Source organism: Pipistrellus kuhlii, unplaced genomic scaffold, assembly GCF_014108245.1.
Source record: "Pipistrellus kuhlii isolate mPipKuh1 unplaced genomic scaffold, mPipKuh1.p scaffold_m20_p_5, whole genome shotgun sequence".
Lineage (NCBI taxonomy): Eukaryota > Metazoa > Chordata > Mammalia > Chiroptera > Vespertilionidae > Pipistrellus > Pipistrellus kuhlii.
In genome coordinates this window covers 40,506,645-40,578,733 of record NW_023425551.1, presented here as the reverse complement: position 1 = coordinate 40,578,733, position 72,089 = coordinate 40,506,645, and positions in this window count along the sequence as shown.

The window sequence follows — 72,089 nt, the reverse complement described above, 5'->3', positions numbered from 1 at the left end:
GTAGTTCAGCAAAGAGGTTTTTTAAAAAGCAATTTCAAATAATTCAAGACTTTCCATATTTTTTCAGTATTCAAAGTTGGAAGACCTTAGTATAAACTAGTATGTAGATCCCTACAGGTTATACACATATTAATTTTAAAAACACTAAATATAATATAGGCAATATAAACCTGTTTAAAAGCAAAGCTCATTTAGAATGAACAAAAAGCTCTTCTAAAATTGCCAGGGAAGGAATATTTTCTAATCCTGAAGATAATCTATCCAGAAAATAACATCTTTCCCCCTAACCAACTTCCACCTGGAACCTTGGGAATTTGTAACTTCCTATTGTTCATTTCAGTCTTTCAGGTCCCTACTGTCTGAAAACTCCTCCATTTTATTCTCATTTTGAAAACTTGTTTTCATGGTTCTTCAAATTATTTTGCTGTGCCCTTACTCAGCATTGAGCTGGATCACTGTGTGTCCTTGTTCTTAACCTGGTTTACAGGCAAGACATAATCTAATTTAAAAATAGCTGAAGAAATATTTTAGATATTTCCTGCTGATTAGGTACTTAGAGAGAATTACTTGGAATTTCCTTGATTGAATTTTTCAAGGCTTAAAAGTTTGTTTTTGGAAAATCTTTAAGAACAACTTTCTTAGAGGAAAAAAAACATTATTTTTAGAAATCTCTGCAATTGTTGCATCCATTCATTGCTTTACCAACTACCTATTCATTTATCTAAAACAGAAGATATTATATAGTGCTAAAAATCATCTGTGAAAATACCTTGATGTTTCCTATTTCATATGTATCAAGAATCTGGGGAGGCTGGGTAAGAGTACTTCTAAAATAACATTTTACAATTTTTGTATATAATTTAGCCAGATTTGCCCCCATTTGCTTTATCACTATCAGTTTATATGTATGTATATTATTACATCTGATTCATTTATGAGTGAGATGGCCATATTATTAACCAAAACTCCAATACTAAATACATAAAGATTTGTTACTTAACAAGGCCATCATTTTTTTCATAACCCCATTAAGAACCATTAACATATATGCAATGTATATTCCATGTTTATTATTTGTCTACTAAATGACATCCATAGCTTTCCCCGCCCTTATCTAGGTTCTACTACAGGGATATCCATTGTATTTGTTTTTCATGCTGCTCTAGCCTCCTTTGTTGGGGACATTATGTCAGCCTTCCTTTATCTTTCTCGGCCTTGATATTTTGGTAGAAGATTCCACAGTTTGGTTTGTTCTAATATTTCCTCATGAAAAGATTCATGTTATGGATTTATTAATTCCTAGTTGACAGTGATACCATAGAAATAATGTTGTGTTCATTTGATATTTTTAAGTTAAATTTTTCAGAATATTCTGGTGGTCTAAGAACTAACCAACTGCAATGGTATAAAAGAAGCAATGTATAAGAGTGAAGAGAGGATGAACAACCACAGACATAAATAAAATGATTATTAATTATTTATTAACAGATATCACATGGCAGAAACTGTAATTGCTGCTAGGGCTGCATTGGTAAAGATGCTGAATGGCTAGCATCAGTATTACCAGTCCACAAATTTCTGGCCAAATCCAGCTATGGCCAATTATTCATGGATTTTTTATGGCTGCTTTGTACTGTAATGGCAAAATGGAGTAGTAGTGATATAGAGCTTTTGGCTAACAAAGCCTAAAACATTTACTACCTGCCTCATCAAATGAAAAAAAAAAGAAAAAAAAAGCCAGTTCCTGCTCTGAGACAGCATAATTGTAGTTAATGCATTATTTTAGAGAACAATTATTGATAAACAATTGAGCAATGAAAAAAATATGTTAACAATCATGTGGCTTTTGGAGGATGAATAGATTTTGACACTGTGGCTGGTAAATTTGTACTGTATGTAGTATAAATTATACAATACTTTAAAATGTTCTACTGTTCATATTCTTGGCCTTACTTGGGCAACATAAGTGATGCCACATAGAAATCCATTGAGTTTCTGAGCCTACCTTTCCTAGGATCCCTTGTTCTTTTGCCTACTGCCTACTATAGACCTCACTTCAAAGGACAAAGCTCAGAAGGCTTTAGCATTTCCTGTGTCAGCAAAGATTTTCTGTTCCTTCAAGCAACTTAATAAAATGGGAATCAGATTGACTTCAGTGAAATATATTCCATCTTTCCTGAAGACAGAATTTTGTCCCATTTAAGAACTCTTCTGCCTATGTCTTGAGCAGAATTGCATTTTCAAACTGGTGTCTGGACACGCAAATAAATCCCATTACCCAGTAATAAGATTTGTCTGCACACCTCCTGTGCACTGCTTTGGAAACGGAGGAGTCCTTCACAGAGGGCTGGTTATTTTTTCTTTTGAGTTTCCTCTGACATATGTCCAAATAATTTCACTCTGTGATGTATTTGTTTCATTTAAAACTACCAAGAGGGTGAGAGACCAGTAGTTGATAAAATTCTTGCATAGCATCAATATTCTCCTTTATTTTACCCAAGGAGATGTGCTAACTTTAGCTTTTGTCTGGAAAAGAACCACAATTTAACCACTAGCAAAGTAACTTGGGGATGAAACCAACAGCTGTGTTCATAAGACAATGCATTAAATCAAGACCATTTTTATGTAGCTGTCATTCACACTGCCTTGAAAATGTGGTTTAAAGAATGTTAAAGAATGGTGGTAGCTATAAAAGTAGTCTGCAAAAAAATGGAAAAGCTGTAGATAATTTGATAGTAGAAATGTACTTTGGGAAGTAATATAAACATGCTCTAGATTTTAGGCTACAATGGTAATTTATACTACAATAGCATATCTTGGTCTGATTATATCAGTAAAATTAATAGTGAGTAAAGCTGACAAAAAGACCAAAATTTCTATATTTGGCATCTTGTCTCTGCCACTACATTAATTCCTAGTTGTTAGCAAAAGGTACCTTGCAGATTTTTTTCTGTTTTCAGTTTAACCTTCTGATAATAACTGCTATTAAGTTTTTCACTTATTTTATATGCGACATTACTGCTTTTTTACAAGATAGACAATATTGTATCATCAATAAAAACAGAAGAATGGGTCTTGAAATGGCTGGGAAATTGGAGGATGGGATAAAAGGGGCATATGGGAACTTTCCAATAGATTCACCTTGTAGAGAAGAATATCTACAAACGGGGAGACTATCTGATTTAACTGCAGAATCTTCAGAGCTATGGAGGTTAAAGTTATACTTAATCAGCAGAGTGAGAGGAAACTATAATATAATCTACATAGGAATGAATAATAAACTATGGTAAGAGCAAGAAGCAGAAAACAGAGCTATTCAATTGGCCTCTATTTCCAGTGAGGTGATGCTCAACCAAAAGAGAGAGACATAGAGATGTATGACCAATGGGAGACATAGCCACTCTATGAGAGAGACTTTAATAATGGATAGGATGGATATCAATTTGAGTTACATCTCAAGCACAAACACATTCCTTCTCACACCAACGGAGACCACTCACATGTGATGAAACAGGACCAAGGTAGAGCCAGGAAGAGATTTTTTCTTTGGCACTAGTATGGCAATTTGCCAAATTGGATCCTCATACTACAGGGCAACTGTCAGAGGAAAAGATGGAGGAAGAATAGAAAAGCAGACGCTATCCTCCTCCTATCCTCTCTTCTGAGCCACACACATTACCAACAATAGGAGGAAAGCTGTGGATCAGTTATAAAATTATAAAGTTAAACTGGATTCATCAGAAAGTTTCTTAATCCACTTAAGAATGATTTTATGTGAAAGTGAAGGAGGATTATATATGGCCTAATTGTAGGATAATCATTAAAATAAATTTACAAGGTGTCATATTGAGACAGAAATTTCAGTAAGCTGTTTATAAAAAATTTAATAGGCCAACACTATAATCATCTGCCTTACAAAAATTGTGCTCTGTGGTTCTCATAAAGTATAAGATTGTTGTCACATATGTATAATAATTTATAATATAAATTGTTTTTCTCTAACAAGATTATCTTCCATTACAGAGTATGTGTATCTTACCTGACATAGCAAGATAAGTAATGGGATAAAAAGGCAAGGAAGAAAGGTCTGAAGCTATTATAGGCAGGGAAGGTAGCTGTTATAGCAATAATGAACACTATCCTCTTTTATTTTAATTTCTTTATTCCTGTATCCAGACTCTTAAACTCTTAGTACTATTGTATCAATAAATTTGTGTCTTATTGGGGTAGATAAAAGGGATTTGATTCTAAAAATTACTCTTGAAATTAACACATTAAATACAGTTAATGGGCTGTGGGAGGGAATTGAAATTCAAATAAATTTTAATAAATTCAAATAAGAGGAGAGGAAGGTTAAAAATTGCTGAAACCCATTCACCATAGAGGATTGAGAATCCAGTCTGGACTGGTGACTTAGATCCAGTATCAAAGGAAAGCATTTTTCTGAGTCCTGGTCCATGTCCAATAGGGACTGTAATTTGCAAAATTTTCACTATCCTCCATATTGGTTTCAATATGGAATTATTATCTGTATTGTTCATATAATTTCTTGAATTGTAGATAAGGAACATGTTGAAACTCACTATCAACTTTTATGAAATTGATAAATCTTTATTTAGTTTTCTACTACATGTAAGATTTTTGTTGTTATTTTGAATCTATTGCTACCATACAGTATTATTAAACAATAAATAATGTTACCAAAGAATAAAATGTAATGATACATATATAGATTTAAGGCAAACAGTAAAATAATAAAACCACTTTAGCAAGAACATTCAGATTCCTGACTGCTTAATCATTATTAAGACTGTTAAACCTTTATGTTGCCACTCATATTTCAAATACACTTACCCTAAATTTTCTTTATTTTTCTCTCTTGAGTTGGCAGATTTGAAATCTTGCAGCCTAAGACCTGGGTGAGGGCACAACTGGCTAGAAGCACTATTTTTTTTTTCCACTACCAAGGTAGAGCAGAAAGCTAGCTCTTCCTATGTGCTCTTGTCCAAACTCATTTTATCATTTAAATCCCAGTATGCTGTTTGTAAAAAGGAGGTGTTAGCTATTTCACATCTGTAAAGTATTAGGACAGAAATGTGGGCTACATTGCTAGTCATATTAAAATAAAAACTCTAATTAATGAGCATGGGTCTCCCATCCTAGTACAAATGATGGTAGAAATTAGAAGTACAATATAAGATCTATGAAACCTGTCTTTCTTACTTTACTATAAGTTAAATAAAATCATTTGAAAATAAAAAGGATTGTGTTTAAGGGAACATGAGGATAAATACATTTTTATTCATCTTGCTAAACACAGCTAAAATAATTGGATATAAAATAGAAAACAACAGTACAAAAATTCTGAAAGAGGGAGGAAAGGAGGCAGTCTGGCTACGGGCCATGAAACCCAGGGTCTGAAATGAGGGTGAGTCCTCTGAGCCAGTGGTTGGCAAACTCAGTCAACAGAGCCAAATATCAACAGTACAACAATTGAAATTTCTTTTGAGAGTCAAATTTTTTTAACTTAAACTTCTTTTAATGCCACTTCTTCAAAATAGACTTGCCCAAGCCGTGGTATTTTATAGAAGAGCCACACTCAAGGGGCTAAAGTGCTGCATGTGGCTCTCGAGCTGCAGTTTGCTGACCACAGGATTAGGACATAATATAACCTTTTATTTATTTATTTTTAAAAAATATTTTATTGATTTTTTACAGAGAGGGAGAGGGATAGAGAGTTAGAACTAAAAACATTGATGAGAAACGTTGATCAGCTGCCTCTTGCACATCACCTACTGGGGATGTGCCCGCAACCAATGCACATACCCTTGACTAGAATCAAACCTGGGACCTTTCAGTTCACTGACCAATGCTCTATTCACTGAGCCAAAATTGGATTCAGCTAATATAACTTTTTAGGGGCCCAGCTACTCAGGGCCACCTGAGGCTCAGATAACCAGGGCTGGCTGAGGATTGCGCTGCCAGCAGTGTCAGCAGCAGAGGTGTGAAGGGGCTTCACATTCCCCTGATTGCTGGGTTGCCTCCCGCTCCTGAGAGCTCCCAGACTGTGAGAGGGAGCAGGCCTGACTAAGGGACCATCCTCCAGTTCATGAATTTTTATGGACCATGCCTCTAGTCATTTATAAAGCTCTGAGATGTGAAGAACTAGATAATGGTAATTTGATTACTAATTTTGAATGGCAAAATGAGGGTCCAGGCATTTAATTTTTGTAATTTAATTGCTATATTTGTAGTTAATAGTTCCTCAAAAAAATCCCTTAAATAGTTTCAAGAGCAGTCTTATGTTGGTGTCATTTTTGGTAAAACTGGGTCTCCAGGTTGAAGATTGTGCAGGGATCCCTGTGATTTATCTTTGAGAGAAGTCACTGACACCTCTTGGTTATAAAGATAGCTAAACTACCTCAAATCATTAAAGTATATAACCATTTTCTATGTACCAAATTGTGTCCTTCCAAAATTCATATGTTAAAGCCTTAATCCTCAATCCCAATGTATACCCCCAGTGTGGCTCTGTTTGGATATAGGTAATTAAATAAGGAGGTAATTGTGGCTAAATGAGGTCATAGAATGAGGTCCAGATCCAATAGGATTAATGCCTAGAAGAAGAGAAAAAGAGGGAAAGAGAAGAGCATGGAGAGAGTGTGAGAGGGAGAGCGAGCGCATAGATGATGCGATGAGAACGAATCACGAAACGTTGCCTGCGTGAGCGGTCACTACCGCAGCTCTATGATCGGCGGATATCGCGAGCGAGCTCATCGCGCTGAGATAAGAGACTAGCGTCGTAGATCTTCCTAGCTCCTGCTCCCTCTCTCTTCTAGCTCGCTCTCTCTATCTCTCTATCCTCGCTCTCTCTCCTCTACTCCTCTCTAGCGACTCTCTCCTCTCTCTCTCTCTTCTCTCTCTCTCTCTCTCTCTCGTCTCTCTCTCTCTCTCTCTCTCTCTCTCTCTCTCTCTCTCTCTCTCTCTCTCTCTCTCTCTCTCTCTCTCTCTCTCTCTCTCTCTTCCTCTCCTCAGAGAGCAGATGCAGTGGGAAGGGGTTGTCACTTATCACTTTGCAAACTAGTAAGAGGGCCAAGGGCCCCAACCAGAACTGAATCAGCCAGCACTTTGATTTTAGACTTCCAGGACTGTAAGAAAACGAAAAAAAATGCTTTTTAAGCCACCCATTTTATGACATTCTGTATGGCAAACTGAGCAGTCCAATACACCATTCATAACTGTAAAATATTATAATCAGTTATGAGAGGTGTAATTCCCACAGTGTGGCTGTGATTAGTTCATACAGTGATATCTCTGATTTCCTTTGATGAAGTTCTGAATGGCATTCAGGCTAAAGATATTACCCTATGCCATAGCAGTGATAATTCTCCAAATAATTTTCAAGTTTTGTCTTAAATATATTATTTGATCTTTTAATTTTCATTTATAACTAAAGAGAATAAGGAAACAGTGTTTTTGGATAATGGGCAATATCTTACAAAGCACTATGATTATAGTCAGGTACCCTGTTAAGTCGGTACCTCAGTCACTGAATAAATGATTTAGTATACATCCAAAAGCTATAGGATGAAAAATCATCATCATGAAAATAGACAATGGTAAAAGCATGTCATTTGAAGAAAGTTAATGCTTAAAATCCATCTTTCAATATTCAGATAGGCCTTTGGTTCTTGATTTTAGAGTTTTACCAGGCTTATGACTTTGGAAAATGGGAAATGGGCCAGAAACATTTTTAGGAGTTTTGAGTGAATTTGCCACATGAATGCTGATTTAAGATTGGAGAGAATTTATCTGTGCTATGGGGATAAAATGGAACTGTTCTTGGTAATGGCTTATGTGCCTGCATTATCAAAATGAAAGAAACTAGAAACCTCCCTTGAGAGATTGTGCACAATTAGTTTATAAACCGGTAGTCAGTGATTGCCCTCGAAGTGAGAACATACATGGTGAGGACATTGACAATTATCTAGGGCCTTTTGATTTATGCCATGAGACTTATCACATTGATTACTATTTGTCTCTGATTAGTGCATACAATTTAGAAATATAAATCAGACTATAGGCAAATATTATACCAGTTGTTGTGCTTGAACATTAGTATGTTTTTGAACTAAGTAGTATGCAATTATGAAAACATATTTACATTAATATATTTTATACATAATGATCTATAAAAATTGAAATGTCAAAAGCCTTTGTAACAAGAATATGTTGCTTCTTTTATTACTTATACACACACTCATCCATACACACATACACACACATACACACACACACACACACACACACACACACACTCCTTTTCTTTTAAACTATGTGACATCATATAGCCTCTCTCCTTTTTAAGTCTCACGTTCATTCTTTGTTCCTGGAAACAATTAGAAAATTCAGGCTAGAAATCACTTATATGTGATATCTAAGGAGCAAAATTAGCTGACAAAGGAAATAGATCCAGTAGATCCAGACTGAGGAATACAATGGCAAGTAACAGACTTATGAATCTCAGAGGGAAGTGGGGAAAGGCAGGAAGAGATTCACCAGATAACTAATATGCATATCTGCATAATTTATGGAAACTTCACTAGTTCAGTGAAGTCAAGGTGAGTAGACAGGAGTTAGGTGGAGCAGATATCTGTAATACTTTCAACAACAAAGATATATTAAAAATAAGTAAAATATAAAAATTAAACATGGACTGGAGTCCCGTTAGTTTGTTTTTTAATACAAAATTCAAACATGATATTGGAAAAGTCACTTACCTCCTTCATTGATTTATTGCTATTTATTTACTTTTTTTTTTTTAGTTATAGAAGAAAGGAAAGAATTAGTCAAGAGAGGGTGACAAGAAATGGAATCAGAAATAGTAGAACCTTGACCAAATTACCACTACTCAAATCTAGCTTCATTTAAGTACATTAATGGATATCACGTTCTTTCTGTTATAGTCTTTTCTTAGATACATTAATAAAATTCACTGCACCATTGCTTTTTTAAAAATATATAAGCATACTTTCTGTAGACAATATTTAATCCCCTTAATTATATTTTGGACAGTCTCTGCTTTGTTTTATTTTACTTCAAAGATACGCTCTATTGGAAGATAGTTAATTATCATTGTTTTGTACTTGTGACTTTTTAATTTTTTTAAACATTATATTATTCCAAAAAGTTTGTTATTTTAAAATGAGGGAAACATTAAAAATGTACTAAGTCATACCAATATATGATTACGTTTAGAGCATAATTTTTGGCTATGAAAAATAAGAAAATGTAAGCATATGTGCTTGAGATAATGCAGTTCAATTTATGTGTGAGGATTTTGATCTGGAGGTAAGAGTGGAAGGACACACAATCGAATCTTGACTTGTTTGTAAGAAATCTGCTGCATTTATAAGATACACTAGAGGCCCCTTGCAGGAAGATTTCTGGAATAGGGCTTCCTGCTGCAGTCTCCACTGCCCCACCTGCTTCTCTCCCTTCTCCCCACCGCACCTGCTTTCTTTCCTTCTCTGCCTGTTTTCCTCCCTTTTCCCCCCTCTCCCCCTTCCGCTTTCCTGCCTTCTCCCCCGCTTGCTTGATTTTCCACAGCTTCACTCCCTTCTGCAGCATTTGGCTTCTTTCTACAGTCTTCAGTCTTTTCTCTGGCATGGATATGCAAATCAACCACCATTTTGGTTGGGTTAGTTGCATTCTCGCCCTGATTGGCTGTGGCTGTAGCTTGTGGGTGTAGCTAAGGTGCAGTCAATTTGCATGCTTCTCTTTTATTAGAGAGGAACATTACCACCTTTTCATGATAGAGATATTTATGCTCTAATATTATATCTGAGCACATCTCTTTATGCATACAGGAAGATGAAATCTATTTCATGAAAGCTTTTCAATGAGAAAAGAAGTCCACCACAGAAATTAGCCACTGTTTGCATGATGTGACCACAAACTCTTGGCTATTGATTTTCTCTACAGAGACATGCATCTACTCCCAAATGGGCAACGCAAAAGACTCTGGGTTTGTGTGCTCAGATTTGTAATGATTCACATTTCCATGGAGATGTAGAGAAGTTGATCTTCAGAAGAAAAAAATGAATCAGAAATGTAAAGCTGAATAAAGTAGAATTAACAGAAAATACCGCCTGTCTTAGTTAGCTTTCTAGTTCCTGCTTCTTATTCACCAAGAATACCCATATCTATTGGCTTTGATTCCCTCAGGATCTTCTATCAAATCACTTATTGTTCAAGCTATCCCAGTTTAGTGTGTGTTAGTTGGAGCCAATAGAATATTAACTAAATTATTCCTACTTTAAACAGTGAAATTATGTCATTGGATATGGAGTTGACCAAATTTTCCACAATTTCATTTCCAGGATAACTCCTTTATATGTTGCTCTTTCAGACTTTGTCTTTATGGTCCTTCCTTTCACCTTTCTCCTTCCCTTTATAAACACAAAAAAGTCAAACACCTACTTTAATTTCCCAAATGTGAGACTTCTTTACTGGAAAAGGTTACCTTTGGATTATTGCCAGGGTGTACTAGAAACTCCTTAAAATATTCCCTCAGTAGTAGTTCCTGGCTCTGACATACGCGGACAGTTTGGCCTCAGTTCATGCACAGAAAATCCACTATAATTGCAGCATTATAAATGCAGTAATGAGAAAAGTCAATAAAGAAATGTCAGTAGATACCACTGACTTTGTCCACTGAAGCCTTCTTAGAGCAAAACCCATTGTTATGTGTATTCTAACAATGCAATTGTTATCTAAGGTGTTAAATTTATATATGTTAACAAACAATACTTTACCTGTCTGAATATATTTTTTCCTCCTCTCTTGATTTTTTCTAAGCTTGGAAAACATGTCAGATCAAAGGGAATGAACTGTAGCTGCCTTTCCTGGGAGGGGCAAAAAGCATAGACTATGTTTATTTCATAACAAAAAGTTACCTTGAGTCACAGGGGAAAAGTCTGTGAATTGCTTTGTGACTCACAGCTTTCATGATGATTTCTAATAAAAGTTTTCAAGACAATACCCTGTTTCCCCAAAAATAAGACAGTGTCTTATATTAATTTTTTCTCCGAAAGTTGCACTAGGTCTTATTTTTGGAGGATATCTTATTTTCTGGGAAATATGGTAGATATCTTCTCTAAGCTCAATGTAGCTAAGGGTTAATTTTATATTCTGCATATGTGAACTAGTTCAAATTCTATTGAGAAATTCCCGTGTGTGAACTGTACCGTATCCATTCAGGTCATTCATCTTAATCTCCTACCAAAGAAAAATAATGATGTCTTTGAATCTGGTTTAAAGTGACTGAAGAAGATATTGAAAAACAAAACAAAACAATAAGTTGCTAGTGTTAATGAAAATATGTTGATGTGCTAAGTGAAAATCTTTCTCTAGTAGCTCTATTTTATTTAGAAGAGAGCATAAGAGTCAATGACCCCAGATCTCCCTGCCCTGCTGTGCTTTCTGTGACAAACTCTAATAAGTAATGACTCTAAGAGGCAGACCAGAGCAAGGCAACATATTATAGATTGGGTGAGCGTATTGCCATCTTGTTTTCAGTGTGCACCTGCAAATCCCAGCATACTTCATCAATATAACTTACCTCACAAAAGGGAATAAAATGTGAATGCCTTCACTTACTTTCCATTCCATAATGATTTGTCTACTGATTTACCCTCTGTATCATCCTCCTGTCACTAGTAACATACCATCAGAACTGGCTACCTGTTATTCCCACAAATATACCCATTTTCTTCCCACCTAAGGGACTTTGGGCTAGCCATGCCTTCTGCCTAACACTTTATTCCCTGAAATTTCAAGGGTCAACTCTTTTCATATGTATAGATTTTAATTGGTATATTTTCATATAAATTGCATGAGTAATTAATGTAACGCCCTTTTTTTCTTCAGAGTATGAATTGCACGAAGCATAGATGTGTGTGTCTTGTTCACTGCTGTATCCTATAACAAGGTTGAGCAGGGTAGGAAGTCCTTACATATTTGTTCAATGAATGCATCACAATATCAACACAAACTAATGTGGAAAGCATAATATATGCAATAAGATTACTGTCATAAAATAATTCTCCTTAGGACACATATTGCTAAAAGATGCACAAATTAAAATGAGATAAAACATATATGCTCACAGACACAATCCAAAGCTATGGGGGCTTGATGTTGAGATGCTTAGGGTAGTTCTCAGGAAGGGAGATACCACTCTAGCTGCTCAGGGTGTTCACTGCAAAACATATGTTAAATGCTGTTTTCACATTTAACTTTTTTTTTTTTTTTTTTTTTTTTTTTTTGTAAGGGCGAAAATCCTCTTTGGATTCTTTTCATTAGCAAAAAGACTAAGTCCTCAACTTAACATTATAGGTAGGTTTTTGCAATTGAGGCAAAACAACTTAAATAAAACTAATTTATTGTAGGCTATAATGGATATAAACAAGAGTTGCCTTAATCAGCATTATAAGGAAATAACACTGAAAGGATGTTAATTCTTATTCGAGGATTTGCTGTTCTAATGTAAAGTCTCTAGTAATAGAGAAGTGGCAAACTTTCGAAAGTGGAGGAGCAGTGGGGGGAAAAACCTCTGTGTGTGTGTGTGTGTGTGTGTGTATGTGTGTGTTTGCACAATATTATATATTACTAGGTGCCCAGTGCACAAATTCATGCACCTTGAAAGGAACAGTGGGCCATGAGGCTGTGGTGGGCACAGGGGTGGGTCTCAGCCCATTCTCCATGCTCCCACCCAGCCCATCCAGCCATGGCCCCCAGTCCCCTGTCTGCTGGCAGCCCAGCTCCCACTGCCGCTACCAAGTGCTGATGGTGGGGGCCGGCTCACACCCTCTGACACTGTGGAAAGATTGGGGGAGGCGCCGGCAGCACGTACAAGCAGCAGCTGCTGCCGTGATCAACCTCAAGGGCAGGGTGAGTTGGAGAAACCCTCAGGGGTGATCAGGGCTGGCAGCCATTGCTCACACCTGCTGATGGTGCCTAGTGATGGGACCAGCACCAGGAGCTGGCAGAGGCTCTGAGCATGCTGGCACTGGCAGCAGGTGCAAGCGCCCTGTGGGACTGTGGTGAGTGGGAGCAAAGAATTTTCAATAACCACTAGAGTCTTGTCCTGATGACAGCAACTGGCACCCCACCTTGGTCTGGCACCCCGCTCACCTGCTCCACCATCCTGCCACAGCCACACCTGCCATGTTCTGTGCGTTCCCCCTGCTTTCAGCACACATCATAGCAACCGGTTGTTCTGCTGTTCGGTCTATTTGCATATTAGGGTTTTATATTTATATAGATTAGAGAGAGAGGGATTGATTTCAGGGATTGGCTTATTCTGTTGAGGAGGAGGCTGACAAGTCTAAAAAATTTGCAGGGGAGGCCCAAAGGATGGAATCCCAGCAGTTTATGTTGTAGCTTGAGGGTATAAATATTCTGGAGGCAGAATTCCCTCCTCCCTGGAGGATGTCAGTCTTTTCTTTCTTAAAGCCTGATTAGATAAGGCACAACCACCTTATGGACAGTAATCTGCTTTTCATGAAGACTATTCATCTAGGTACTAATCTCATCTTAATTATATCTTCACAGAAATGTCTACAGTAATTTTTGACCAAATATCTGGATGATCTAGCTAAGTTGTTATATAAAATTATCTATCAAATACATAAAACCTTTAAATGTTTAGTGAGCTAATTGTTGTATATATAGCATGTTACCCATTTTTCATATGAACAATATTTACTTGTATACATTTTGAGAAACATTATGTTCATACATTATATTTTATAAATATATGTTCTCATAATGTTTGACACTTAATCTTTCCTACATTTTGTTTTATCCTCTTTTATATTGCAAAAAGAGAGCCTGATTATTTACTGAATGGATGCACTGTAAAGGCAGAATAAAAAACTGTCAGCAGACAGACTGTTCTAGAATATGCTATAATGAGTTGCTCATTTTATTTTACTTCCTGTGGAAGGGTCCCTGTTCTTTATTCTAGTACTACTCATTATATTAAAATTAAAAAATTTGGTTCCATTCAACTACTTCTCTTACAATTATGTATTCCCTATTTTTTAATGTTGTAGCTACACTCCTCAAAAGAGGACTAGTGCCCAAAATAAGACTACTAGAGGCAATTTGTTAATAATTAACATGCTGTTACTTTGCTAGCCATTGCTCTCCTGCCTTGCACCTCAGGCACAGCTATCTAGCCTGATTTGAGGCATCACTCTTTGACTCCTGATCCAGTAAATCGTGGCCTTTGTGGAAGTCATGTTGTACTAATCGTGGCCTCCTGCGTGTTAAGAGCTGCTTCTCACTGGTTGCTTGGAAGCAAGCTGTGCAATTGGCTACCACTTGTAGGATTATATCCAGTACCACCAAGGCTTGGATAATTACATTTTTATAATAATTCCCAAAACAAGGGCCTGGGATAAAAAATAAAAGTAAGTACTTTCTAAGACATGTATTCAATATGTAAATATTGAATATTTAAATATAATGTATCTATATTAAACCATCAAAACTTATATTTTAATAAAAGAAATAAAGTAATTTGAAACTTTAAGAACATGATATTATCTTAAGAGAACAAACATAAAATGGTGGTTATATAATATTGACAAAAGGTATTTTATGCAAACATGGAAACAAATTAAGCCTTATGAAAAGCTAGATGATGAACAATACTGACATCTTGTATTCATTTTTGCCATGATGTCAGTTTAGCTGATGTCCAATTATTGAAAAGGAAATGGAATTAAATTAAGGTGGGGGGAAAAAGACATGGAAGGATACCAAAGTATCCAGTGAATAAATTAATTAATCAAGAATGGTGAAAGATCAAAAGTAAGTGATACTTTTCACAGTACTTTCAAATGAGCCCTAGTCCAAGTAGCCTGTGGATCTGGTTGAAGGATTTCATTTTAATGGGGATCTGCTTTCTCTTTACACTGATCTTCTGTTCACCTTGCTTCCCAGAGATAATAGGCCCATGAAGTGTTAAGTTTAATAGAAATACTTATGTGCTCAGGGATTTTTAATTAACAAAAAGGGAACTTTAAAAAGTTCCTATTTTCCTTCGGTTAAACTACCTTCACTAAACACCACTCTAAATATCAGTCTTATTTTATGAACATCACTGTCATGTAATTTATTTCAAGTTCTTTATTTTCTTTTATAAATATGTGTTTATTGATTTCTAGAGAGAGAAGAAGGAAGAGGAGAGAGATAGAGAGATAGAAACATCATTGATCATGCCGGGACTGGTTTGGCTCAATAGATAGAGCATCGGCTTGGGGACTGAAGGGTCCCGGGTTCGATTCCGGTCAAGGGCATGTACCTTGGTTGCGGGCATATCCCCAGTAGGGGGTGTGCAAGAGGCAGCTGATCGATGACTCTCTCTTATCCATGTTTCTAACTCTCTATCTCTCTCCTTTATTCTCTGTATAAAAATCAATAAAATATATTTTTTTTTTAAAAAAGAAACATCATTGATCAGCTGACACCTGCATGCCCTCTGCTGGGGATTAAGCCCACAACCTGGGCATGTATGTGCCCTGACTGGGAATCCAGCTGGTGATCTCTTGGTTCCTGGGTCAATGCTCAATCACTGAGCATACACCAGTCTGGCAAAGTTCCTTATTTTCTCATGAGAAATGTATTACATAAACAACATAAATCTCAGAGTGGTGCACTAATGGAGACATTTTCCCCCCCACATAATCTAATTTGTACTCTTTATTTAAACCAGTTCTGGACATAGTTCTTATTTAAAAAAAAAAATTAAGACAATTCTAAGCCTGAGTAGCTGAGCTCAATTAATTTTCACTTACTATACTTCTGACATTTTCTTACCATTTTCAGTTCTTTGTCATTGACATGCTATCTAGGCAAGTATTCCCTTTGGCATTTATGTATCATCCTTTGCATTTTTGAACATAGACTTTATAGTGTTTTAGTAACATGAGTTGTAATTTTTTTTTGGCAAGGTGACAAGTCAGGAAAACATTACAAAAAGAGAAACATTTTTTTAATTGATTGAATGAGAGATTATTCAATTCAAGTTAGCTGATCATTATTTAGCTGTGAGTAAAAACGAGGGTGAGATACAAAGATACACACACATTCTGACTCCCAGAAACTTGTGTCTGTCTGCCTGTATAACAAATATGTCATTTCTCTCTATTGTCCTTGCCATAAAGAGAACACTGGCTCTATAAAATGCTCGAAATTTTTCATTTAAAATACTTAATTTATTTGTTAATTCTTGACTTATGAGTAGGCATGAGGTAAAGAACTGCAGTTTCCAAACTTTGGTGAATTAGTAGGTGCAGTGAAATGAAAAAAGGAGGGATATTGAATTGGAGGGATAAGGGAAAGGATTGTGGTTTGGTATGTGAGAGGAAAGCTATTTGTGGGATATGTATTATATAAAAATAATTACTGACAAATGCCACCTAGAAACCTGACAGAAATAGAATGAACCTTCTTAATGTATTATTATTTTTTTAAATTTTCTAATCACCATGAAATATTCTTTTTTTGTTGTTGTTTTTCTCTTTTTAGCTGATGCAATTGCACTATGAGGTGATTTTGATTCTTGTTTTTACAAAACTTTTAAAATTAGCACTCACAGCCTTTCCCATTCATTGAGAACTATTCATGCATTCTACCCTTTAATGGCTACCTTAGCAAACAGAACTACCGTGTTTCCCCGAAAAAAGAAATCCTCCGAAAATAAGACCTACTTACAGGTTTCCTTCTGAGTGAAATATAAGGCATCCCCCAAAAAATAAGGCCCCTCTAGGCTAAACATGAGAGATTTGGTCCACTGATTCTGAAAGAAATGGAGTCATAAGAAATTCACCAGGAAATTCAGGAATTGGATTGTTGTGATGATGTTCCAGAAGATGATGGCATGATTGTCATTGAGTAAATGAGTAAATTCTTGATACTGTAGGATTCACAGTTTTTCTGGTTTGTGTTGACAACTACCGCACTACCGTACCATATTCAGGTAATAAATTTCCTTTATTTTCATTTAACAATAAATGTGTTCCGTATTCTTCTTCATGGAAAAATAAGACATCCCCTGAAAATAAGACCTAGAGCACCTTTGGGAGCAAAAATTAATATAAGACACTGTCTTATTTTCGGGGAAACAGGGTAACTTCCCGTTTTCTGGTCTGGGATGCAACTCACCCTCAGGCATAGATAGTGGTCTGTGAGATTGTCTTACAGCTCCAGTTTCACAGAAAGACACTTAGTATAAAGTGGTGATTATTAATGATGTTGAGTATGTTGACACTGTCAAGCTACTTTTTGAAAAGATTAAACTCTATTAAGTCAAGAACAATATTTGGAAAATGTATTTTGCTTTTTAGATTTTACTTTTATTGTTTTTATTTGATAGAAAATATTTTCCTATCATTAAAAATAAATGTATGGGTAAGAAACCTGAAATCCTAAATGAACATCTATCTATAGAAAACAAACCCAAAGAATATAAACCAGGAAAGTGCAAATTGGTTTTAAAAATACAGTTTTAAATAGCTATTAAATGCAGTGCACGCTCCATAAACTGCAGAAGGCTTGCTGAATAAAATATGAGGCCATGTAGCTCTGTGACTATCTATCTCTGTTAGTTAAAAAAAAAAAAAAAAATCTGAAGAAAATTTCTAAATAGGCCACATACTATCTGCAAAGGAATAAACAAAGTAGCCAGCAGTGACAGTGTTTGCTTTTCATGTGCTGGAACTGTGTGCAAATACAAGGCCTAACAAATGTCAGCTCCTCATTTGCAAATGAAGATGTAAAAGGAAATGTCAGTGACAGTACATGCAACAGTTCATATTTGAAGTTTGGCACAGTGAACTGACAGCCACAGAGGAGCTGCAGTGGCTTAATCCTTTCTTTCTGCCTTCTAGCAATGATAGTTGGGAAACGGGGGGAGAGAAGGGGTGGGTTAATAAATATGTGATGAGGAAAAGCTGTGGAAAGAATCGCACATCTTCTCGGCAAGAACTCATCTTCAAAGATAATTAACTAGGTGACAACACACAATGTGCCATTAACAACAGCATTCAAATCATTCCCGGACTTAAGTACAGTTTTAAGCTGCTTATCAGATTTTCATTTCTGAATCCATTCAGTTGTCAGGCTTACACCCTGGCTCTTTATTGAAGCTCACGTGGGAATCCAAAACCTTCTAATTTTCTATACAGATTCATTTCAGAATCAATTAGAGTTGGTGGCAGTCTTGTCCCTGTGTGCAAAGGGGATTAGCTGGGCACTGGCTCGGCTGAGTCCACCTCTGAATGCACATTCACCCTTCAGATGAGAAGGAGCTCTTTCTCTCCCCTTCTAGAGAGGGCTCTTCAGCAATTGAACTGCTGTAGACAACAGATGGCAGATAATCACTCCAACAGCCTCCAATTTTGTCAGGAAAGAACAGTGATTGTCCAACTCTCTCTTACAATAAGAGACCTCAGGGCATTTGAAGCCTGTGCTGCTTTTAAAATAGGGAAATCCACCACCGGCCCCCCTTCTCCAGCAATATCCGAACCATGTCATCCGTGAGTCCTTGTCTCTGACTTTCTCTCAACCATTGGCACATCTTCTTGACCTTTCTGCTTTCTCATTCCTTGTCCTGCCTCATCCAATTTTGCTGAAACCCTTTTTTCCTCCTATGTGATATCCAGTAGTAAAAATCATCTTTTAAATGAGCAGTAAAACACTTTAGATTTATTCTTTTAGAAAACACTGTTAGATAGCAAACCAAAGCATATAGCTGCCTTATGGTGGTTATTTTGCAGATAAAGTATGTTAAGAAATCTAACATTTTACCAATTAAATATCATCAAACAATCCATAGATACTGGAAGCAGTTCACATGAACATGGATTTTTGTTTTATCTTTTCATCTTTTCCACTATTCTGCTTGATTAAACTGGAACACTCATATATCTTCTGCCATATCTAGATGATTAAATGATATTCTTTGTTTTTTTAAATATCAAAATAGTCCACATACCCACTTAAAATAATTAGAAGACTTACAATAAAAAAATAGGTCAGTGCCTTTTAGTTATGCCTTTCATTTATTTTAGAAGTTTCTCAAGTATTTTATTGCATATTTTAATATGCTGTACTTATATTATTGCTTCTTACCTATCCCTTGTAATTTGGATACTGTGTATTGACTTCTCTCAAATAAAAATAACATTTGGGCCCATTCATTCACTCTGGGCTGCCACTTTTCATAGTTTGGGATCTGCCTTAAAGAAGCACCATAGATATAGACTGAAATATGAATGATGCCCATAGGGTTATAAAAACTAGTGGTGACCTTGTACCTTGCTCAGGTCCCGCCAGTAGCATCCTTCCCTCTTCCTATTCCTTTACAATATCACTGATTTAATCACATCTGAGTTGTTACTGCTCAATATTATTTAATGCCCTCTCTTAGATAAAATGCTGATAATTAAACTGTGGTATGATTTTGTTTTTTACAAAGAGTTTTTTAAAAAAGCATTTTAATAATATTGAGACATGTATTTTTATCATATACTTTTCTCCACATAGAAAGGAAAATATAATAAAAATTTAGTTGGTAAAGGCTTTCCTAAAATTATTTCTATTGAAAGTCTGAGTTAGGACTCACATTTCAACTTAGGGAATTTTATAAATATTTTTCAAACAATATTACTGTCCTCTGTACTACTCAGAGTTCACTGTTGTTTCTTGAATTTTTGCCAAGCCTCTAACATCCTGCCAGTTTCCTGATCTTAAGAGGTCAATGTGAAGTTTTCAAACCACAACTGATGCTCTTATTTCATCCTAAAATAATAATTCAATCATTTATTTGCCTGAAAATCACAGCTTTTATACATGCCACCAGGATTTGTAATTGTATTCCTTCATTCAGCTAAGGAAAAAATATTAGAAATGATGCCTGGCCAAGAGAGCTTGTAAGACACTGTTGATTGATTATAAAATGTGTTCTACTTCAGGGATAATAGAGACAAAAAAAAAATAACAATTGATAAAATAACAATCAAGGATCAACCAAATCAATATATTTTTTTCATTATTATAACTATTAAAATATAAGGAATATTAAATATCTAGGTGAGATAATGGATGTTTAAGAAACACACTACAGCTGAAACCAGTTTGGCTCAGTGGATAGAGCATCGGCCTGCGGACTGAAAGGTCCCAGGTTCAATTCTGGTCAAGGGCATGTACCTTGGTTGCGGGCACATCCCCAGTAGGGGTTGTGCAAGAGGCAGCTGATCGATGATTCTCTCTCAATATTTCTAACTCTCTATCCCTCTCTCTTCCTCTCTGTTAAAAATCAATAAAATATATATTAAAAAAAAAAGAAACACACTACACATCATTTTCTTATTCCTACGGTTAGCTAGTTATTGCATGTTTTTATGTTGATGACTTTTCTCTATTTCAGTCAATACATCATTCCCCCAACTTTCCAACAGAAGTTTAAAATCCAAATTAGCATGGTGAAACATGTCAAGACTTTTACTGCCCTTAAGACAGCTTTTCTACAGGTTACTTACCCATACTCCAAGGTACAATGGCTGTTTTCATCATTTTAGACTGTCCTCAGTTATTCATTCCTGTATTTCATGGTTCTTATATCTTTCTTTTCTGTTTTCTCTTTTCATTACTAATAAAACATATTCTCCAGGAGTACATTTTTTAAAATCACTGTGCAGTAATAATTTAATGTTACTCTCATATGATTGCTGGTTTTACTGGGTATATTGTAGAATATCTAGATGAATATGTTTCTTTTAAATTTAAATGGCATCCTCCATTTTATTCTATTCTCAAAAGTTACTCTTCACCATTCTAATGGCATTATCATTTTAGTGCTCTATCCTGAAATTTGAGGAATCTTTATGCTTGAAAATTTAATTTATACTAATAATATAGGAATATGCAAATTGTCCAGGACACCATCACAGTAACAGTAATGATTAAACATGCTGCATGGGGCCACCAGGCTTGCAGGGAGGGCAGTTGGGGGGGGGGGGGGGGTTGGGCATGAACAGCAGGGGGGGGTAGTTGGGCATGACCAGTCCAGAAGGGGGAAGGCAGTTGGGATCGACCAGACCTGCATGGGGGGGCTACCAGGCCAGCAGAAGGGCATTTGGGGGTGATCAGACTGGCTGGGGGGTACAGTTAGAGACCATTAGGCAGGCAGGCACATGAGCAGTTAGGAGCCAACAATCCCCTATTGTGAGAGAAATGTAGATCTGCTGGTTTAGGCCTAATCTCAGGCCTAAACTGGAAAACGGACATCCCCCAAGGGGTCTCAGATTGGAGAGGGTGCAGGCTGGGCTCAGGGCCCCTCCCCCCCCCCCCCCCCCACACACACACACATGCATGAATTCCTTGCACTGGTTCTCTAGTAATATTATATTTGGATATAGGTATTATTTGTGATGTTTCATGAGCCCTTTAAGACCAGCCAGTGTTGCTCAGTGGTTGAGTGTCTACCTATGCCCAGGTTGTGGACTTGATTCCCAGCCAGATAAGGGGCATGCAGGAGTCAGCTAATCAATGTTTCTTTCTCATTGGTGTTTCTATTTCTCTTTCCCTTCTCCCTCTCTCTTTTTCTCTCTCTAAAAATCAATAAAAACATGTGTCCTCTTTCTGGACATTATTCTCTGTTAATGTTTATTAATTTCTCCCCCCTTTCCCCCCCACCTATGTTTATAAAGTTTCTAGTACATGAGTAACTCTGAATTTAACCTCTATTATACTTATCATTTTTTAAATATTGTCCATCTCTACCTTTTCAAAAATCTCATATATGAGTAATTTTCTCAGCCTAATTATATTTTCAACATAGACAGTCATTTTCTCCGTGAAAAATGACAACTTGACTTTCTTTCCAAAATGGGTACTTTTTATTTTCGATTTCAATGTCTGGAATATGGAGCATAATGTTTTAAAATAGAGTGGTGAGAATGACATTCTTGACCTCTTTTTGAAAGGAAGAAAGTACTCAGTATTTTACCAAGCATGATGTTATTTTTATTGCTTCATAGATGCCTTTATCAGGTAGAAAATAGCTCTTTTAATCTGAGTCTGCTATTGTTAGATTCTCTCAAGTGGTTTCCCTGTGTTTATTGTGTTTATTGAAATTATCGTGTTTTTCTCTTAGTTTTTTTTAGGTTTTTTTTTTTTTAATGCAGTAAATTATATTGATCATTTAAAAAAAAAAGTGTTTTCATATTATTATCTCTAAAGATTATATGTAGGGTATTCCCTAAATGTATACACATGATTTGAATAATTATAAAGGCAGTGTGAATTAAAATACATTTCATTTTCAGAATTGAGCCAACAGCTGTTATAGTGTGTATACATTTTTGAGACACCCTATTTTTTGAGGGATAGGCTTTTTTCATTTTTATTGAATTTATTGGGGTGTCACTGGTAAACAAATTATACAAGTTTCAGGGGCACAGTTCCACAACATATCATCTGTACACTGTATTGTGTGTTCATCACCACAAGTCAAGTCTACTTCCATCACAATTTATCCCCACCACTAGAGGTCCAGTGCACAAAATTCGTGCCCGGTAGGATCTGTAGACCTGGCCAGTGATCAGGGCCAATTGTGGCCTTCCTGCTGCTGGCCGGGGCCTCCCTTCCTTCATTCCATGCCACCCCCTTGTGGTCAGTGCATGTCATAGTGAGCAACTGAACTCCTGGTCTGCTGGTCGAACTACCAAGGGGACAATTTGCATGTTAGGCTTTCATATATACTAGAGGCCCAATGCATGAACTTCATGCAAAATAGGCCTTCTTTCCCCCAGCTGCTGGCACCGGCTTCCCTCCAGCACCTGGGCTTCCCTCTGGCAGCTGGCAGGCACCCAGGACCCTGGCTTTCCTCACAGCCTCAGCTTCGTTCAGAAGGTCGTCCTAAAGGACCTCTGGTCTAATTAGCATATTACACTTTTATTAATATAGATAGATACCCTCCTCCACCACCCCATCCATTATCACCCTCCCCCACCAACAGTCACTTCGGACTTTCTTAATCCTAATTAAAGGTATGCAAACTGTTTAGTGCATGCCTTTTGAAATTTATTTATTTATTTATTTATTTATTTATTTATTTATACCACTTTATAGGTATGTTAGCAAAGCTGATGAATTTATCCACTATTTAAGGATAGTTAAGGACATGCAACGTGGACTGCTTCTCCAGGTCATTCAAAAAATTAGTTTTGAATAACTTTGTATAGATTCCCCCACTGCTTAAAACCTTCAAGTACATAATGTCAGCTGTCTGTTTTAATCTAGAGCTCAGATGTTCAACTTTTTTCAGCTCATGGCACACATAAACTAATTTCTAAAATTCTATTGCACACACACACATATACACACACAAAGACGTATATTTTGTTGATCTGAAAAATATATAGTTATACTTTTGATTGATTTATAAAAACAAATGATAATCGTAATTACCTAATCTTTTTAGCTCCAAAGTGACATTTTAAAAAATCAAGTGCCTATACATTTATATAAAAGTTTTGGTAACAATAATTAATCAATCGGGCACAACCTTATTTGATGTGACCAATAAAGTGGTACTCTATTATATGACCTATATATTTATAGTTCAAGACAAGGCATCCACAGGGCTATTGTTGTGTTGGCTGTTGTCATTTTTTAATTTGACAATATAAAGGAAAAGATCAGTGCTCCTGACTAAATGATCAGGTAATGCATGTTTTAAAGCAGGGGTCCTCAAACTTTTTAAAGTGGGGGCCAGATCACGGTCCCTCAGAGAGCTGGAGGGCCGGACTATATGAACTACTAATTCCTACTGTAACACCTCGGCTGCGCTCACTGCCCAAAAAACCTGGCGGGCCGGATCAGACTCCTCTGCGGGCCGCATGTGGCCCGCGGGCCATAGTTTGAAGACGCCTGTTAAACTTTATTGTGGCACACCAGTTGAAAATTGCTTATCTGAAGCATAATTTTCTAATATTATTATTTTCTTGGTTATAACAATTTTTAAAAAAAATACTGGATATATTGCTGTACAAGACTACAAATGATAAATTATTCTGCAGTCTACAAAAAATATAAAACCAGCCGAAACTGGTTTGGCTCAGTGGATAGAGTGTTGGCCTGGGGACTGAAAGGTCCCAGGTTTGATTCCGGTCAAGGGCATGTATCTTGGTGGCTGATCGATGACTCTCTTTCATTGATGTTTCTAACTCTCTATCTCTCTCCCTTCCTCTCTGTAAAAAATCAATAAAATATACATTTTATATATATATATATATATATATATATATATATATATATATATATATATACACACACACACACACACACACACACACACACACACATATAAAACCAGATACTAAGCATTTCTGGCTCAACAACAGAAAGCTAGTCTTCATTCCCAACAAGGAGAAGTGATTACCTCTCTAGTGCTGATACACCTAATTTTTTAACAATGGCATTTTTCTAGCACTATTAATATGTTTCCAATTGTATGTCACTGAGTAAATGAAAATATAATACATTTTCCAAAGGGAGGGGGGGAAAAGATATGGAATGTTCAAGTGAAATGAAGCTATAATTTCAAATACTTTTATTTAGAAACTAGGATGATTTATAAATTGTGAAAGTGTGTTTGAATCTAGGTTTTAATTCTTAAAAAAAAATTAATAAATGAGTGTTCAACCAGTCATAAAATCCTCTGAACTTCATCACAATGTTCTAGACAATGGGAAATAATTCCTCCTGTGCATGGGAACCATGAATTCCCTAGACTAATTGTCAACAAGGCATAACTAGGATGAAACCTCTAGCCACTGTATGCCCCAATATGCTGTCCAGTGAGGTTGTGCTAATAACCACTCTCTAGAAGAGAGAAGCACCTATTGTTTTTGTCATCTGCTGAAGTCCTATATACTCTGAATGAGGTCATCACAGCAGAACTAACTACCAGTGAATTTTCAGGAGAAATTTGAAGATCCAATCCAAATACTCTACGTTCTTTAACATTTTTAGTACTATATCTCTCTTCCTAAATATCTTTCAAGCTCCTAAATATATCTCTTTCATGTATTATGCTCTGTATTAGCGTAGATATTACTTTGATATTTTTTCAATAAGTAAAAATATGCTATTTATGTCATTTATCTTCCATTTACTTTTTTACTATGCTGGCTAGATAAAAATCTTTTTATTTATTAATTAATATATTAAGTTCCAAGTAAAAATTGAAAACTTTATCATAGTTGCTATAGCTTAATGGGTAACTCATTACATAATTCAATTACTGTAATGTAATATGTACTATTTCTCATATAGAAACATGGGAGGAAAATAAAAAAATTCATCTCTTTCAATTATATTTTCTCACATTTCTAAAATATCCTACATAGTTTCCTGAGCTTGCAATATCCATATTCTCTCTGTATTCTTTACTCTAGAGATGTATCCACTTAATAGTGACCTAAAAAAAATCTGTTGCCATGACAATTTTGAGCTCAATTCCTGCTTTATAGATAATCTTTGTGGATATTTCATTGAAGTACTCACTGTGAAAATTAGATACAGATGGAGAGATAATAGGGAATTAAATAGTTGTAGCTGGCTATATATCCTATATAATAAAACCTAAATATGCAAATGCACTGAACGGCAGAATGACCGATCGCTATGACACATACTGACCATTATTGGCCAGGTGCCCAATGTAGGAGATGCCCCCTGGTGGCCAGTGTGCTCCCTCAGGGGGGGCACAGCTCAGCCAGAAGTCGGGCTCATGGCTGGTGAGTGTTGGGGTCATGGTGGGAGCCTTTCCTGCCTCCACAACAGTCCTAAGGACGCTGAGGGGAATGACGACTGCACTCAAGAGATCAGGCCTAATCTAGCGGGTGGATATACCCCAAGGGGTCCTGGACTGCACGAAAGTACAGACCAGGCTGAGGGATGGCCCCTTCCAGTGCACAAATATTGAGCACTAGTTCTCTAATATATATATATATATGCCTAGATTTGTGTGTTTAAATATCTATGTAAAACATATCTTATCTCATTTTTCCCAAATGATTTTTAAAGTGTTGTGGAGGATATGTGCATTATATGTAATTTAATGCTACCTAGAAAGTATCCTTTAAAAATGCAAAAGAACAAAATACTTCAACATGTACTTGACAAGAGAGTTTATGCAAATGGCCAACAAACAATGCTAAAACTTCCTTAACATCTCAACTTTGGTAAACCTCAATAAAATGAAAATAAAACTATACTGTCATACTATTTTAGTATCCAAATGTGTAAATTTAAAAAAAAAATAGCAATCCCAAGAGTTGACTGGAATATGACCAACTTGAGCTCCATGCATTGTTGGTGAGAATATAAATTGGAAGGACTCCCTTGGACACGTGGTTGGCAGTATCTACTAAAGTTTATCATATACATATTCCTGGACACAGCAGTATTCCTTAAGTATATGCTTCTGAGTATGTACTAATAAAAACATGAACATTTGTGTGTCGCAAAGGTGCAAGGTTGTCATATCAGCATTAATCACAATATTTCAACCCTGGAAAAAATATACATGTCCAAAGTGTGTGTGTGTGTGTGTGTGTGTGATATGCATGCTTTTATAATAATTGGCCTATGGAGTACCAATATCATTCAAAGAAATGAATGTTTTGCTGTTGTTTTTTACATAACAACGTGAATGAATACTCCAAAAATAGTGTTGAGAGAAATAAAGGGAAATTAATATGTGCCTTAGGTTTGTATTAATTTAAAGTTCAGAAACAGATAAATCTATAGTAGTCAATGTCTGGGGGGAAAAACAAAAACAAAGTATTAATGGCAATGGGTATAAAGAATCTTCTTAGATACGGTAACATTTATTCTTGATTTGGGGTTATGTAGGTAAGGTAAGTGTATAACCATTTATTGAGATCTAGTACATTATAATTTTTATATTTTCTTTCTAGTAAATGCTAAGAAAAACTTCCTTTTAAATGGAAATTAATTTACCATATGTGCTTTTAGTTACTCAAACACTCAGCATGTAGTTAATCTCCAGAATTAGAACAGTTTTTTAATGACTACATAATCATTGATTGGTTGGGTGAGCTCCTATAATCCTGCAGTGGTTCTTGAATTACTTCTCTCCCCTAGTGTAATCAGTCCCCTGCCATCAGAAGGAAGGTTCAGGGGCAGATTCAGTAAACAGGCCTGAAAGAAAATGGGCTGGACAAAGCAGAAACATACTCTTTTAATTGCTTTAGTCATACTCTTCTCCTTTTTAAACTTTTATTGATTAATAGATTTATTTGAGACAGAGAAAGAGGAATGGGGAGAGAAAAAGGGAGGGAGGAGGAGAGAGAAACATCAATGTGAGAGAGAACATCTCCTGGATAGCAATCTTAGGTATGTGCCCTGACTAGGAATCAAAACCCACAACTTCTGGTATAAGGACAATGTTCCAACCACCTGAACCACACAGGCCAGGGACTTTTTTTTTTTTTAAGTATTAAATTTATTGGGTGACATTGGTTATTAAAAGTCTACAATTCTATATAATTTGTATATTGTATTGTGTGTTCACCACCCAAACTCAAGTCTCTTTACATCACCATTTATTCTCCCTTTACCCTCCTCAACCTCTCCCCTACCTCCTTTCCCCCTAGAAATCACCAACCAACAATTATGTAGCCATTAAAATGTATTTTTATGAAAAACTTTTAATTATGAAAACAAAGGTTTAAGTGAAAATGATCAAAATATGTTTCATATAGTTTATAATCTCTATTATGTTATTTACATGTTGTTTTAAAATGTTTTTTAATAAATAGCTATTAAATTTGTAACCTAAAAAATAGGAAATGAAAAAAAAACAATGTTCTTAAAAACATATTTGCATAATTGGTAGTACACAAATGTCCTTTCATTTAGATGATACATGTTTTTATTTTCACTTTCTCCCCACTGGAATATGGAAAATTAGAATTTTTTTGGGAAAACAGGTCAGTTGTCATCACATTTTAAAGTGATTTGTTTAAATATTTGACATTGCATATTTCCATAAAGGAAAGCATTTTAATGCTGTCCAGTGCTGAAAGCAATAATCCCTATGTACTCTAAAGCAGCGTTTTTCAACCACTGTTCCGCGGCACAGAGATGTTGCCTGGTGTGCCGTAGGTGCAGACAAGACAAGAATTTTATAATTTTTCACTATTTTGTTTACTTAATATTTCATAATAAAGTAATTATAAAATACTTTCTTTGTGTTTATTTGATTCCTATTCAAGAGAATTACTTTATATATAGTCAATATAGGCACAGAGTTAAATTTTTTAACATTTTCTAATGGTGGTGTGCCTCGTGATTTTTTTCATGAAACAAGTGTGCCTTTGCCCAAAAAAGGTTGAAAAACACTGCTCTAAAGGAATAAATTATTTGTTAACATGATTCTTAATTTATCTATTCATGAAATTAAATGAAATCCAAAGTATCTGCCTCATCATTGGATAGAATCCAGCTCTGATATTCCAGAAATATTTTAAAGCTCATTTGAGAAAAAATAATTGGGATTGTAAAATACAGCTATTTATAATTACTCTAATGGTACAATTACAATAATATCCCAATGATAAAAACAGTATCTTAGTGCATTACACATTATACATAGGTTCATAAGAAAAATTTAAAAAATGCTATATTTTAATGGGGTAAGGTTAATTTTATGACCAATATAAATATAAATGTATTCAAACAATTTTATTAAATGCATTTTTTAAATTCCTTGTTTTAAAAACAATGAATTTAATTTTTAATTTGGTAAGACACAATCAAATTTTAAAAACACGTTATACTATGGCCCATGTGTCTCAGTTGATTGAGCATCTTCCCCTTCATCAGAGAGCCTTCTGTTCCATTCCTGGTCAGAGCACATACCCAGGTTGCCATATTGATCACCAGTCTGGGTGTATATCGGAGGCAAGGAGTCAATGTTTCGATCTCACATTGATGATTTTTTCCCTCTCTCCTCTCCCTCTCTCTCTAAAATAAATGAAAATATATTTTTAAAACATTGTAAATAACTCTAGAAGTATTTATAATAGTAAATATAATGTGTACATCTCATTTGTTGTCCAGTGGGCTTTTAAATTCTGTGCCCAAATTATTTGTTTATTTATTTACATATTTCAAAAATAATTTATGTCCATTACAGATAATTTGGTGTACAAAAATCATACAGAAAATAAACATTCTACTTCCTTCATTACAGATATTAACTCTTAACATTTTACCATATTTCCTTAGATATTTACATACAGTATTTTTTTTAAATAGCATATATCACAAGTGTTTTCCCATGTCATTGAAAACATGATTTTTAATGAGTACATGGTATTTTATTTTATTGAATTATCATAATTTCTTTAAGCAATTTCTTATTATTGGGTATTTAAGCTATTTTTCCTTTTTTATTTTGTTTTTTGTTGTTAAAAAAAATTATATTCTAGTCAGCATATCTTATACTGCTTCTGATTGCATTGAATGTTATCATTTAAAAGTATTTATGTTATGTCCAGATACAATGTTATCATTAGGTAAATTTTAACTTAACCACTAGTAAAGTTAAACATCCTAATGTGTTTACTGACAGTTTTTTTTATCTTCTTTTTCCCCTTTATTTTATTTTGTTTTTTTTCTATCACCATTTACCTTCTATGCCCTCTTTCACCTCCATCCACCTCTCATTTCCTTCAGAACAGATATATATATATATATATATATATATATATATATATATATATATATATATATAAATGTATAGTAAATTTGTTGTCCAGTGGGTTTCAGAATTCTATGACCAAATTATTTAAATCAAGGCAGTATAGCATTATTTTGTTATTTACTAGAAGGCCAGTACACCAGTGGAGTCCCTCAGCTGGGCCTGAGGGGATCGGGCTAAAAATGGCTCTCTGACCTCCCCCTAGGGGTCCTGGATTGCCAGAAGGCAGTTCTCAGGTGAGGCACCCCAGAATCAGGTTCCCTCCTGCTGGTTTCTGGTGCCTCACCTGAGAACTGTAGCTGCCAAGTCACTGCAGCTCAGCAGCTCCTGCATTGAGCAGCTGTCCCCTGGTGGTCAGTGAACGTCATAGCTACCAGTTGGAGAGCCTGCCCCCTGGTGGTCAATGTGTGTCATAGTGAACAGTCATTCTGCCATTCAGTCAATTTGCATATTAGGGTTTTATTATATAGGATTTTCAACTGGACTTTATTATTTTAATTGCTTGGAAAGGTCAGGATCAAATATTGGCTTATCAAAAACAACCTTAAATTTTAAAAAATTATCTCCATTTTATAAAGAGTGCTTTTTAGTCAAAATGTCAAAAAATTATAAATATTTCTATGGTTATACTGATACACATTACCTTTTATTTATCTGACTCTTAATTATGAATGAAGTGTGTCTTCACTAGTAATGTGAAACATTTGTGAAGTTACTGAATAACTATGTTTATAAAAGCAATGCATTAGTTTTTCCTTCATGTTTTTTTATTTTTACAAAAACATATAAAAATAATAAAAGTAATATCTTGTGTTAGATTTTTGTGCTCTTATTTTTGGAAGGTAACAGAGCCTTAAGTTTAGTCTTTTCCAATGTAATCATGCAGAAAAATTATAATTCTGTCACTTTTACTCCATTTCCCTGGATTCTTGCACTGTTCGCAACAATTCAATACCTATTTCAAAAATGCAGTGAACCATTTTTCCCTATCTCCCTGAGAGAACAAAATGCTTGCTCTCTTTCAAGATCTGTTTTTTTAAGAAGCACATTCCAGCAACTGTGTCCAAAATATACACATTATTATTATTATAGCATACTCTTTGAAGGTAGCCTGTGGGGAGTATTTTCATGCTTAAACCCAGTATAATATTAAAATTGGAAATAAAACTTTTAAAGCTTGAAAGGGTCTCAGGAAATGTGGTTGCATTGTGACTACCACCTTGAATTAGATATTCTGACAGGGTGCCCAATTCTTCTTTTCAAATTTCATTTTTCATTAAAATGTAATCTGAGCAATTTAATGCGAACTGAATCTCAAAACTTTTCAGAAATCCAAGTTTCTATTTGCTTCAAAGACTAAAACATAGAAAATCTCTGTCTGTACACTTAGTATGGTAAGATCTTTAGAACAAGACAGTATATGAAATAGATAACTAAAGCAAACTCTGAATACACTTCTTCAGACATGTTCACCAGGCCAATAGAGCCATCATTGAGATTACTTATCTTCTCTGTCTCAGTGATGGAAGTAAATACAGTAATTACTAAAGTAAAGACATGCAGGTCTAAAAAATGTAGTGATAATTCTCATCAAACAGGAGGGGATTGCATTGTTGCTATGGTTTCTATTTCTTAATTTACTACATATTCTCTTGCTTCATAATCAAGATTACTATAGAGTAACTAGAGGCCCAGTGCACAAAAATTTGTGCAGGAGGAGTCGGGGGACTCAGCCAAGCCTGCCAACTCTCACTGTCTGGGAGCCCTCAGGGGATGACCTTGAGTCTGGCCTCCCTCTATGGGAGGTGACCAGACCGATCAGGGGAAGGCACCACCCCCATCATCCCGCCATTGCTGCTACCTCTGCCCTCTCTCTGCAGGAGGCAATTGGGCCAGCGGAGGGTGCCACCCTCATCACCCACTGCTGCTGCCACTGCTGGCTGCCATGGCTGCCTGCCCTTGGCCCTCACAGCTGCCGTAGCTTTATCTAGAAGACATCCAGAAGGATGTCTGGTCTATTCGGTCTTATTTGCATATTACCCTTTTATTAGTATGGATTATATTAAATAAAGCAAAACCAACCTATTTTTAATTATGTAAAACATCTATACTAATAAAAGGTAATATGCTAATTAAACAGGATAGACTGATGTCCTTCCAGACAAAGCCATAGTGGCAGGGGTCAAGACAGAGGAGGTTAGGGGCGATCAGGCAGGCAGACAGAGTGGTTAGGGCAATCAGGCCAGCAGGAGAGAATAGTTTGGGGTGATCAGGCTGGCAGGGGAGAATGGTTAAGGACAATCAGACTGGCAGGGGAGAACAGATAGAGGCAATCAGGGAGGCAGGCAGGTGAACAGTAGGAGCGAGCAGTTCCAGATTGCGAGAGGAATGTCCTACTGCATAAACTGCAATTTAGGACCTGTGGGATCAGGCCTAAACCAGCAGTAGGACATCTCCCGAGGAGTCCCGGATTGGATAGCATGCAGGCTGGGCTGAAGGACCCCCTACCCTGCACGAATTTCATGCACCGGGCTTCTAGTAACATATATAATATGATTGGCATCTCTTTTTTTATGCTTTTCTTTTATTAGTATAACTTCCGTATTTTTTGAGACCCATGGAGCTGGTGAAAAAATCATGGTTATTCATTTTTCCACAAACAACTGGTATTCAATGTGATTTGAATGAACTCTCAGAACACATTTTTTTTTTGAGGGGGGCTAAAATAGATAAATTGTTTAATTTCCTTGATTTTTCTATTTACTTATGCCCATGGTAACTGTATATTTTTCTTATAATGCACTAAAATTACTCAAATATTTCCAGAGAGATATATAGGCAATTAATGATAGCCTACCTGTGCTAGCAACATTGAGATTAGCAATGTCATATAGAGTCATCTAGAGGATGATTCAAAAAGTCCTGGTTTACCTCTATTGCTATGGCATAATTAATATTAATAGCACCTCATTTACTCTCAGAAATGTCCATATTTGGACAATAAGTGATGTGTTTGCCCCACTTAACACCAACATATTGAATTCATGCTAATATTTACACGTAAAGATATATTCTGAGGTGGAATCTGAATACACATTTATAAAATTATTCATTTGTAAGAAGCACCTAAAGTTAAATGCATTTTGACTCTCACAGAGCTCATATCACAGCTGGCACCTAGTACTCATGATACCTGGGGTGAGATAACCTCTTGGGACTCAGTTTTATAGCAATAAAATATGTTTTTTAATATCTGCATTGATATGTTAATGTGAAGGTCATATCAAGAAACATACCAGTGAATATATAGTGGCAACCAGTAAATATTATTTCAACTCTTTTAATAACTTTATTTTTTTAAAGACATTTTTAGCATAATATTTTGGACTATTTGTAGCACTGACTAACTGTTCAGCTGACTAAATGAAAGCACTACCTACTGCTTTGGAGGGATCCATTTTGAGCTGAAATTAAGAATTGCTTCTTTTATCACAGCAAGGAATCCATTTTATTAAAAATAACAGAAAGAGACAAGCTGTATTCAAAAAATGTATATTGGTTCACTTGAAGCAAATGGATTAAAAGTGTCTACAGTCGTATAGCAGGTTAATTTTCTTCTCTCATTTCCTCATAGGTCATTGTTTTCCCTTATTTTTAACCCAAAGCATTAGAGTTTCTTTAGGAATAAGTAGTCATTCTTGATACAACATCCTACTGAGTCCCCAGAAATTAAAAGAAAAAATTTTTAAGAAACACAAAATGAAAATGTTATACACAAAAATTCATGTAAAGTATTTTAACATTAAGATAAAGTTTTATTTAGAAGATATTATATGCTATCTATAAAAAAACACATTGTAATAAAATAAAAATGATGGGTCCACCTAAAATTAATTATATAAATAGTAATTATATTGAAATTATTATTTCCATAATACTTTTAAGTATTTAACCATGAATTTAGTGCAGATCATCCTCCTTTATTTTAATAAATATCTGTTGAAGTTAGCTATTATTAGGTACGATCATAGAATGACAGCATGCCTCCAACGTTAGTAACTCTATGCATGCCCTATTTTTTACATAAAATCTTAATCTTACCTTTTCTTAAATGTCAGGTTCTATAGATGCTCTACTGATATTTTCATAGCCATGGTTTCCCCTTTCCCCATCCCCACATGGATGAATAAGATTGTATGTGAAATCACAAGGGATTACTGAGTGTATGAGTCTGGGGTACAGTGGAAATTTCAAGATTTAATATACAAATTTAGAAATCATGCACCTTCAAATTGTATTAAAGCCATTCATGTGGAAGATTCAACTTCATCATTGAATATCAATTGAGCAGGAAAGCAACTATGACTTAACAGGACAGTCTCACATTTATGTGCAGAAGAAAAAGAGAGCCAGGAACATGAAAAAAAGGCTTAGACTGGACTTCCAAATTTAGTTATGACATGTAAAAAACTTAGAAGTTTCCACTCCTATCCCTTAAATAAAAAAAATAAAAAAAGTGAACAAACTGAAAATATGGACTTACAGTCTAGTTTTAAACTGACATGGCAGGGCAAATTACTATCCCCAAATGTAGAAATATACGCTCAACCACAGAGCCACAGACAGGGTCTAGCTATCTGATGTAGAAGCTTCTGGATTGGTCAGTAGTTAGGAGTAACAGCAGTATTATATTGATGAATAGCTGGAGGCTGAGTGCAGTATAGCATGAGAGTGAAAAAAAATAAATGGAGGCCACTCTTTTATGGGCTCTCCTCCAGTAACCCCAATAGGTTCTCATGGAAAAGATAAGAAATATTACTTCTGTCTCTGGCAAAGGGAAAAGATTTAATCATTACAAAATAAACCCAGATATACTTCCCAGTAAAAATGCTCAATAATTTGAAGAGCCAACTTCATCATTTATTAAATTTACTGGATTTTTTAAATCTTTATTGTCCAAAAACTAAAAATTTCTATTTTAATAGAAATACTTTGATCCCATACTATTTTTAAATAAGCTTTTTATTTAATACTAGAGGCTTGGTGCATGAAAATCCCGAGGAGAGGATCCCCTCAGCCCAGTCTGCACCCACTCCAATCCAGGACCCCTCGGTTATGTCCTACTGCTGGTTTAGGGCAGATCTCTAAACTGGCAGTCGGACATCCCTTTCACAGACTCCTGGCTCCTAACTGCTCACCTGCCTGCTTGCCTGGTCGCCCCTGCCAGCCTGATCACCTCTAACCACCTCTGCCTACTGGCCTGATTACCTCTAACTACGCTCCTGCTAGCCTGGTTGTGCCTAGCTGCCCTCCGCCCCCACCAGCCTGCTAGCCCCTTACTGGCCTCCCCCCACCCCCTGCTGGCCTGGTCACCCCATGTAGCCTGCTGTTCAGTTGTTTGGCCATCTCTCACTAACCCCCCTTCCGGCCTGCTTGCCCCACACAGCCTGCTGTTGGGTCATCTGTACAGTTGTTTTGGTCCTAATGGCCCCTGACTTTCTAAATAGTAGAATTTATAAATTAATGAAATAATAGCATACATACCTGCAAATCATGCACAGTGAAATATGTCTTGTACTACCTCCTCTCCACCACTTGCATATAGTATAAATTATATTTACCAATTTATATATATTCCCTGGAAACATTTTATACATATGCATATAATAGATATATATGTTTGCATACATAGAAATACACTGTGTGTTTTACTAATTTAGAGTATACTATATTTAACTGATTCTTGTGTTTCTTATATAAGAATGAATAATTATTACTATTTTAGAAAACTTATATAGCACTATCCCAGGGATTCATTTAAGAACTTTACATGCATTAATTATTTTGCTTTTTGGTTTTTAAAGTTTTATATTTTAAAGCAGTTTTACATTTGCAACAAAATTGAGATATACAGAGATTCCCACATAACTCCTGCCACTATACATGAAGAGTGTCCTTCAATATCAACATCACTCACCAAAATGGTACAGGTTTTTAGTTTGTCTACTTATTTGTTTTCTTATCAAGGATGAATCTACATTGACAAGTCATAATCACTCTAAGTCTATTATTGACATTGTTGTTCACCTTGGTGTTGTACATTATACAGTTGTAGAAAAATTTTATGACATATCTATCATTATGGTATTATGCAGATTATTTTCACTGTCAAATTGTGTTGTGTCTATTCATCTCTTTGTCCAACCCTCTAAATCTATTTTTACTATCTCCATGGTTTGCCTTTTCATAATCTGTAGTTAGAATCCCACAGTGTGTAGCCTTTTCATACTAGCTTCTTTCATTGAGTAACATGCTTTTAAGGTTCCTTCATTTCTTTAATGACTTTATAGCTCATTGCATTTTATCACAGAATAATATTTTGTTGTCTGGTTGTTTATGTATACTCACACTAAAGAACATCTTGGTTACTTCCACATTTTAGCTATTATGAATAATGCTGCTACTTACATCTATCTGTGCGCAGGTTTTTGCATGGATGTAAATTTTCCACTCCTTTGGGTAAATACGAATGAGCAAGATTGCTTGGTCCTATGGTGAAAGTATGTTTCATTTGTAAGAAACTGTCCAACTGTCTTCTGAAGTGACTATACCATGTTGCATTCCCACAAGCCATGAATAAGAGTTCCTTTGACTCCATATCTTCATTGGCTTTTGGTCTTGCCAATGTCCTAAAATTTAACATTCTAATAAGTATGGAGTGTTATCACATTGTTGTTTTAATTTGCTTTTCGTAGATGATATATGATATGAGGTGTAGTATTTTAACATCACAAAGCCCTCTGAGGTATTCATATCATTTTATCCTTGTTATATATGAGAAAACTGAGGCACAGAATGTTAACCAACCAAAGATTAAATGGTCTAATGAATAGAAGAGCCAGAATTTATACCAATACAACTTAGTTTTAGTATCTTTGTTCTTAACTTTGTTGTTAATAGAATCTTGAAGACTATTCCACTTAAATATTAGTGGGTTACTGGTATTTTTCACCGCTGCATACCATTCCATTCAAATTCTACTAATGTTATTCTTTACTGTTTCCTACTATAAACAATAATTTTCCTAATACATACATAATTGCCTGTGTGTTTATTTTTATAGGAAAGTTTTTCAGTAGTGGACGTACTGAATCAATAGAGATATGACATTTAAAAATTGTTATAGCTTGTTTCAAGTTCTGTTTCTTATTACTAATATATGTGAAGTCCTTTCTCAGTGTTACTTTTATTTATCATCTTGGTGGTTCCTAATTACTTATTCTTCTATAAGACTTTTCTAATGGGCTTATGAAGTTTTATTAACTTTTAAAAATTTTTATTCAGATTTTTTTTCAGTAATGTAATAATTTCTTTAAAAAGTCTTATTTTCTTTGGTGAGTCCTTCATCCAGACCATTGATACATCCCCTTCATTTAATGTTTCTTTTTATGTTTTCCAGTGAAGTCTTATAATTTTTATTCTTATTTGTTTCCTCATTTTATTTTAATTTTGTCATTTATTGTGGAGTAATTGCATTTGAAAACCTCTTCCATTACTTTGCCTTTTGGCTTGCCGATGACATATGGGAAGATGTGCTTTGTATGATGGGCTAGTATTAAGAGATCTTGCTAATCTTTCTTATATTTATCTTGGGTAGCTTATTTAGATGATAATCTCTTGTAATTAATGAAGGCTTTATCTTTTATAATATTTATACATTTTCATTTGTGATTTTGTTTTAATATTGGATAGAACCACTGCACTTGTTCTTTTTTTGCCCGTTTTTAAATTTATTTTTTTTATTTTATTTGTTATTGATTTCAGAGAGGAAAGGGAAAGAGATAGAGATATCAACGCTGAGAGAATTATTGATCAACTGCCTCGTGCACGCCCCCTACTGGGGATTGAGCTCGCAAACCAGGCATGTTCTCTTGATCTGAATCAAACCTGACACCCTTAAGTCTGCAGGTCAATGCTCTATCTACTGAGACAAACTGGATAGGGCTGCCCTTTGTTTTTGCAACAGCTTTATTGAAGTGTGCTTTAAACATAGAATTCACTTGTTTGGGGTGTACAAGTAAATGTTTTTAAGTAAATTTATATAATTTTAAAGTCATCACCAAATGTACATTTTAAAATACTTCTATCACCTCAAAAATTAATTGGTGTGACTCAAACAGCTTTTACTAGTATACCTGCAGTGTTGGCCCAGTTCAGATTGCTTTAATCGGCCTATTAATGCCTGAATTATGAGTCATTCAGGATCATCTGATTTAGGTTACTTTTCCTTGACTTTCTACTTTCTTATTCACTTCTTCTTCAAAAGTTCAAGATTTCCAGATTTATCTTTCTATAAATATGCTCATTGCTCTTATAAGAGTTTAACTACCACAAATCTCCACCTTGATTGTTGCTATCAGTGGAAAGATAAGAAGGAAGAAGTCTGGAATGTCACTGCATACCTGGTTCTTCCTCCAAGTATTAACTTTTCTTCAAATCCTTTCTGCTTTTTCACCCTCAGCTATGTATTTTTAATTGATTTATAGTTTATATTTATTTAAGAGTGTTATTTGTTAGTTACGTTTTCTTCAATCTATAGCCATCCCCCCAATTTATTTATTTGTTTGATTATTTTTAATTTATCTTTATTGTTAAATGTATTACAAGTGGAATAGTTTGAGAAAGTAGTCATAGTTCTTTGTTCATAAAATTCACCTGTGAAGCCATCTGGTCCAGGGCTTTTGTTTGTTGGGTGTGTTTTTTATTTTTATTTGTTTTTGTTTTTTAAATTATTATTTCATTTTCACTAGTTGTAAACTATTTATTTAGATGCTCTGATTCTTCCTCATTCAGTATTGGAAGATTGTATGTTTGTAGGAATTTATCCATTTCTTACAGATTGTACAATTTGTCGGCATATAGTTGTTCATAATATTTTCTTACAGTCATCTAAAAAGGCCATGACAAAGGCCCAACATACTCTAAAACCTCTGAGAAAACAAGCTTCAGAGGAAGGTTTTAGGTAAAGAAAAAAAAAATCTCATTTTCAATTTATTCATAGTTCAATTTATTTCTAAAACAGATTGAGCAGAATAGGAAGTTTGCTTTCTAAGCCAACAATTTTTTTTTTCTCTCTCTCTCAGAGTTACTTGGAGCAAATAAAGCAGTGTCTACCACTTCTCAAAGCTTCTTTCTTGTAACAACATCCTGGTTCTGCCTCAGGCTGCAAGGCACAGGGTTATTATGGCACTGAACAGTTTAGGTTTCTACAACCGACGGAGAGATAGTAACATGTGTTTTCATTTAAAATTGAGTATACTACTCTTCAACCTATGGGGGAGAGACAGTTCCCACAGACAGCTCTTAGGCCTAAACTCCAAAATGGGCCCCTCCACCCAGAGCACCAAACTGAGAAAGGTGCCCTTATAACATGTGTCTATGAAAAGCAGTAGGGTTGCTCTCTGCCAGGGAGAGATGGCTGGAAATGCAGGCACCCTATTAAAGGACCAGCGCAGAAATTTTAATGTGCAGACCTTGGCTCTGGCTAAAGGAGGACAGAGTGGACTAGAGGTGTGAGAGCAGAATCCATGATTGGAGGTACTAGGGTTAGAGCTTGGAAGGCAACCACCCAGTTTCCTGTTCTGAGTCATTCCCTCCTACTATAGAGGACATCTTTCTTCAGGAGACCTTTATTATCCAGGCAACTTTTGCTGGAGGTGGAAGCAATTGCCCCACCCTGGTTGAAAACCTCTCAACCTTGTGGTTGATATCCTAAGACTAATCAAGACTGAATAACTATCAAACTGTAGGCAGATGCAGATCTCTGGAGGCTGTGAATCTTTGTGTGACCTCCTTCTGGGCCTGGGGCTAGGAAAAGCAGACTTTGGTGTACATCTTGGTCCTTTCCTAAGGCACTGAGCCCCAGTAGAAGGAACCACAAACTGTGGGTTGCTGATAACTCTGACTTCACTGCATAGTTCTTTCAGACAAAAAATAATAGAATAAAATAAAATAACAAGGGAACTATGACTCTAAATGACTAGATCAAATGGATTTAATTGGCTTTTATAGAATATTAGAGGCCCGGTGCACAAATTCTGGCACCTGTAGATCCTTCAGCCTGGCCTCTGAGATCAGGCCAAAACCAGCTCTTTGACATCCCCCAATGGGTTCTGGATTGCAAGAAAGTGCATGCCAGGCTAAGAGACCCCACCAGTGCACAATTGGGGCCAGGGAGGGATGCATGAGGGCTACAGGGCCTGTCTGGCCATCTCTTTCAGTCCTGATCAGCTGGATCCCAGCAGGAGTGTCTGCCCCTTGGTGGTCAGTGCACATCATGGCAACTGGTAGACTGGTCAACTCTGTGCCCCCTATTGATCAGTGCCTGTCATAGCACTGGTCGACCAGTCAACTATATGACCACTGGTGGTCAGTGCACATCATAGCGAGTGGTTGAGCAGCCTTAGCATGTCATTAGCATATTATGTTTTGATTAGTTAAGTGGATAGCTGGACACTTAGCATATTAGGCTTTTATTATATAGGGTTTCATGCCAAAACTGCAGAGTGTACATTCTTCTCAAGTGCACATGGGTCATTCTCAAAGATAGACCACATAACAAGTATGACACAAAACAAGTCTCTACAAGGTCAAGAAGATTGAAATCATATAAAGTCTCTCTAAAATATATGGGGAACTCCTACTACTTAGCAAAAGGAAGATTAAAAAAAATCCAATAAAAAATTTGGCAAAAACCTAAAGAGACATTTCTCCAAAGTGGACACACAAGTAGCCAACAAACATGAAAAAACGCTCAAAGTTGCTGATCATCAGAGAGATGCAATTAAAAGGACAATGAGATATCATATCACACCTTTCAGAATGGCTACTAACAAATCAACAAATGACAAGTACTTGTAAGGATGTGGAAAAAAGAGAACCCTAGTACACTGCTGGTAGGAATGCAGACTGATGCAGTCATTATGGAAAAGTGTGGAGTTTCCTCAAAAGATTAAAAATGGAATTGCCATTTGACCCAGTGATTCAACTTCTAGGAATATATCCTAAGAAACTCAAAATACCAATCAGAAAGAATGCATATAGCATTATATTCATAGCAGTGCTATTTACAGTAGCTAAGATCTGGGAACAGCTGGAGGACCCATCAGTAGATGAATGGATAAAAAAGCAGTGCACCGAAACCGGTTTGGCTCAATGGATAGAGCGTCGGCTTGGGGACTGAAGGGTCCTGGGTTCGATTCCAGTCAAGGGCATGTACCTTGGTTGTGGGCATATCCCCAGTAGGGGGTGTGCAAGAGGCTGCTGATCAATGACTCTCTCTCATTGATGTTTCTAACTCTCTATCTCTCTCCCTTCCTCTCTATACAAAATCAATAAAATATTTTTAAAAAGCAGTGGTACATTGACACCTTCAACTACTATGCATCAGTAAAAAAGGAGGATCCTTACCCTTTGAGACAGCATAGAGAGACCTGGAGAGTATTATGCTAAGTGAAATAAGCCAGTCAGAGAAACACAAGTTCCACATGATCTAATTGATAAATATAATTTAATGAACAAAAGAGATCCAGAGGCACAGAAGCCTGGAACAGATTGTTGGATCTCAGATGGAAGGCAGGAAAGTGTGGGTGGGTGGAAACAGATCAACCAAAGAACTTATATGTATATATGCATAACCCATGGACACAGACAATAGGGTGGTGAAGGCCTGGGAGGAGGTAAACGCCTTTCAATGGGGGGGAAAGGGGGACAATACTTTCAACAATAAAGATTTAAAAATAAAAATTATTTCTGTTTCTTCAAAACTTGTTATTCATGTTACACCTTACATCACTGTCCACAAAGTTAATGAAGCCAGAAACCCAGGTATTGTATAACTCCATGTATTTCTTTTTCTTACTTTCCATATGCAGTTTTGGTAAATCCTGCCATTCATCCTCTCCTAGAAAGAATTTATGGATGGACTTTAATCTCTTTAAATCCTTTGAAATTATATACTGTTTTTAGTATTTAGTTTATGTTTTATTATGAACATTTGGCAGGGATGAGCTGTTACAGACTTTTCTATAGCTTTCCTTCGAGTTGCAAAAGAACAGCTCAATTAAAAATGATTAGCAGCCGGGACCGGTTTGGCTCAGTGGATAGAGCGTCGGCCTGCGGACTGAAAGGCCCTGGGTTCGATTCCGGTCAAGGGCATGTACGTTGGTTGCAGGCACATCCCCTGTGGGGGGTGTGCAAGAGGCGGCTGGTCGGTGTTTCTCTCTCATCAAATTTTCTAACTCTCTGTCCCTCTCAATTCCTCTTTGTGTAAAATCAATAAAATATATTTTAAAAATTTATTAAAAAAAATGATTAGCAGTCACTGAAATAACTCTGGGTTCTCAACCTAATGTTGTTGGTGGCAGTGTTGTTGTTTTTTTTTTTGTGTGTGTGTGTGGTGTTTTTTTGTTTTGTTTGTTGTTGTTTTGTGTGTGTGTGTGTGTGTTTTGGTTTGTTTGTTTGTTTGTTGTAAACTACTTTCATATCAGGAAGCCAATATGCTGTTTGTACTAATAAAAGGTAATATGCTAATTAGACTGCGTCTGCTGGACATCTTCTGGATGTCCAACTTCCTTCTGGATAAAGCTACAGTGGCCGGGGCCAAAGCAGAGTTGGTTCGGGGTGATCAGGCCAGCAAGAAAGAGCAGTTAGGGTGCAGCCAGGCCAGCAGGGGGGCAATTAGGGGGCGACCAGGCTGGCAGGGGGGAAATTAGGGGATGGCCAGGCTGGCAGGGGGCCAATTAGAGTGTGGTCAGGCAGGCAGTGGGGCAGTCAGGGGGTGGCCAGGCCAGAAGGGGGGCAGTTAGTGGATGACTAGATTGGCAAGCAGAGGCATTAGGATGATCAGGCAGGCAGGCAAGCGGTTAGGAGCCAGCAGTCCCAGATTGCGAGAGGGATGTTTGACTGCCACTTTAGGTCCCATGGACATCCCCTGAGGAGTCCCGGATTGGAGAGGATGCAGGTCTGGCTGAGGGACCCCCATCCCCATGTACAAATTTTGTGCACCCAGCCTCTATTTAAATTAATAATATTGCTATTGTAACTCTCAAAATAACAACAACTGAAATATACTGATTCTACTACTTTTTACCCGGGTAAACTAGGGCAGTTTAGTTAGCTATTCTGAAACCAATTACATCTTAAGTAAAGTGAGTCTAATAAGATCTATCTTACAGAATAATTGTTAGATTAGAGGAAATGTATGCTAGGTACATAGTATATTGCCCTGTAGAAATGAATGGTCATTCAATATTGAAAATCATGGATATTGATATAATAATCACATTCATTATATTCATCCTATATCCTTCAATTTATTATACAGATATTTTCACACATAACATATTTGCATCCAGATGACTAATAAATAAGGTCTTTGTACCTGACAGTATTCCATTAAACAGCCTAGAGTTAATCAAATAACTGCCAGTCAGCTCGGGTATGTCTACTATATGTATTTGCCACTCTCCTTAAAATTTCATTCTTCACCCTTCTCTGCCCTGTTCTTTGCTCAGGAGGCTTATTCCTACATATGGCATCTCTGAGATTCTCTTGATTTCTGGCTTCTGATTAGATTTGGTCAGTGATATCAGTAGAAATCAGAGGTCTGGAGAAGAGAAGATGTTTATCACGTTTAGTAACCTCTATCTGGCCTTGCTTTGCTTTTGACCATGGCAGTAGCCTATAATTGGAATTCTTATTGGGCAGCTCTGATTTTATTGCTTCAAACTCTGTGTGAATTCAGTAGCAAAATTTACCTTTAGCCAAGAGTCCTGTCTCTAGTGTTCCACTATACAGCCATACTCTGTTGTGTCCCTTAATCCAGTTCACACCTGTATAAAGGATCCCCGCATAAAATATGTTAAACACTGAGTTTCCTGCCAGTACCCTAAATGTTACTCCATCGTGTACAAATAACTGACCTAAGCATTGTTAATCATCAGAACATCCAAGGGCCCAGTAATTCTGCCTAGTTCTGCCATCAAGTAAAACTTTTCATATGGCTATGTACAGATGTGTTCTCAACGATTCAGCTCTGTCAGTGTCACAGTTTTATAAAGCAGATAGAAATAGGAAGCAATTTACTCTGCCATTACAATGCTCCGTTGCCACTTGGAAAAAGGAAATGTGCTAAACACAGAATGCTGTTTTTCATTGTTCTCTTCTGAAAGAATGTTTCCAAAATTATTCTGAAATCAAAATACATGTCTGTTGAATTAATGTCAAAGATTGAGTGGTAACGATTTGCTTCCTCCTACACTCTTTTGGAGAAGATGGGTAAAAAGAAGGAGAAAAAAAACACACAATTGCTTTCACATAAGTACTTTTGACTTAAAGCACAAATGTCAGACTTTGGAAATGTTACAAAAATACATTTATAAGAAACAAGTAGACTTTAGAATGTGACTGTGAATTTCCATTTAATCTAGCTCCAGATTTTGGTAGATGTAAAAGGCAGCATTATTCAATTAAACATAAATTTATAGATAAAATTATATAAGTAGAAAAATATATAACACATAAACACATATACATGGAGAGCATATACTGGGATTCTTTTGAAAATATGCATTACATGAAGAATAATTGCACATGTTATTTCAAAAATCTAGATTATTTGAGAAATATGTAATTATAACAATGATCATAATAATGAGGTTTAACAAGGCAAAGAGAAATAAAGGGAAAAATTTTTAGAGATTAGAACACATATCTCATTGAACTTTATTTCTATGGAGTAGAAGGAACACAATAATTTTATCTTGACTTAGGTTTTTCTTAATGTCCCACTTCTTCCTTAAGCTTTTTTTTTTTTTTTTTTTTTTTTTTTTTAACTATGTTCTCTTTCTGGTACTAATATCTTGAAGTTTCATTTAATTATCATATACTTATTGAAAGTCTGAAGTGCACTCTGCGATCAGTTGGAAGAAAATTACTGCATTGGCATCTATCCCCAAGGAACTTTCAGAGTGATAGGAAATGTATCAGTAAGCATTCAGAGGAATAGAACTAGTAGAAGGAAGGATGGGTGGGAGGGGAGGAGGGAGATGATAGATGATAGATGATAAGTAAGATAGATAGGTAGGTAGGTAGATAGATAGATAGATAGATAGATATTAATAGATAGATAGATAAACAGATAGATGAGGTATAGAGATAAAGAGACAGATTTATTTTAAGAAATTGGCTTATTCATTTGAGAACTGGAAAGTCTGAAATCTGTAGGGCAAGGAGCTAAAGCTATAGTCTTGAAGCAGAATTTCTTCTTCTTTTGGAAAAACTCAGTTTTATTCTTAAGGATTTTTAGTTAATTAGATGATGCCCATCCCCATTATTAACTGAATAATGGAATGGGAAATTTTGTACTTGTATACAAAATTTACTTAAAATCAACAAATTGTAGATGTTAACCATATTTGCAAAATACTCTCACAATGACATAGAGATTTATATGTTATTTAATAAGTGGGGATTATATCCAGTTCAGTTGACATAAAGTAACCATCACAGGAAGTGAAAACTTTAGTGTGATAATAAATTATATTTAGATAGAGTCTTAAAATAAAATAAAATTACTTTAAAAACCATTATCATCACTTATTTCTGCAATGGGGTTGTGACAAAGGTATTAATGTTAACAGCCAGATTTTTAAATGAGGCGTATGGACTCAAAGTAGTATGTGCAGACCAACTAGGATGAATACAATGTATGGGAAGGAGAGTTTAAAAATTATAAATTTATCAGGGAAATACTTAAAGAGAAAGGGATAATAAACATTTTTTTTTTAATTGTAGGAACATATTTGTAAATATTTTATAGGAATCAGCCAGGTTGATAGCATTGGTTTTCAGATCAGAAAGATCTGATTCTATTTATTCATTCATTTGTTCATTCCTTCATTCATTATTTTCCTTATTGATTTTATTTGGCTTTCCTGGCCTCATTGTTCTCATCTATAAAATGCATATAAATGTACAGCTACATCTTAAGGCTGTTAAGATGAAAAAATAAGGGACTCCATGTAACATGCTTAGCATATATTTTTTGTTCAGTGTGATTACTCTTATGTTAATAATCTATAAGCCAAACTCTTAACTAGGTCTGTCACTTCTATATAGAGATAATTTTGTATATAGGTACTACTTAGAGTCTTCCCAAACTGCTAGATATAACAGTATTAACTCATGGTGAGACAGCACCACTTCTCACTTTGGAAATGTTCCATGACTGAACTTTGAGCATGAAACTAAGCATAATTAATTTAGTTGAAGTTTTACCTCTCAATTCTGAATGAATAAGTAATTAAGAGAATGATTACTAAGAATTATTTATGGTCCTGGTCAGTATGGCTCAGTGGTTGAGCACTGATCTCTGAATCAGGTGGTCAAGGTTGGATTTCTGGTCAGGGCACATGTCTGGGTTGCAGGCTCAATCCCCAGGGTGGGGTATGGAGGAGGAAGCCGATCAGTGATTCTCTCTTTTTACTATTGTTCCTTGTTTCTCTCTCTCTCTCTCTCTCTCTCTCTCTCTCTCTCTCTCTCTCTCTCTCTCCTCTCCCTCTATCCCTCCCTTCCTTCCTTCTTGAAATCAATAAAAAATAAAACTAAAAGACTTTTTTTATGTGAAATGTATCTGTCCTATTCCAGAATTCATTCAGCTCCCTTTTCTGCATTAAATTATCTTCTTGTTTTGATCCAGACATTTTAGAATTTACATTGTTCCCCTGTAACGGCAACTTCCTAGTTCATATCTTTTAACGTCAGTTGCAGAAATTGATGATTCTTCAACAGTGCTGTTCGTTAGCAATAACTACTGAGTGAACTTGTTCAATGTTTATATATAGAATGAATTGAGTTTCTTTTAATTCATTCCGAAGTGCCCTCTTTAGATATTTATTGTCCCAGAAATGACTTGTCTCTGAAATATTTTATGCTCTTTCAGCACCCTTCTCTTAATCTGGAAAGAATCTAGAGTTCATGCTCAATTATCATATCTGGTCAAGGTTTAAAGCAGGCCTTATGAAAGCCTACATTAACCTTTGGAACTGAGTAAAAACCAAATGGTAAAATTGGTTATTTTTTCTTTGACCCTTCTTTGGTGTCTTGCTATAAAGCAAAATATATAACCCTTTAAAAATGTAACTAAGATTGTGCTCCTGAAGTGCATTAAAAGGACAGGAAAAAGACATAAGGAACACAAAAAATTTAATAAAGAAAGTCTTTTTAAAATAAAATAAAAGTTTAAGGACAAAGTAGGAAAACTGGTGTGTTACATATGATGGATGCATTGCTTATATTTTAGCATTGATAAAATAAAAATTGACATCAATTGACAAACAATGATGGAAAACCTTCTAAGAATAATTTAGCAAATATGTAAATAAGCATTTTGCACAAGAACATTTATTAATATACAATAATAAACATTAAAGTATTTAAATCACTTGCAATAAAAATATGACTTTAAATAATATTAAAATACTATATTCTGCCTATTGGATTGGAAGAATTTAGTTCTATTTTGGGAACTATTTAGCCATCTATCTGCCAGTGTAAGAGGCCACATAAAGACATGATGTGACACTGCTGGTAGAAGTTTAAAATGCTACAAGCATCAGGAAATCAAGTGGAAATGGAAATGAAAAACTCTAAAAATAATGTATACATTAAAACAGAAAATCCTCATGTGGAAATTTATAATTTTAAAAAGAATAGAAAACAAACTATACGAATATTCATCAGGATGTGAATCGCAATAATACTGTATAAAATTAAAAATAAACTGTTTCCTTAAAGATGATATTGCATATTTAAATGACATTTTTACAATTACCCAAAGTTAGTTTGTAGAATACTGTTTTGTGACTGAAGAAAAACACACTTAGAAAGTATGTGTGGTAATTACAGTATGTCGATTTGTACAAAAAGATAAAAGTCTTTTACTCAAGGACATGGAAGTATAATGAGATATTTTTCTGTCACCCAGTGTCTTTTGAATGAATATGATCTGATTTTCTCTTCAATGATAACATTTTGGAAAAGAATAAAAATACACAAAAATATTGGATGAAGAACATTCTCAAACCTCAATAACAAATTATTTAGACCTAGTAAATGGCAATCAAAATTAGAAATTGAATTAATATATTTTGTTCCCTTTTTCTAGCAATCCTAAAATAGAAAGCAAATATAAAACAAATTGAATTCTAATTAGTTTAATTTTGAGACTCAATGTAGATGTTTATGAAGCTTTCCTGAGAAGCATAGAAAAATTGAATAATAAGTAACATATTTAGTGAATTGTGACAGGATGTATAAAGAAATATAACCATCTGATTAGGAAACAGGAAATGTGCTTTGTGCATTAATGTTGGATTACTGATAGTTGTATATAAATAAGCCGGTGGTCTCTTTCAGAATTGTAACTGTTTACCCATAATTTCTAATGAAGTGTATTGAACTGTACACTAGGGATAATACAACTGTTTAAAAATTAATTTCTGAGCTTCAAGGGTTTTTTTGATCTAAAGAAATTGCAGATTCAAATTCATTATGCTTTTTTTTTTTTACCTCTGCCTCTTTATTCTAAATGAAAAATGACATTACAACTGTGTTTTCTCCTGTCAACTGAAATAAAACTGTCATTCTGAACATTAATAAAAACATCATCTGTTTATTCTTTAGCTAACCATTGTAGATTTCTTCTTTTGGTTTTGCCACTTGACTGTAAAACTTATTAATATTGTATTGATTAGAGAATGCAGGGTCAATCTACTATAACCAACATGAATGTTAATGTATACTCATAATCAGACATATAAAGCAAGATAAGTATATTAACAATTACTTAGAAATTTATTATTAGAAATTAGGGCCCTTGAATTTCTGCACATTGAAAGGAACAGTGGGCCAGGAGGCTGTGGTAGGCACAGGGGTGGGTCTTGGCCCATCCTCCATGTCCCTGCCCAGCCCCTCCCACCACAGCCCCCAGCTGCTTGTGTACCAGCAGCCCAGCTCCCTTTGCCACCTCTCCCATATGCTGATGAGGTAGAGCTATTGGGGCTGGAGCCAGCAGTGGGTTCTAGTGGTGGCTGTTACCCTGATATACCCTCAGGAGCTGGAGGAGGTAGAAAGAGAGGGAATAAAAAGAAAGGAGGAAGGGAGTGAGAGAGGGAGGGAAAGAGGAAAGAAGGAAGGAAGGAAGGAAGGAAGGAAGGAAGGAAGGAAGGAAGGAAGGAAGGAAGGAAGGAAGGAAGGAAAAGAAAAGAAAGGCTCTCAGATGCAGAGTGAAATACTTGTATGGAGTGAAAAAGTCTAAGATTTTCTATTTTGCCTTATGCTTTTTAATATATCCTGCTATTTAATCTTCCATCTGGATCAATGCTTACAAGTCCATTTTGAAGGTCTCTTTGCCATACTAGATGATCTCTGATTAAGGGCATTCTTAGATCATTAGTTTCATAAGTAACATTTTTTTCAAGTCACTAGGTTCTCAGAGTTCCTTTTTTATTATATGTTTTACTTGATATTTCTTTACATGGGCTCTTGATAGACACCTCTGGATAAAAGAGCAAAAGAGAATAAAGGGCAAAATATGTAGGCAATAACCTAAACAGCAGTTTTAGGGTGTATTAAAATCTATTTGGACAGGTAAAGTGGGTAGGACAATTTAATTGTTGTGAAGCAGCAATTCATACATGTATGCATCTGTGCATTTGTATGGGTGTGTATGTTTTGTATAAATTTTAAATATTCCTTTAACTCTATTAATACCGTGTTTCCACGAAAATAAGACATCCTCCGAAAATAAGACCTACTTACAGGTTTTCTTCTGAGTGAAATATAAGGCATCCCCCCGAAAATAAGGGCCCCCCCCCCCCAGGCTAAACATGAGAGATTTGGTCCACTGATTCTGAAAGAAATGGAGTCACAAGAAATTTACCAGGAAATTCACGAATTGGATTGTTATGATGATGTTCCAGAAGATGATGACATGCTTGTCATTGAATAAATGAGTAAATTCTTGATACTGTAGGATTCACAGTTTGTCTGGTTTGTGTTGACAACTACCATACTACCATACTACCGTACCGTATACAGGTAATACATTTCCTTTATTTTCATTTAACAATAAATGTGTACCATATTCTTCTTCATGGAAAAATAAGACATCCTCTGAAAATAAGACCTAGCACATCTTTGGGAGCAAAAATTAATATAAGACATTGTCTTATTTTCGGAGAAACAGGGTAGTTATATAGAAGCAAGAATTATTGAAAAATAGAAAATGAAGTATAATTTCACTAGTGTCCTTCAATAGTGTCATTCACTATTGGATGTATAACCTGAACTCCAAATGTATAAATGAAAATAAAATCATACTATCCTGTATTATAATACTTGTTGATATAAATATAAATAGGAATATGAAAAACATTTCTACTCCCTTTTCTAGAGAGGGTGAAATCTACACTAATAAAAGAGAAACATACAAATTGGCCATTACTCCACTACACCTAACAATCAATCAGAAGGGAATATGCAAATTAGAATGACAAAGATGGCGGCTGCCTAGCTGTTCCAGGTGCAGAGTGGCTGGGTGGAGCAGGACACCTGCTATGAGAGAGAGGGCATGGGGCTAAGGGATCTATAGGAGCAATACTCTGGATGCAAGACAAAGACTGAAGACTCATGCTGGAGCGAAGGCCTGGGTCCTAGGTGCCAGAGGAAAACCAGTGTTGGAAGCCAAGAGAAGGAAGGCCTATTGCATGAATGTCTTCCTGCAATGAGCCTCTAGTATAGTAATAAATTATTGGGAAAAGACTTGTATCCTCAAGTTGCTTATCCATTAGGACGTATAGAGAGTACTATTTATCTCTCTCCTTTTTTAACCCCAAGGTATGTGAAGAATTTCCATGATTCCCAGGGAACAGATCCACAGTCTGTAAACTCAGAAATAGCAGTTTGGTATAAAACATCTAGGAAAAGCTAAAGTAAAATCAATAAAAGTCATTTAGGAAAAGTCAAGAACCAAGTGGCAGACACACTCTAACACTGGAGAACAAACCTAGAGACCATGAGATGAGAACTGCTAAAAAGGGACTTAGTTCAGAGTAGTCTAGAAAGAGCATTCAAGTGGGCACATGTGAAATACCAATGGGAAAGGTGCAGGTTGATAAACAGCCAAAGGAGGTTGTAGTCAGGTGTCAAATGTGGTTGAGGCACTTGTATTTGTGTGGTTAAAGGACCAGAAACAGGATGAGATTTGTGTTTCCCCCAAATGCAGATAATATAAAAAGATCAAGATGCTTTAAATACTTTTTCTTGGTAGAAAGTTTCACAAAATAATATATCACAATGGTTAAGAATGGAATCATTTGTCCGCATCCTTGTTTCTTTTCATATTTTGAAGACTAAAGAAGGGAGACCGTAGTGACAGTTTATTTAAAAATGTCTAATTGATAGTTATATGATGGATTATCTAGCCATGATGGATGATATTTTTAAGAGATATATAGACTAGACACAGCTTTTAGAAATGTAATGTAATGGAAGTCACATTTATAATTTTACATATTTTAGTAGCCACATTTAAAAGAATAACAAGATGCAAGTAAAATAGATTTTTAACAATCTTTTATTTAATAAAATGTATCAAAATGTGCTATTATTCAAAATGAATATATACATTGTTCATAAAGTCTTATTTATTAATTTATTTAATAATAAGGCTTTCAAAATGTAGTGTGTGTTTTACATTTTCAGCATATCTCAATTCAGGCCAATTACAATTCAAGTGCACAAAAACCACGTGAATAATCTGTGGCTACTTTCTTGATTTACATTCATAGATTGGCTAATGATCATAAATATATTCAGAGTTCTACCACTAGAACAGACTTTCAATAATTATCATTACTAAAGTATTCATTGAGTGTAGTTAAATCAAATTATCTGTTTAAAGAAGAATAAGAGTTTCAGATTCATGAGACAGTGGGCACCAGGAAACTAGAGATTTTGTCTCAAATGCTATAAACTCTAAGAGCCAATCATCCTGAGTAATATCTGACATAGTTTATCTACACCCTTTCTTTAGAGTGCCAGAACTTAAACATTCATGCTCAAAACCCACATTTTTATCCATTCTAAAATTTAGACCTGGGCTCTCCAAAATGACTAGATTAATTAGGCTTATGCTTTTGTGGTGCAATAAAAATTTTATAATATATTTAATATTTTATAGCTTCTTTAGCATTTGATATCATATCTTGCTAGATCAACCTTGCCAAAAATGGGTGTTTGTTAGTTGTGTTTTATTCCTTCCCTACCCTATTGTCTTTCAAACTAGAAATTAAGAGAATGAGACCTACATTTCCAACTATTGACCAAGAGTAATTCTCAATTTCACTTTTTGTAGCTTGATTTTTAGCTCCTTTAGCATAATCTAAGTGAGGAGAAGACTTCATTATTCTTGATTTCTTAATATCATAATCATTCAAGGGACTTATAATGCAGAATACACACTAAATTACTATTGGGGACATGAAGAGTCTAGCATGAATCTAGAAAATAAATTTTAATTTAACATAACATGTCTCTGTCTAACAAAGATTGGATAGAACTACTGCCAGAAGTTTCTTTCTGGCTGACTTCTTCAATTGATCATGCCTTGATGAAAAATGCAAAAGTAAAGGAAAAGAGCTTATTGTTTTTTGTTTGCTTGTTTGTTTTGCTTTTTTAAAGAAATGACAAGAATATAAGGAAGTGGTATCTAATTAGTTATTTGAGGACATTGGTGCCTTGACAATCTTAGAAGCCATGCAGAGTATATGAGTCCAAGTCCATCAATACATAAACATGGATATGAAATTAGAAGTGCAGGAGGTTGGAAGGAGATAACACCCGTGAAGATATTGGAGGATAAAGTAGGAATGAATATAAGAGGAGATAGAGCCGAAACCGATTTGGCTCAGTGGATAGAGCGTTTGTCTGTGGACTGAAAGGTCCTGGGTTAGATTCCAGTCAAGGGCATGTACATTGGTTGTGGGCACATCTCCGGTGGGGGGTGTGCAGGAGGCAGCTGGTCGATGTTTCTCTCTCATTGATGTTTCTAGCTTTCTATCCATCTCCCTTCCTCTCTGTAAAAAATAAATAATTAGATAGAGAGATAGATAGATAGAGATATATAGAGATATATAGAGATATAGGTGAGGTAGAATGAGAGGAGTAGTGGGTGGTTTCTTAGATTTTTACTAGAGCAACTGGTTTAGTGATAGGGTCTTTTGAGGAGAAATAAAGCAATAGGGTTGCTCCCAAGTAGCATGTGGAAAATCATAGCCATTTTTTCTTGTCACTTCTACAGCCCCCTTTCCTCTGTGCTGCCTACTTCCTCTTCATTCACGGTGTGTCAGAAACCCTTTAACTAAAGGGCCAACCTCTGCTATTTCTGGTGTCAAACATTATGTGAGTGACAAGGTACATAGGTAAGGTTTATTTATTAGCACTTTATTTTAGTGTAACAATTATGCATTAGTTCAAATACAATTTCATGAATGTTAAATCATCTTGAATTTTTAAGTTACCTTTCCAAAATTTTAGGACACTTAATTTTGTCAGGGAAGAAGTAGTGATTTTTACACTGCTATTACATATATTAGAAAAATGTGAATTTTGACAGCGTGTGTGTGTGTGTGTGTGTGTGTGTGTGTGTGTGTGTGTTTACTGGTTCTTAATTTCCCACAGGGTCCTGTAATCCAGAGAAATGCAATGAGTAAGTGCTCAAATGGAGTAAGTTGGTATTAACTGTGAAAGACAGGGCTCCTTCCATTTATATGCTCACTTCAATAAAATTGAGAGGTCGCGTGCAGTTAAAAGCTTTTTATAATGTATTTCCAATGATCTAGAGAGCTTGTTCAATGGCTTTTTTAATATGCAATGAAACCTCTCAGATTCTCATATTTTGAAATTTTATTTGGCTCTTTTTTGGTTCTTAAGGAAATCTAAACCTAATTTATACCGTTCAAGATAAAAACATATGAAATATTTTAATCTATTACTAAAGAGTTTCTTGCACACTGTTACTAATGTATACTCAGCTCCGATCATGTTGCTCACCAGGTGCATAGTGAGAGATGCCTGCAGCAAGCTGATGGGGATGGGATATTGAACTTCAGAAAAATGTCTCACAGGGATGTCAAGGAAAACTGCAAGGCAGGAATGAGTAAAGGAAACTCTGAAAAACTCACACATTTATCCAGCATTCTAACTCAGTCTACAAAAAGCTCTCCATTCTTCAGTGTTGTCCAGAGAAACTTAAAAAGTTACAACTATACTCTAGCACTTTTGTAGGGCTTAGCCGATTTCTCTTTCTCTACTGCCCAATAGACAAGAGGGATTGGATCTTGATGATAAAGAGACAGGATAGAGGCCTGGTGCACAGGTAGGGTCCGGCTGGTTTGCCCTGAAGGGTGTCCTGGGTCAGGGTGTGGGTTCTCTTGGGGCATGGGGCAGCCTGGTGAGGGGCCTGTGGTTGTTTGCAGGCCAGCCACGACCCCTGGGGACTCAAGCAGAGGCCCTGGTATCTGGGATTTATTTATCTTCTATAATTGAAACTTAGTAGCCTTGAGAGTAAGCAGGGCAGGCCAGGGCAGGCAGAAATCTTGGTTTCCTCCATTGCCAGGGAAACCCAAGCCTCCTGCACACTCTGTGTCCACACCCATCTTGGTTGGGTTAATTTGCATACTCACTTCTGATTGGCTGGTGGGTGTGGTTTGAGGGTGTAGCAGAGGTGCAGTCAATTTACATATTACTCTTTTATTAGATAGAATGGTTGACTATCACACTGTCACAGACACAAAATTTCTCAGATTCCAAATACTGGATCATGGTTTCAAAAGAGTTTTACATATAAACAACAGTGCATGTTGTTGTTTTTTCTCAACTTAAAAAGTCATTGTCTTAATTTATGGATGTAACAACATTGACATAATTCCAATATGAAGGTGGTTTACTTTGTTTTACTGTCATTTCTGATTAGATGTGTATAAGATTTACCACATAGATTTAAGGTACTATTTTCCCTTTCTTACAAGGTATCTAGAGAGCCTTGTATCTTTTTTTTTTTTTTTTAATGTGAAAGACAGTTTTGAAGTTAAAATAAAAGTAGAAGAGAAATAAAACTCAATTATTTTATTTTTCTTCTTTTAACCCCAAGAAGTCAGTGCAAAGCCACAAAGATTATACTCTTTCCTTCATACCTATCATTTTGATTCACAGTAACATTGATTTTCTCTACTTTTCTCCAAAGCAGAAATACAGATAGATAGCCAGCATGGGAGAGAAGAGAGCAATTAAAAGTGGTTGTAGGTTTTAAGTCTTTGATGCTCATATTGAAAATGTATATGCTATAAATTAGTTACATAGAGGAATATATACTAAAATCTGAAGTTTTATTTTACTAAATTTTGTTTACCATTTCACCTTGTTATATAAAGCAATCATGGAAAGTATTTGGGGCCTGAATTTTATAGACTACTAGAGGTCTGATGCACAGAATTCATGCAAGGGGCTCAGCCCTCAGGGCACCAGCTGCCTCAAAGTCCTGTGTCCTTGCCCTCCGCCCACTAGTCACTCCAGAAGGTCATTCCACCATTTGGCCTAATTACCATATTAGCTCTTTATTATATAGGATACTTAATGTATTGTGTGTGATACTGCATATATACTCAATATGCGGGACAGGAGAGATGGAGTAGCTGAAAGAGCCCAGTGCTAACAGTTAAGAGATCATGATAATTATACAAGCTTCTGACATAAACTATAGCTAGAATTCTAATGTCACCTTTCCATGTCCTAACTTTCATATCTTAATATAAAGAAACTGATGTGTTTTTTTTAATTTACATTCTTTATTGTTTAAACTATTACATATGTCTCCTTTTTCTCAAAGAATTTAATTTAAATTCTTTATTGTTTAAACTATTACATATGACCTCTCTCCAACCAATCCCTCCACTCAGCATATGCCCTCACCACTCTGCTGTCTATGTCCACTGGTTATGCTTATATGCATGCATACAAGTCCCCCCCTCACTCTCCCCTGCCTTCCTTATGAGGTTTGACAGTCTGTTATGCTTCTGTGTCTCTGGATATATTTTTGTTCATTATGTTCCACAAATGAGTGAGATCATGTGATATTTATCTTTCTCCAAATGGCTTATTTCACTTAACTTAGCATAATGCTTCTCAGGTCCTCTCATGCTGTTGTGAATGGTAAGACTTCTTTCTTTTTTACAACAGCACATTATTTCATTGTGTAGATGTTTCACAGGTTTTTAATCCACTCATCTACTGATGGGCACTTGGGATGTTTCCAAATCTTAGCTATTGTAAAGGGTGCTGCTATGAACATAGGGGTGCATATATCCTTTCTGATTAGTGTGCTCCTATTTAACCCAGTAATCCCACTTGTAGGAAACTGATGATATTTTAAATTTATATTCTACTCTAAAATTCTGTATCAAAATGAATCTGGTTAGTTACATATAAAATAAATTGTTTTCTAATAGTGAAGTTTAGAAAATACAAGTTTATTATTAAAATTTTTCCAAGTTAGTAGAAAGAATTTTTAAACTTTACTGTTCACTGAAGCACATATTCCCTTGGATGGGTCAGTTGGCATCTTTAAGCATTCTTTTTCAATTTTCTTATCAGTAAGTAGGGATAATAATATTATTCATATAGCTTTGAAGACAAAATAATAAAATATGCACTCTAAACTATGAACCAAACATAATTTATTTTCTTTTTTAAAGTATAATTTAAAAAGCAATATGGCTGTTCAATATTTAGTTTTTCTAAGTATAAGCAGAACTATAATAATATTGTAAGAATAGGAATTGCACTGGTAATATAATATCATTTGTGTAATGTGATAAATAAGATAGCTGATTCAAAAAGCAAGAGGTTGTAAAATTATGACAACCCTAAAATGCTTACATGAACTTGTGTTTTGATGACACCCAAAGATAGCAATGAAAGAGATAATTTAAAAAGATATTCATGCCCAGCCAGTGTGGCTTAATGGTTGAGCGTCAACCTGTGAACCAGGAGGTCACAGTTCAACTCCCCTCCTCTCTGAAATCAATAAAAATATATTTAAATTATTCATATAATTTTGCTTTTTCTAATTATTATTATTTCTATCGACACACAAAAGGTATTTAAAAAGGTTAAAGAAAAATAAATTCCTGACAATTTTTATAACACAAATAATGATGGGACAGTTTGAGAATACTAGATACTTCACCAATTATTCTGAAAGGAAGGTATATATGTAATATACACTGAGTGGCCAGATTATTATGCTTTCAGAGATCATAATAATCTGGCCATTCAGTGTATATTATGTATGCAATATACACATGGATAAGTTACAAAAAAAACATACATTCTTATTGTGTGGTTTTTCTTAATGTAGTCTATATTGTTTCTATAAAATGGACAAAATTATTTAGGTTTTGTCTTGAAACCATTTGAAATTTAATTATTTGAAGTTCCGTAATTTTAGAAAAGATTTTGAAAAATAGAAGCTTTACTGTTTAAGAACTTATATTTTTCACAAACATCAAGGTCTTTTAAGGATTATGATGCTTTTTTTATGGCAAACAATATTTTTTTTTTCCTTTTGTTGGCCAGTGTGTTATATAATGAAACATGACCCTACTTGTACAGAGCTTATAAACTCTTTTCAATGCTCATTAACTCCTATGGAGATCAAATCACCATTTCATAGATTTGACCTCTTTTTCTGGTTAATGTCTTCATATTTCTTGTTTTACCCATATGTCCTCTTAGAATAAAAGACAATTCTCTTACTCTCTGAATGCTTGTTTTTAGTATGATGCATGTAACAGATAAAGTGAGATAAGTTGAGATTTTTATTTGCCTCTTAACTTTGTATGGTGTATTACACTCGGTATTCTATTCAGAGATCTCAAGTTAAATCTATGGGAATTGATGTAATCAGAATTTCCCAGTTTTACTTTTTTTGGACAATTATAGCATATCTCTCTTATAGTATATCTCTTATAAGAGAAGTACCTTGATGAATGCCATAGAAATACTTTAATAAAGCAGTGATATTGAGCTAAAAGTGACTTTTTTTTCCCAATTAGAGACTTTTCATACATTTTTAAAAAAATTGCAAGTATCTTGATGAGAAGCCAGAATTTATGTTACCATTTTAGTTAACCTTTGGGTTTATGAATCACTCCAAAGAATGTAAAATTACATTACTTTGTAAATAATGTAAAATTATAACTAAATAAAACTTTGTAAATGATGTTAAAATTATAATATATAGTCTAAGTTTTGAAAACCAAACTGCTAGAGACCACATTTTCTACTGTATTTAAATGTATCTCCAATAAAGCAAGATGACTTCATCTTTATTGCCAATTAAGTGTATAATTTTTCCTGATTTAATTTATTCTTAATGAATGTTCTTTCAAGTGTTTGTTCTACTTTTGACTATAGACTGGTTAAAGTTAAGTATATTAGTCAATGAAAATTAAAGTTAAATATATTAGTTAATGAAAAGTATACACTATCTTGCACTATAAGATAACATGAAGAATATTTACAGAGATAAATTAAATAGTATTATCAGTTTAGGAAAAAAGTGAGGTGGTAATAAAGAAGTAATGTGTTTTATTAGGGTGAGATGATTCCTGAGTCGGGGGGCAGGGTGGGAGGGGGAAAGCCAGAGTTTAAAATGGGTATTTAATGTTGGAGTTTAAGCATGATCCATTTCATTTTACCATATGGACTCGTTTGTCTAAACTTTCTGAATGAGTTGCGATGACAATCTTATGCTTCCTGGCTTACCTTCCCATAAATCTTTGTTTCACTCTTTGACTACCCAGTGTCCCCAGACATTTGCCAACCCATTTGGTAACCCATTTCTTTTCAAAAAGTAGTACTAGCATGTTTAATTATCATCTGTTAAATATCTGAAAAATATCCTTTGTCTGGCCAGCTGCTAAAATGTCCAGTTGCTGGGCTTATTTCATCTGAAGTACATAGGCGGCCTGCCAATAGCATCACATCTCAGCACCCTTCAACTGGTCCTGATACCGTCCTTTCAATGGCCAGCTGTTGCATTTATAGTTAAATGGTTACCAAACCGAAGGCCGCAAAAACAAAACAAAAAAATAGTGCCCTATTTCATTTGGAGGGGGGTTATCTTGCCCAGTCTTCATCATCAATGCCATATCACTCTGAGCTATCACCAGCATCCTACAAATATCCAGGCATCTTTTAGAACTTATTTTGTATTCATCATAGAAGACACATAATTGAAGCAATCCACCTGTTCTGGGGCTTTTTTTTTTTTTTTTTTTTTGTCAATTTTGATCTGGTTAAGGCATGAGTGACACTTGCTTATTTTTATAAATTTGGATATTGGCTTCTCAGACAAAGAAATATATTTTATGATAGATCTCTGCAATTTCTTTTTCTCTTGAAAAATACATCTGTTACAGATTATAGTATTCATAAACTGCATTACTATTTTAACTATAAATACTTATTTTCAAAATAAAAATGATGTTTATAAAATAAATCATAGGTAAGTGTGTAAAAATATTTATTAGAGAAAATATATGATAGAGTAATTATCTATTTTCCAAAATGTAAAATAACCTCTTTAAATATTAGGTTTTACTAGTATTTCTGTTCTTTTCTCTAGAAATTACATATAGATGTGTATGGACATGTAAATGAATTAAAATGTTGGGTATTACCATCTGTTATGTCAAACACCAATTTGGAATATTATCATTTGTAAATTAATCTATAATATAAAAGCAATATATAATCAGTGGGGAATTGGCAAATACATTAGAAAGAAAAAATTAAAAATAAAATGAATCAGTAATTAATAGTCTTGGCAAAATACCCCATGTTTTTTCTTCTAGTTATGTATATGTGTATAACTATTAAAGTTTTAAAAATTGAGAAAACTCTATACACATTTATATCTTAGTACATGCTTGTAAAATCCTATATAAGAAAAGGTTAATATGCAAATTGTCCCCTAAGGAGATCAACCAACTGGGAGTTTTACCATTTGCTATGATGTGTGCTTCCCACCAGGGGGTGGCGCTGAACAAAGGAAGACCCTTGCCAGCAGCCTGGAGAAGGAAGGCCATGACCAGCCCTGCTAGCTGGTCAGGTCTAAGGACCCTACCTGTGTATGAATATTGTCCACCGGGCCTCTAATATGAACATATATAAATAGCCCTGGCCAGTATGGTTCAGATGGTTGAGCATCGTCCCCATGCACTGCAGGATTGCTAATTTGATTTCTTGAAGGTCACATACCCCAGCTGCAAGTTCCATCCCCAGTATGACACATGCAGGACACAGCCAATGTTTCAATCTAACATCAATGTTTCTTTCTTCCTCTCTCTAAAAATCAATAAAAATATTAAAAAATACATAAGTAGATATATAAGAAAAAGTTATTTTCTGTTGTCTTTAATGTGGTATTTGTAGGAAAATAGCATTTACTCTTACCTCTCACACCTATTTCTATGATTTTACAAACAAATACAAGGATATGCTGGTAAACACTCAGGAATTTATTCTTTTAATATGATACATTATAGTGCACATTAGTCTAAAACTGGCACTTTTCATTTAACAAATGTGTGTATTATTTTGTTCAAAGAGGGTTTTTTTTTAAAGACATTTACCTTTTTATTTTACATTGAACTTTTTAAAATATACCTTTTACTAGAAAATATCAGTACATTTAAGAAATATTTATAATCAAAATGTAATGGTGACACTAATTTCAAAGACCCCACAAGCATCTCTAAAGCTAAAAGCAAAGAAAGAGAAGTGGTGGTAGTGGTGGTGAGGGAAGAATGCAGAGAGGGAGAGAGAGAAAGAGGAAGAGCAAAGGAGAAAGGGAGGGAGGGGGAGAAAGAGAAATATCTATTTTTAAAGCAGGCAGGAATTGAAAACTCTATTTAGGAAATGTATCCTTTATAGCATGGATGATTTAATATGCACTATTTGGAATTAGACACTGTCCTAAAGCTATTGAAGGTACTTGTGATATTTTTTTTGAGTTTATATTGAAGAGAAGGAAACATCATCTGAGCCCACTCCTCAAATCACCAAGTTACAATGCTCTAAAGGCACTTGGAATAGTCTTACTGCCTTGTAGACCATGGAAATAATGACACAAAGAAAAATATTCTGCAGAGATTTGAATACATTTATTGTGGCTCTTGACAGTCATCTGGTAACCTGACTACCAAGCAGAGCTTTGAGGCCTGTTAGTGGCAAAGCTATGGAAAAAAACCAAGTCACTTTATTTTAAGCTACTGGAAATTTAATAGTGTTGAACTGCTAGTGCATTAACTCATCTCAACCAAAAATTTCTAGTCTATTAAACAAGAGGAAGATAGCATGGATTTAAGTAAGATCAAAATATTCCAAGTGATTCCTTTCTATTTTCAGGGGTTCTTGACAGTTTTTTTGCACAGAAGAAAATTCATAAGAAGCTGCAAATCAAATAAGGTATTTAATATAAAACTGAGTTCATAGTCAAATTACTTTAAATATTAAATAAATTTGGCTATAAAATATTAAGGACAAATGTTCCATATTAGCATACTAATGAAAATAAGGTAAATAGTAATCATAACAAATATCACATTTATGTGGTCATCATACAAATATTGTACCAATAATGTACATACATTTTCTCATATCTTCTGCACAGTTGTACAAGGTAGATTTGGTAATTATCCTTCTCTGTAGACCACATGTGTCAAACACAAGGCCCGCGGGCCAAATCCGTCCCGCCAGGCCTTGCAATGTGGCCCGCACCGCGCTGTCATCACTGCACTCCGCTGCGTTTCCATCACAATGACAGTTTATGACTTTTCAGTAAACCATTCGGCCCGCGATTTAGGCTGGATTTTAGATTTTGGCCCCTTCTCTGATTGAGTTCGACACCCCTACTGTAGACTATAAAGCTCAGCCACAACAAGATTACCTATCTTGAAGAACAGATCCAGTAAGCAGTGGATCTAGGATTTGATCCCAGAGATTTTAATTCTAGAGCCTCTTTTTTGAAATACTACTCTACACATCTTATTAATTTAAATTAAAGGAACCAAAATTAATGCAGATATATTACATTGGACATAATCACGAGGGAGGATTACAAGAAATGTTCCTGGACTTTCCATTTCCTTCTTTCTAATTCACCACCTTTCTCATGTCTTTCACAACTTTTAACTTTTGCCTAAATAATGGTAACTGTTACTCTGCTAGTTCTCAAACCATTCATGGACATGGAAGTAGTTTATTCTGTAATATTCAGGTTAAGGGGATAGCAGAGGCAATGGAGTAGAAAATACTCATACTATGTGATACAATATTCAATAGATAATAAACCAGTCCCAAAGATGTGAATATCTTAAAGGAAATATCATGGTAATGATAGGCACAATGCACATATTCTATTGTTTATTTCTAGGCATTATAGGCATTCCAAGAAGTAACACTGTGTTGGCTGTCCAAGTTGAGCTGCAGTGGAAAGATAGGGGAGACAAAGAGATGGAGAAGGGAATATACATTTTATTATCAACTAGAGGCCCAGTGCACAAAATTTGTCTTTCAGTCTGGCCTGCACCCTCTCCAATCCAGGACCACTCGGGGGATGTACAACTGCTGATTTAGTAGGACATCCTTTTCACAATCTGGGACCACTGGCTCCTGTCTGCCTGATCACCCCTAACTACTCTGCCTGCCTGCCTCATTGCCCCTAACCATTGTGCCTGCCTGCATGTCTGATCATCCCTAACCCCTCTGCCTACCTGCCTGATCAACCTTAATCTCTCTATCTGCCTGCCTGATCTCCCCTAATTGCTCTCCCTTGATGGTCTGATCACCCCTAACAACCTCTTCCTCAGTTGCCACCACCATGGCTTTGTTTGGAAGGATGTCTGGAAGACATCCGAGATATCTGGTCTAATTAGCATATTATACTTTTATTAGTATAGTTTGGTAATGAAACAGTTTACTTGGGTTGGTGGTGGCTGCAGTTGCTTGTTCTGACTTTGCCCATGAATAAGGGTCTTTTCTTCCCACGTATACTGGCTTTTCTTCCCATAAGACTATAGGTCTTGTGCACAGAAAAGGGCAGGACATGCTCTACTAAACTCTTTGCATGGCTCTGGTTACATGGCACTCAGATATGGAAAACAGGAGATACCAGAGGCAAGGAAGGTATAGGGGCTGAGGAATAACTCTGCAGTCTCTTCTTCAAGATGCCCATCAAATAATTTACTGTTTCTGTAGGAGAGTATGGAGTGTGTGTGAATGTGAGTGTGTGCATAATTTTGCAGAGAGGGCCAGTGGGATAAGAGAAAAAGCCTGGGACTGCCAGTGTGATCAGAAACGAGGAGAATTAAGAAACTTTATTCCTCTGTATCCGTGTTTGTTTTTAGTGTAGAAAGAAGTTTAATATAATCATAATATAAAATACTCTCATCTTAAAATAATTAAAACATATGCAAAAACTATAATACATTATTTATGTTTTATTTTTATGATGTATCTATATTTTATTTTATTATTTTACCAGAAAAAAAGCTTTATTCTATCATCTTGCATATTCTCTCATTTGCTTTTTAAATGTCAAATCATTATGTGTATTACTATTATGTCTTTCTCTTCCTTACTCTCTCTCACATGCAGTCACATGTCATGAAAAACCTTATCGTGATATTAAACTTATCTCTGGTATTTTCTTCATTGTCTCATTCAAAATCCATTACCTGGGACTCACTTAAACCCTTTTGCAAGGACATTTGATTTCTTCCTAGTTTTTCCTCTCATTCTCACCACTTGGAACTGTCAATATTATTAAATTGTAAACGTACTGCTGGGCATCATCTTATGGTTAAGTTACTTTAATGATTAAATGACTATTTGGATATCCTTTTTGTTTGGTGCCTACTTAAATCTCTTGCTCATTTTCCTTTCAGTTTATCTGTCATTTCTTATTATATGTAGTTCTTTATATAATTCTTTGTGAGCTCTTCATATATAGTCATTTATTCTAACTCTATAGCTTCCTTTCTGTATCTTATAATACATTTAATAGAAACTTTAAAAAGTTATCATGTAGTCCAGTTGAACACTTTTTGATCCTTTAGCAATTCAACAGTTTATTTCAAGGTTATTAAGTTATTTTCTGGTAACATGAGTGATGAATAAGTAGTGATAATAATAAAAATAAACTTAATTCTTACATTCTATGCAGAAAATAAATAATTCCAGGCTACTTGTGGAAGTAGTAACAAATAAAGCTTCTTGAATTTATATGTCCATATAAATTTGAATTGACCTAACAACAATTATTAAAAGACCACACTTTGCTGTTGTCTTAAACCACCTTAGTCCTGTCAATGCTAGATGTTTTTACATTGAAAATATATTGAGCATATTGTCATCTTTCTATTAGCCATTTGTCTGTAATCCTTAGAAAAGTATCTATTCAGATTCTCTGCATTTTAAAATCACATTTTTTGGTTTTTGTTTTTATTATAGTTGCTTTTTAGTTATATGAGTTCTTTATATACTTTGGATGTTAGCCTCTTCTCAGTGGTGTATTTATAAATATATTCTCCCATTTGTTTGGTTAACTTTTTGTTTTGTTAGAGTTTTCTTTTGCTATGCAGGATCTGTTTAGTTTGTTGTAGTTATATTCATTATTTTTTTTTCTTTTTACTTCCTTTGCCTTGCAGTCAAGTTCACAAAAATTCTTCTGAGGCCAAGGTCCATAAGTTCAATGCCTAATTTTCCCCCCATGGATTTTATTGTTTCAGGTCTTATTATCAATTTTTAATCAATTTTGAGTTAAATTTTGTGTATGATGTCAGATAGAAATTGAAAAACACACAAATAAAGGGAAAGATAATTCCATGTTTATGGATTTTAATATTTAGCATTGTTAAACTTTTCATGTTATCTAAAGCAATCTACAGGTTCAGTGCACTCCCTATCAAAATACCAATGACATTTTACACAAAAAAATAGGCTAACAAATTATCAAATTTGTATTGTACCACAAAGGAATAGTCAAAGAAATCCTGAAGGGGGGGAAAAGAACAAAGGGAGTTACTGTACTCCCTTACTTCAAACTCCACTAAAAAGCTATAACTATTAAACAGTATGATGTCAGCATAAAAAACAGGTTAGAACAGATAGTAGAACAGAACTGAGAACCCATAAATAAACCCATACATATATGGGCAACTAATTTTACAAAGTTACCAAAAACATGGAGAAAGTATAGTCTCTTTAATAAGTATGTGTAAAAAAATGGGAAAGCCACATACAAAAGAAGGAAACTGTCTTTCTTTTTTTTTCTTTTTTCTTTTAAATATATTTTATTGATTTTTTACAGAGAGAGGGAGAGAGGGATAGAGAGCTATAAACGTCAATGAGAGAGAAACATCAACCAGCTGCCTCCTGCACACCCCCCACCGGGGATGTGCCTGCAACCAATGTATATGCCCTTGACCGGAATCGAACCCGGGACCTTTCAGTCCGCAGACCGATGCTCTACCACTGAGCCAAACCGGTTTTGGCAGAAACTGTCTTTCTTGATGTTCAAAGGAATGGCTCCTAGATCCTTGAGAAACACATTTCTGGGTTGTAAATGTTCCAAAAGGGAGATGAGATGGCTAGCAGCAGGAAGAAACCTGTCTAAAATTCATCAAACTGAGAGGAACTTTAAGGCCATAATGATCACTATCTTGATCAGAACCTCAGAATTCGTATTTCCAAAATGCTATCAAATAATTGTCAGTTTAGACAACAATATTACTGTGATTTTGTAACACTTTAATTCAAGTTTATGACTGTGCTTAAATTGAGGTTATCTAACTACAGTGCCACGCATGCACTTTGTTCTCTCTTAATAATAGAAATTCACTGTTCCTTTACCCCACCCACAAGTAACTCTACCAGTTGTCTTTAGCAAATTATTGAATTTTTATATTCAACATGATGCAAATTAAATTAACACCAGAAAATATTTTGTAAAGTTATAAACACTGGTAACACAGTCAATACCCAAGGGTAATCCCTGCAGTGTCACAATGGTGGCAAAGCTAATCTTGGTTCTGTTAATATAAAATTTAGATATTTTGTTGTGGTTGGATAATTAATTTTAATCTCAAACAAGTTAAGGAAGGAGTCTTCTTATGCTTTTGAGGATTATAGTAATGAGCCCTCAGAGTGTCTGAAGTCCTTTTCATTTCTCCAGAATGAACGGGCCTCTCACACATTACTGGGAGGGAAGGTGACTGGTCACTACAATCTCATGAGACCTGTGCATTCCAGGAAACATGAGTTCTTCTCCCCTGAAGCAGAGGTAGAAGGACATCGCCAGCTATTTTACAGCCCTGCTGTACTCGAGGGGATCTCATCTGTTCACTATCACTTGAACAGTCTCAAGAATTCTGTTCTGTGGGACCTTCAGCCCCAGCCTCTGCTGCTGCCTTTCAAAACGCTGGATACCATCAAAGCTCTGAGTTCAAGGAACCTTTCTCCTGCTTCTGCACTTGAGCTGAGTTAATAGAGCTCACTTGCTTTAGCAATGCTCCTGAGGGTTGCCTAAAGGTTTGCATCAAATTTCATGAGGAACCTGGAGCCTCTACAATGTTCAGTTTGGATGACTCGTCAGAAGGCTGTGATCGAATATGGATGATTTGTGTGACCTTCACAGAAATCAGCATTGCTAATGTAGGCAGGAAAAAAATGTAACTGAAGGCTTTATTCGCCAACTGTTTGTTCACAGATCTGGGCTCTTGTATCTCCATAGGACAGTTAACTGTGATAAAGTTAGATTAAAATGAAGGCAACTGATATTGAAATTAGATATTATTTCCATTTTAAACCAGGTAAAATACTTTTTCCTCAGTATTTATTAATTGAAATTTTCACTTATGTGATTTTTATGCTTTTGTTAAGGTAATTGTCTATCGTGTTGTTTATTCTAGAATGCTACTTATATATTTTGATTGTTTAAAACATTATTTTTAAATATATAAGTTTTGCACAAAAAGCACAGTAAAAATTTTATCCAAAGCATATTTATTCTCACCAAAATTAAAGTGTAACAATCCTAGAATTACACTGATACTATAATTAAAATATTGTGAAGTATATATCCTACATATAGGTTAGTATCAGATAAAATTACTGTTCTTATTACCAGTGGGGTATCTTCTGCAGCCGCACCTGTTACTGGTGAAAGTGGAGCACTTGGGGTGTCAGAGGAGCAAGAATCTTCTGAGGACGCCATCGCAGGATGGGTCATCATGGGAAGCCTTACTGATAATGTAACTTTGAGGATGTTTCCCTCCAGGATCCCATCTCCCTCCATCCCAGCATGTAAAAAGTCCACTGTGTCTTTTGCAGTTACATAATTTAGGCCACTGCCCAGAGTTTCTGCTCCATATAAAAGCACAGTTGTGTAGTTCATCTTCTCCCTTTGATTTAAAAGCTCACTGGTGTTTTTCTCTCCTGATATCAAATGAGCATGGCTATCTCTTTCTTTACTCATAGCATCCAAACTAATTCTTTTTGTATCAAGGCTCAAAATTTTAATAATCATTAGAAATGTATTTGTGACAGTATATTGGCTGGGTCAAAACCTGACTAAATTTTATCTTGAGAAATTATACAATAATGCCTGTATGTTTTTCTCTGAAGCCTATTTCATGAATAGCAGAAATTTTATGATCTATCTTAATAGTCTCAGAATGTTGGGTGTATTGAAATGTACACAGTGATGCCTTTTTATTTTAATTAGGAGAGGAGTTAATCTTAATTCACCATGGTGGTTCTAATTAAAATAAGCCTGTCAGGTAGACTGGATGCTCCAGAAGCTGAAAGTATAGAGATATAATGGAAATTATATGGGGGGGAAATCATAGGAATTCAGTAGTATGGATGTCTGAGTCACAAAGGAAACTGGGCCTGAATGTAAGATTAAGTAATGTTCCTTGTTATAATGTGCATCTATGTCCAACTGCTCTTTTATGTGAAACCCCTGCAAGCTATGATGTAAATTAAAGAAATATACCATTACTGGCCCAAGAACTCTGCTGTGAATAACTTCTCTGAAGGAGTTGACTTGAGAGACAGGCAGGAGTTTCCATGCTGGAGGTTGGGGAGAGAAAGGAGCACAGGTTTTGACAGATTGGACAAGCCCAGATGAGGAAAAGCCTTTGACACTGAGCAGAATGTGAGGCCAGGCATTGAAGGAAACATAAGAGCAGAAACAATTTTAAAAGTTAAAGACGGCGTGCCTGCTTTTAAATGACAATTCCCCAGTCTCAGAGTTGGCTAGACAAACTCTAATAAAGATATTGCAGAAACAGCCTGAATTTCCAGAGGATTCTAAAAACATCATGAAGTTTCATCAAGTCAGGAGACCCAGAGTTTGGGGATTTTGTTGTAAATTATGCTCCCTGTTGCTTCAGATGAGAGATCAGACAAAAATATTATTTTTAAAGTCCTATGCTTATTCACCTCTCCCTACATGCGTATATGTAGTCTCTCTTGAAAATGTATTTCATGATCTCTATATATTGATGTTGAAGCATCCTAGTGAAATTTAGGAACTCTATCATAGGTGATTTTGATTATAATTTGTATGGAAGACATCCATTAATTTTTAGTGGTGGACATTTTGTCCCATAAGCTCATCTTGTATATGGAAACACTTTGTATATATACTATACATTTTAAGGTGAATCGCCTTTTACTATTAATTCTAGAGTTGAAAAAATTCACCTTAGCACAGTTGGTAACTTCTGTTTTCCATAGGTTTCAACTGACTGCCCTAATATTTTCAAGAAACTCTGTGACAAAGCAGCCCAGTAGAGCCCATTAGCAAAGCAGTTGTCTTAGGTAAAGAATTCTACTGAATCATTCTTTGATTTGATATTTTGACTTGTTTGCCTTAATGCACATATCGATACACTTATACAGACTCTTTAACCTCCTTGATTGAGCCCCTATTTCCCGGTCTTCTGGAATGTCGAGGATGGAGGGATAAATAGAATTTAACATGAGATTCATTGAAATAAAGTTAAATAACAAGAGTAATTAGTAATGAACCTTTGCCTGAGATCATAGAAATTAACAGCATAGCCATTTTTAATGCTTTCAGTTTCCTTCATTATGCTGCCAAATTGCAATTCCTATTGAATATATGCCCAGATAATTATGTGACACTCAGTTCGCAGCTAAGAGTTTCTAAACTAAGAATTGTCTCTTTTTGCATCTCTTCCTGTTCTTCATTGATAGTGATTAACTTGAACATGTTGTTTGAGTGAGAAAAAAAAACAAGCAAATAGTATGATATGTGATCTCTACTTATTCTTCCATTCAATAAAAATATGAATATTGATTATAATTCATCAATGACATGGCTGATTAATAGGACCATCTTAAATCCCCATTTTGTTCTTAGAATAAATTCTATAGAGTCTCTTGAAATGTTTGACATTTATTTCTCTTTCAAGTAATACTACTAGAATGCATAGTTCCTGCCCTAGTTTGCTTTCTCCCAATATACTGACATTTTTGTTTAGAAGATCACTGCAATTAAGTAGTAAGAAGTTTAGACAGCAAAAAGATATTAAACTGAAAGAGGCAGTTGATTCGTGGTGGTGAGTGTAGACTTGGGGAAAGTGCTGAAAATATTTAGAACTAGAAAGACTGGTTGTTTTAGGAGTCTAGGATAATTTGTTTAATGGGTAAGTGTTTTGTAAATATTTTAAATGAAAATTTTTTTCTAAGAATATTTTGCATGATCATCTGTGAAGTGCCATTGAATTGGATGCAAGTATGTGAGATTATCCAGATATCTGTGGGCAGATATTGACTGAAAAGAACAAAATAGTTGGGCAAGAAATAAGTGAATTCCCAATATCTAATTTTCACACAAAATTGATATTATAAATATCAATAAAACATTTTAGTGAAGGTTGATGATTCCTATCAGAATTTGCCAGAAGTAAAAATTTTACTTTTGATAAATTCATATCAAAATGATTAGAATAATTTGAAAAATAATTTATTTAAAGTGTTTATTCCCAAAGTCATTTTAAAAAGTATATGATCATTTTCAAGTGTAATCTGCCTGCATCATTTCTAGAGAAGAGGCAATTTGGAAGCAGAATCAGTAGTCACAGACAATTCATCATTTTTTTAGTGACAAAAAATAATATTAAAGTAAATATAAATAAAAAACAATTTTCAAGTATTTATTCATAGTGTATTTGACTTAGAAACAAAATGAAGATAACTATAAAACTCTATAGTGCCTTGAGGAGTAATGTATTTTAAGAACATTTTCAGAAAGCTCTTCTGGTTTTTAATAATCAAGTATATTGCTTTTCAAACTTTAGCTCTCATCAGAACCATCTGGAAAACTTGTTAAAATTCTGATTCTTGGTCCCTAATGCCAGAGATTCTTGAACCCATGCCTCTAGGATAGAGCCAGTGACTGCCTGTCTACTGGCCTCCAGGTGGAGCTGAAGGGGTTGTTTCATGCCCCACTCTCTAGCAGTGTTTCTGTAGTCCACATTTAAGATAACATTGTGAAATTAAACAAACGCAAAGCAATCAAAATACAAAAGATAGCTGGAAATACTCCTAGTGTAAATGTTTCTTGTTTATTTCCTGGTCTGTTAACTATCCAAGCTGGAAGTCTACTTGAAAAACAGAAACTAACAAAAACCAATCCTGAAGTATGTCACTGTAGACTCTCTGAATAGTCAAAGACAAGCTCCACAAGTATCTCTGATGAAATGTACATCTGATCAGCTATTTAGACAGAAACTAATCCAACCCACGTGATTTCCCCTTTAAACTTCATCCTTTCTGGCCATCATTATCTCATTAGATCCAAAACACACTAAATAGTGTATACTAAAATTAGAAGCTTTAATAGAAAAATAGCAAAGACGGGTCATGAGAACCAGCAATCTTAAATTTGTAATTTACATTCCAGTGGGAGTCATCTATGAAAAGACTTACTTTAATTTAATCCTCAGCGAGGGGTCCTGTTTTAAGAGCAAAAAAGAAACACTGAAATTGGCACTATATATGCAATAGAGATTTTTAATATAGCTAGATTATAAGGTAATGACATTATGCAACATTCTCAAAACTATGCTCCCACATAGGTTTAATTGTCACAAGCCATTTGTTGAGAACATTTCCTGAGAATTATATATTTAAACAAAAAATGTGAATAGAAAGCAACTGTTTCAAGTATCTTAAACAATGGAACTTCATGTAAAATGTTTTTCTCCTATGCAAAAAATAAAGATTTTGATCTAAAATAAGTATAAAATTTCTCAAATTGCTCCTTAAAAAAATGTCAGTCAGAACAAACTGTCCTGGAAATAAACTTTGTTTCTGTGTATTATTTGAGGAGACAAACTTACCCAGTGTAGCATGATAAAAGTTCTAAACAAATGGAAGTCTGATAGATCTGCTGTTTTTGTTTTTTTGTTTTTCTCCATTTGCGCACACTGGCTCCATCCTCAACCTTTTCTATGTTGCTATCATCCCAGAAGGCTGACCCTTGAATAAGGCATCTTTAAGATTAATATCTACCTTTAGGTGGATTTGGATAATGGCAGCACAGGCTGTTAATATTGGAGACTAAAGCTAAAGTATTTGTTCCTCACCAGATGATTCTGATGCAGAGTAACTTTTGTAAATCACTGCATTATATAAACTATTTAATATTAACAACAGAAGTGCTTTTGTATCATGTTTTTAAAATGTACAATTCCTCAAGGCATTACAGAGATCTTTAGTCATCTTCATTTTAAATTTTAAATCCATTTTGTCATATTTGTTCCTGGAAGTCATTATGCCCCTCTATGGTAATAACTTCCACTGGCCAGCCCACTTATCCAAGATTCTGGCATTGACTGCGCACCAATTACTTTTCTCCCTTTTACCTGCCCAAGGCCTTTGAGCTGGTATTCCTGTTCGTCAGTTGCTGTCCTCTGGTGTTCCACTCTCT